General features: G+C 37.4%; 8 protein-coding genes and 2 long non-coding RNA genes across 19 annotated transcripts in view; 6 read left to right on the forward strand and 4 right to left on the reverse strand.

Annotated features, from left to right (window-relative positions):
• LOC128887025 (prohormone-2-like) overlaps nucleotides 1-14,739 on the forward strand; it is a 15,111-nt gene extending 372 nt beyond the window's left edge. The window contains exons 1-9 of the mRNA XM_054142448.1: nucleotides 1-348; nucleotides 4,565-4,682; nucleotides 5,054-5,149; nucleotides 5,820-5,952; nucleotides 6,035-6,244; nucleotides 11,137-11,238; nucleotides 11,563-11,645; nucleotides 12,443-12,690; nucleotides 13,026-14,739. The exon at nucleotides 1-348 is cut by the window's left edge and continues 372 nt beyond it. Of these exons, the coding sequence (XP_053998423.1) occupies nucleotides 4,565-4,682; nucleotides 5,054-5,149; nucleotides 5,820-5,952; nucleotides 6,035-6,244; nucleotides 11,137-11,238; nucleotides 11,563-11,645; nucleotides 12,443-12,690; nucleotides 13,026-13,112 (1,077 nt within the window). The 5' untranslated portion in view covers nucleotides 1-348 and the 3' untranslated portion in view covers nucleotides 13,113-14,739. The remainder of the gene's footprint in view (nucleotides 349-4,564; nucleotides 4,683-5,053; nucleotides 5,150-5,819; nucleotides 5,953-6,034; nucleotides 6,245-11,136; nucleotides 11,239-11,562; nucleotides 11,646-12,442; nucleotides 12,691-13,025) is intronic.
• A 3,633-nt stretch (nucleotides 14,740-18,372) lies between these two features.
• On the reverse strand, nucleotides 18,373-20,858 carry LOC128887040 (uncharacterized). Its single transcript, XR_008459956.1, has 2 exons — nucleotides 18,723-20,858; nucleotides 18,373-18,635 (listed from the first exon to the last, which is right to left on the reverse strand). It is a non-coding gene; the product is annotated as an uncharacterized LOC128887040 (long non-coding RNA).
• A 1-nt stretch (nucleotide 20,859) lies between these two features.
• Nucleotides 20,860-24,024, forward strand: LOC128887032 (mediator of RNA polymerase II transcription subunit 19). 4 transcript variants are annotated; one of them, XM_054142459.1, is made up of 5 exons: nucleotides 20,860-20,877; nucleotides 21,764-21,994; nucleotides 22,063-22,219; nucleotides 22,290-22,389; nucleotides 22,476-24,024. In XM_054142459.1, the coding sequence occupies exons 2-5, from the start codon at nucleotides 21,808-21,810 to the stop codon at nucleotides 22,758-22,760; spliced, it is 729 nt and encodes a 242-aa protein (XP_053998434.1). In that variant the 5' UTR covers nucleotides 20,860-20,877; nucleotides 21,764-21,807; the 3' UTR covers nucleotides 22,761-24,024. The 4 variants fall into 4 exon arrangements, with proteins under 4 accessions (XP_053998434.1, XP_053998433.1, XP_053998432.1 ...); XM_054142458.1 differs by lacking the exon at nucleotides 20,860-20,877 and adding an exon at nucleotides 20,893-21,146; XM_054142457.1 differs by lacking the exon at nucleotides 20,860-20,877 and adding an exon at nucleotides 20,894-21,256.
• A 768-nt stretch (nucleotides 24,025-24,792) lies between these two features.
• Nucleotides 24,793-30,566, forward strand: LOC128887086 (RNA-binding protein cabeza). Of its 4 annotated transcripts, XM_054142562.1 has the most exons (9): nucleotides 24,795-24,936; nucleotides 25,641-25,665; nucleotides 25,816-26,003; nucleotides 26,305-26,377; nucleotides 27,523-27,554; nucleotides 29,035-29,168; nucleotides 29,337-29,692; nucleotides 29,856-30,128; nucleotides 30,260-30,566. In XM_054142562.1, exons 1-9 carry the CDS (start codon nucleotides 24,924-24,926, stop codon nucleotides 30,297-30,299), a joined length of 1,134 nt encoding a protein of 377 aa, XP_053998537.1. In that variant the 5' UTR covers nucleotides 24,795-24,923; the 3' UTR covers nucleotides 30,300-30,566. The 4 variants fall into 4 exon arrangements, with proteins under 4 accessions (XP_053998535.1, XP_053998536.1, XP_053998537.1 ...); XM_054142560.1 differs by having other exon boundaries at nucleotides 24,793-24,936; nucleotides 25,641-26,003; XM_054142561.1 differs by having other exon boundaries at nucleotides 24,793-24,936; nucleotides 25,641-26,003; nucleotides 27,526-27,554.
• A 59-nt stretch (nucleotides 30,567-30,625) lies between these two features.
• On the reverse strand, nucleotides 30,626-33,851 carry LOC128887087 (probable Bax inhibitor 1). Its single transcript, XM_054142564.1, has 4 exons — nucleotides 33,664-33,851; nucleotides 31,574-31,875; nucleotides 31,079-31,404; nucleotides 30,626-31,000 (listed from the first exon to the last, which is right to left on the reverse strand). Exons 1-4 carry the CDS (start codon nucleotides 33,708-33,710, stop codon nucleotides 30,959-30,961), a joined length of 717 nt encoding a protein of 238 aa, XP_053998539.1. The 5' UTR covers nucleotides 33,711-33,851; the 3' UTR covers nucleotides 30,626-30,958.
• A 936-nt stretch (nucleotides 33,852-34,787) lies between these two features.
• Nucleotides 34,788-36,803, forward strand: LOC128887089 (uncharacterized). Its single transcript, XR_008459966.1, has 2 exons — nucleotides 34,788-34,833; nucleotides 34,920-36,803. It is a non-coding gene; the product is annotated as an uncharacterized LOC128887089 (long non-coding RNA).
• A 946-nt stretch (nucleotides 36,804-37,749) lies between these two features.
• Nucleotides 37,750-46,615, reverse strand: LOC128887085 (palmitoyltransferase ZDHHC8). 2 transcript variants are annotated; one of them, XM_054142558.1, is made up of 9 exons: nucleotides 46,165-46,615; nucleotides 45,906-46,027; nucleotides 45,374-45,531; nucleotides 45,136-45,308; nucleotides 44,853-45,047; nucleotides 44,628-44,772; nucleotides 43,439-43,653; nucleotides 43,181-43,375; nucleotides 37,750-40,557 (listed from the first exon to the last, which is right to left on the reverse strand). In XM_054142558.1, exons 1-9 carry the CDS (start codon nucleotides 46,254-46,256, stop codon nucleotides 39,867-39,869), a joined length of 1,986 nt encoding a protein of 661 aa, XP_053998533.1. In that variant the 5' UTR covers nucleotides 46,257-46,615; the 3' UTR covers nucleotides 37,750-39,866. The 2 variants fall into 2 exon arrangements, with proteins under 2 accessions (XP_053998533.1, XP_053998534.1); XM_054142559.1 differs by having other exon boundaries at nucleotides 43,181-43,354; nucleotides 46,165-46,614.
• A 4,699-nt stretch (nucleotides 46,616-51,314) lies between these two features.
• Nucleotides 51,315-53,575, forward strand: LOC128887088 (troponin C). Its single transcript, XM_054142566.1, has 3 exons — nucleotides 51,315-51,368; nucleotides 52,576-52,996; nucleotides 53,433-53,575. Exons 1-3 carry the CDS (start codon nucleotides 51,366-51,368, stop codon nucleotides 53,459-53,461), a joined length of 453 nt encoding a protein of 150 aa, XP_053998541.1. The 5' UTR covers nucleotides 51,315-51,365; the 3' UTR covers nucleotides 53,462-53,575.
• A 390-nt stretch (nucleotides 53,576-53,965) lies between these two features.
• On the reverse strand, nucleotides 53,966-58,640 carry LOC128887090 (hexamerin-like). The gene is made up of 8 exons (XM_054142567.1): nucleotides 58,433-58,640; nucleotides 57,736-58,076; nucleotides 57,107-57,388; nucleotides 56,536-57,020; nucleotides 55,911-56,455; nucleotides 55,697-55,833; nucleotides 55,331-55,625; nucleotides 53,966-55,255 (listed from the first exon to the last, which is right to left on the reverse strand). Exons 1-8 carry the CDS (start codon nucleotides 58,506-58,508, stop codon nucleotides 54,243-54,245), a joined length of 3,174 nt encoding a protein of 1,057 aa, XP_053998542.1. The 5' UTR covers nucleotides 58,509-58,640; the 3' UTR covers nucleotides 53,966-54,242.
• Nucleotides 58,641-64,031: 5,391 nt separating this feature from the next.
• LOC128886911 (mitochondrial Rho GTPase) overlaps nucleotides 64,032-69,509 on the forward strand; it is a 6,161-nt gene continuing 683 nt past the window's right edge. The window contains exons 1-14 of one of the 3 annotated variants that reach the window (XM_054142174.1): nucleotides 64,032-64,566; nucleotides 64,986-65,191; nucleotides 65,273-65,323; nucleotides 65,400-65,501; nucleotides 65,574-65,615; nucleotides 65,693-65,858; nucleotides 65,922-66,042; nucleotides 66,118-66,310; nucleotides 66,384-66,650; nucleotides 67,047-67,259; nucleotides 67,366-67,562; nucleotides 67,845-67,883; nucleotides 68,101-68,172; nucleotides 68,554-69,509. The exon at nucleotides 68,554-69,509 is cut by the window's right edge and continues 683 nt beyond it. In XM_054142174.1, coding sequence (XP_053998149.1) covers nucleotides 64,368-64,566; nucleotides 64,986-65,191; nucleotides 65,273-65,323; nucleotides 65,400-65,501; nucleotides 65,574-65,615; nucleotides 65,693-65,858; nucleotides 65,922-66,042; nucleotides 66,118-66,310; nucleotides 66,384-66,650; nucleotides 67,047-67,259; nucleotides 67,366-67,562; nucleotides 67,845-67,883; nucleotides 68,101-68,172; nucleotides 68,554-68,680 — 1,995 coding nt within the window. In that variant the 5' untranslated portion in view covers nucleotides 64,032-64,367 and the 3' untranslated portion in view covers nucleotides 68,681-69,509. The remainder of the gene's footprint in view (nucleotides 64,567-64,985; nucleotides 65,192-65,272; nucleotides 65,324-65,399; nucleotides 65,502-65,573; nucleotides 65,616-65,692; nucleotides 65,859-65,921; nucleotides 66,043-66,117; nucleotides 66,311-66,383; nucleotides 66,651-67,046; nucleotides 67,260-67,365; nucleotides 67,563-67,844; nucleotides 67,884-68,100; nucleotides 68,173-68,553) is intronic. The other 2 variants (XM_054142175.1, XM_054142176.1) reach the window with 2 other exon arrangements.

Consider the following 69,509-nt stretch of genomic DNA (forward strand, 5'->3'; position numbering starts at 1 on the left):
CACCCTCTTCACGCGTCCCACGCCGCTCGTGTGTGTGTGTTGGTTGCGTGTGCGCGCGTTATGTATCCCCTCTCTCCGCGTCACCGCGTTCGGTTGAGGTGGGGAGCGCGGCAAGGCGGCGTGTCAGAAGGGGTGAGGGTTGGCCGCACGTCGCGGGTGGTGGGGATGGTTGATCGACCGTACCCTCAGCCGGTTTTCTAGTCGCCCTGCCGAGCCCCGACGTTCATTCTACCTCGATCAGCCGAGCGAGCAACATCTCTGCAATCCCCACGGAGAAGGACACGGCGAAGAGCTCGAAGGACGTCTGGGGAACTAGAACAAAGTCGAGACAGCGCGAGATCGAGAAAGGTGAAATTTCCCTTTTACAGCTATGTATATCCTCTCTTTTTCTAACGATATAAGCCAATTATTCTCTTTTTCTCGCCGATTTATTTTCGCCGGAATTCGAATCGCGAATGTTAGGGAATGGGGTGGGGAAGGAGGAGAGCGAGGAGCGATCCTTCGATCGATTTAATTGCCCAACTTTCCGCGAGATAAAGGACGGCTAAAATTGTACGGTTATTAATAGAAAACCAGGAATAGGAACTCGAGTTGATTTTGTTTCGCGATTAGAACTCTTTATCGCCGCGGAAGCACGAAACTTTCGAGGACTACTCTTTCTAGCTGGGGCACCGTTTCCATGAATCTTCTTTTCGTCGCGAAATTATTTTCGTCTCGCGGTATATTTGCGGGACGCTCGAATTCCTTTGGTTTTCCAGATCGAGGATACGTCGTTGTTGCTCGGGAACGAAAGATGAAATCGCATTAATTTGTACAGTTTCATACGTTGTTACTATTTTTATGCATGGTATTACAATTTTATTATACGCGTTGATGGACAAAGACACTTGATATTTAATATTTAATTTAATTTGATTATTCGCTATCAGTACGTGGTATTATTTTCATAACCAAACAAAAATTATATTAGAAATTATAGTAATTCTAATGTATTTATTTTATGAAATACATCAACAGGATTAGGAAAAAAGAAACCTCATGCGCGTTCAGAGCAAAATAGGCAACTTCCGCGATTAACTTTGAATAATTTAATTAATTTAACTCTGAAAATGAAATGAAAAATTTTGTTGATAGAAAGGACAATATATTATTCTTATATATATATACATATATTACTACTCTCGACTAATATAAATATGAATTCTTGAGATGACTGTAAATGAAATTAATCATTTTTGCAATAATAAAAATACAGATTCTCAAGATAACTGAAAATAAAATTAATAGCTCATTTGTGCTAACAAGAATCTCATATTTATATTAGTACTCCGTAATAAAAGTATGATTTATTCTCACTACTAAAAAAAAAAAAAATATTTTTATAGGAAATTATATTATTAGGTGTAGAAATTAATTCTGCGCCTTTTTATATCGAATCATTTATAACTTCAGTTTAAGTAGAAATATTCAAGCGTCATTTTCTAGTTATATGTTAAATTTCCAATCTATACATATATTACATAACCCAAGTATTATATAATCAAAATTTTATGGTTACCAAATTACATACAGAAGTATTGCAATGGCCATCAGGTTGAGACTCAGGTCTGTATCAAACCATATACCGTAACAGAGACCAGTTTAATTATTCACAAGGTTCGTACTTTACTTACTTTAATTACGTTACCTTATCTTTGAATATAGAGGCACAGAATTAATTTCTACACCTAACAGAGATACATTTAATTTACAAATTTTACAAATCGTTACATCGTTTCTATCGTGTAAAGACACGGGAAGCGTGCACGAGTTTAAAGTTGCTCTGTAAGACTGTCTATAGATCGTGTAGGTCCGGAGCAGGTTGTTCGCAGTTGTAAGTTTTTCCTTTCTTCTCTCTCTTTCCTTTTTCTTTTGTAAATTTAACATCGCATCGACAGCTTTAATACGCTTATTACCGACGACTGTTAGGACCGGGGGAGTGCGAAGTGGTTGAATCTTATTACGAATCGTTGACTATTTAACAAACGAGAGGACTTGAGTTATTCGTTTAGTATCGTTGAAATTTTCGCATAAAGTAGCTTTAATTTGAACTTTGATACGGAATTCCGAGTGATAGTGTAAGATTTGTTGTTCTCGTTCTTAAGAACAAAGAAATTCTGTCGTCTTACGACGCGGTCGGATTTGTCAATGGAAAGTACGGTGAATGAAATGCATCTTTAATTGCGGGTCGCATAGATGCATATACAAACGCGATAAATGGCTATAGTGTTCCTAGACGCAACAAGTGTGCGATTTCTGGGTCTACTATATCCGGTTTGGTTTTATTCGCAGGACGGGTTTAATTGGCCCGCGTTATCTATCGAACGTTTAATCGTGCTTTCGCGGGAATTACTTGCTCGTGAATCGACCAGGTGTCGTACACTTATCATGAATATTCTGATTGACCCATTAACCATCGGTGTTCTATTTATTTATATATTTTTCTTTTTTTAAATCTCTTATCGTTTCATTTTTGAACTTCGTTTAGAACAAAAGCATACAAGTCGAAATGATGTATAGTATCGTAATAATGACGGAGAGCCTGGTTTACCTAATAAATATCAATGTTTAATTCAGTCATAGTAAAAAATATTACTCATAATATAATTCAAATATAATTCGGTCTCGTATTTATTACTATGTTGTTCATGTTTGTTTAAGTATATAAAAATATATATGAATTCAAGTAAATGTTACTTTTTATATTATCGTTAAAGTCCGGCATATTTTTTACTATATAATTTGAGTTTATCTATTTATAAAAGTATATATATATTTGTTTTAACGTCTGTTGAACGTTTGTTGAAACGACTGTAAATATGTTTATACAAATCTCGTCAACGTAATGGTTCGTTTCTTTTTAAATGGTTTAAATAGCAATTTACGGTAATCAAATTTCGCACGAGCGGAGTCGCTTCGAACCCTGACATTTCGACGGAAGACTCATTAGGCGCCGACGATTATGAGATCTAAACCCGCTACTCGAATTTAGTTAATTGAACGGTGATTAGCGACAACGCGAGCCGACGTAAACTAATTGCGCGTATGTTGCGGCGTGTTTGCAATTCAATTATCAGCGCCACTTGTTGGGCCTGGAGAGACACCAGCGTCTCGTGTATCTATGAAAGCGGACACAAACTGCAGCGAATTCGAAACTGCGCCAGTAATTCGATCCAATAATAATTAGTGTACCACCGAGCAGTCGTGGGAAAATTTTAATTGAAACGAAAATAAGTAATACCTGTTCGAGATGATTTATTTCGAATCATTATTTCCGATACAATTTGCATTTGAAAATGAAAATAATAACAATTCATACGAAGTAATCGATATTAGAAATAACGAATTATTTGGCCATTTTTTTTTATTTCGAATTTACCGAACGAAGTAATCTTCAAAATGATACGAAACAAAAGGGGTTTATTGTAAGAAATTCGCGAATGGATAAAAATCCACAGTCTAGTAATAAAAAAATGGCATCTTCAATTTTACTTGTATTTTCAACTCCCTTGTTTGTTAATCTTGAAAACAAGTGATAACGTACGAATCGATAATAATTCGATCACTCGCCATATACGTTTCGACTACTTCTACTCGCCAAGAAAGAACGTTCCCGTTGAATTTTCACGGGATCGTACGAAAACACTCGCGATCTCTTATAGTATGTACTTCCTACATAGTATGGCCGTTAATTTTTCACATGCAGTGGAAATAGATTCCTGACATTTCGCATTATGTGACATTTAAGCTTCTTTCGTAGTGACCTGCTATCTTCATTTGCTCGAGCACTTCGACCCGCGCACGGACGGGAACACTCTACACTAACGACCGCTCTTAATCCATTCATCTTTGACCCGTTTCAACCGTTGAAAAGATGCGACAACGTCCTGAATCCCTCTGATCCTTTCGCAACGATTCGATTCGCCGGTTATCTTCGAAAATTTATCGAGGATACATCGAATAAAATACCTGGTACCTCGACACGCTTCCAAGTACGGCCTCTTTCAAACAGAAATCTCCAAGACAGATTATGTCACGATTGATGTTCACTTTGGCAAGTGAATTTTAACTTAATTAAAAAAATAACGCTGGCTCCATGAAATATCAGGTTGATCAAAAAGTTCGTTCAGCTTACTAACTCCAGTTCGATTGTTTAGTATTCAAAGTCACTCGACAGTGAACGCTTAGCCTTGTTTATCGACTGCGGATTTTTAAGTCTGATTTTTTTCCAATTTTCATTTTTTGTTCGCTTTTTACCTAATAAATATCAATATCAACATTTGCAAACTGAAAAGAACTTGAAAAGGAGCGGTTAAACATTTAGAAGAATTATTTACGTCGGTAAATGAGAAGTCCTACAGAATAGTTGAATATTTCACGAGGGGTTGAAGTAATAAAAGAAATATTTATACAAAAGTGATTCGGTTCGGTGCTCGATTTACGTAGAGTTCTTGGAGAATCCACGTGTCAGGGTTTACCACATGGGTTCAAAGACCATCGTGAATGTAAATATTCATGCTTACAGATGACGCGCGAGTGGGTGTGGTTATTAACTCTGTGCTCCATCGTCGCGATATGCGAATCGTTGCCCACGAACCTGTCGGAGAACGCGAAAAAGACTGACCAAGCCATGAGACCAAAACGTAAGTCGTGATTCGATTTTACAGGAAAACGTACAGTTTACTTATCTTACCAGCGTGCTACGTCGACCTGCGTGCACTTGCATATACACTTCTTTCGAATAAAAGAATAATTACGTATAGTTGGAGGCAACCGTACGTGAAACTTTTCTAGAATAGCTAATAATTATATACATTTAGTTTGATTAAGTATATTCGTTGAATCGTAACGTTGTTCGACATTCTTGCTCGCGTTAGGGTACGTGAACGTTGAGAATAAGTAGAAAGAACGTGTAATGTGGTCAGACATGTTCAGTATATCACACGATTCTAAAATATTTGCCAATAATTTTCTTTTTATTCGATCGCTTATCGGGAATGCGTATTGTTCTCAGCTAAACGGGCACAGGAAATGTTGATGTTTGGCAATCAACAAAATCGTCAGGCGGACGGCAACGCGGGAGCATCTTACACGTCCAACGCGGAGAAGAGTAAGAAATAACGTGCACGTTATTGCAGGGAGAAAAAAAAAGATCAATCGTGGAAGCGATAGCCCTCTACTTAACGCGTGCTTTTCAGTTAATTGAACAAATTAATTCCGAAAGTTAAGTGTCTAAGAAAATGAATTCGAGATACTTAAATACTGAAATATTTAAATTTCGACGAAGTTACAGAAACGAGTAACATAATAAACGTTCGGTTACATAGTTTCTAATAGTCTTTAAACAAAATTTAATCGCAGTAGAAATTTTCGAGAGTACTAGTCTGGCAGTCGACGTGTTAAACCGCGACTGATCTTTCTTTGTCTCTGCAATAGAATATCTGTTAGATATTATTAGATAGAATATCTAATATCTAGATTATTATTAACGCAAAATAATGTTTTCTTTATATTCTTACTATATCTTTATGAAGCTATTACCAACGGATCGACGAGGCTTTCCCGTTGAAAATGAATGCAAATACAATCTTCCTTCGGATTATTTGCAATTATAAGCTATTCGCATAATTATTGAATCGTTCGAATTACGTATAATTAAAACTCGCCCAAATATGGTCGAGTTCGTACTCGTTTTCATCTGGAGAATCCCGTCAACGCTGTCCTGACATCGTCGAAGGGATACAGTTTCCTTGTTCTGATTGTTCTCTCCCTCGTTCCAGGAACTGCTTCCGCGTCAGGATTGGGTGGACTGAAGGTAGCCCTAGCCGAAGAAGAGAAGACCTCTCGCTCGAAGGAGCTGGGCAACGGTCTCTACGATCGGGATTCCTTTTCCCCTTACGACAAAAATTACGAGTGAGTGTTTCCAGAAAACTACGAACGCGATTTATCGCGGAATATCGACTCCCGAGCCCGGGACGCTCGTTTATCGTTACAGCTACGGTAAGGTCCTGATGAACGAGCTGGGCGACGAACTGCCCCAGGTCTGGGACGTTGCTCCGTATTCCCGTTACTACTTGAACGAGGAGCGTCGAAAGAGATCCGACAAGTCCGTTCTGGTTGGAACGACCACCATCAAACCGTCGACCACTTCGTTCCAGTCACCAACAGCCACGCAGCAGACTGTACAGGCGCAGATGAAGAGGAGGTAAGTCAACCATTTTCTTATTCTGCAGGACTACTTTGCGGTTAACGATCATTTGAACTTGTAATAGCAGGCGTAGAAATTATTTTATTATTTCAAGTAGAGGAAATAGCTTCGGATTTGTTACCGAGCTCATATATAAAGAGATAATTCAGATAAAAATTTGACATTCTTAATTTAATCAATTTCTACTGGAGTGATCTCTACTGGATATCTGGATTTCTACCGGTGGTTCGGGAGGTGATTTGAAACAACATTTTCGTTAAGGAAAAAAGTTGTTTCAAATCACCTCCCGAACCACCCCTTTCAAGGTGTTACAACATCTTTCGGACACCCTGTATTTGTTAGCCGGCCCTAACCCAATCATGAAAAATCGAGGCGGACGTCCTGGGACTTACACTTAGTCTAGGACAGCCTGTATGAATGAAACGCAGAGTGTCCCACGCAGAAAAAAAAAACCTTTTAAAGATACCACTCCGACCGAACCTCTTTTATTATCCTGGCGACCACTGAACCCCAGCGAAACTTCATCCATAGAGAATGAAAAACACCTCGTGCGACATAAACGAGGGGAAAAATAGAGGAAAAATAGAGGGGAACAAGCTGCCCCTGTGATCGAACGTTACCCCTCGAAGCGGGAAACCGCGTTATTCCAGCGGAAACAAACTCCGCTGATGATCAGCCACGATAACGACAGCCTCTCCAAGTCGTATCGAACGACTTGGTCGTCAAGTCGACCGCCGTTCCTGGCGGGGGCAACGCCCTCGCCAGCCCTCTCATCCCCATTCAAAAGAAACGTCGAAGAAAAAGAGGGATATCCCGAGCCAGAGGGCGGGAACGGGTGAGCTTCCGCAGGGGTGGGAATCGCGGACGGCTTGCACGAAGCCGATTCACCCTGCTCGCGGACTACCTGTTCCACAGGTGAATTCGCTCCGGCGCACCCTGACTGGGGTCGCGTGGAACGCAATTGGCGTCGGTGAGGACACCGGGGACGTTTATAAATTGCGCGAGGACACCTCTCCTCCTTACGTAAGATTTTACCTGGAGTTTTCTTAAAAAGCGTTGAACACACCACTCTGTACCAAAACTAATCGGAATGGGTATAGTTTAATAAATTTAGTGGCTGTGGCGGACAGTGGAGCAGTGAGTAGCGTAAGCGACTATCGCGCTGAGAACCTTGATTTTCGAATCGCGGCCGGTTCGCCGCGATTTTTCATGGTAAGATTACGACCGGCTAACAAATATAAACATTGAAAAGCCTACGTGGCATAGGATAAGCAATGGAAAAAATTAAAGACATTAAAAGAAAAAGAGAAATTGGGAATAGCAAACGCATAGTGGTGAAATTACGAGACTACAGTTCCCATTCACCTTAACCCTTTGCACTTCGAGAAGTGACTCCCAGTCACCGTTAGATTTCACGCAGCAAATCTACAATACCTAATGTTTCTAAACATATATATATATATATATATGATATATATATTAATAAATGAATTGACTATATTTAATATATATATATACATATATATGTATATAAGTATAGGTGACATGGCAGTCGACGCGATAAAAGTATAGAAGTAAATCCGTACGTGTACAACGAAACATAGTTAACGAGAGCTCCGTTTTTCTTTTTCTTTTTAACTGGGAAATATTTACTCCGAAAGCAATAGCAATCATCGGCGAACCTAAACGGACGGTGAAATTGGAGAGTTCGTTCGATAAATGGCGACGAATGGCTCGCGTCGTCAATTTAAATCGCAAGTCGATACTTTTGCTGGTCGAAGGTTGTCGATGGTATTTGCAGCGGCGACGCGTGACGTAAAATTGCTTTCATTAATTAAGTCTACGTCGTCGGTGACGTTCCCCGCGGTACGTCATAGCGTGATCAATTATTTTCAAGTCAGCCGATAGAGCTCTTTACGTCAAACTTTTATTTTTACGCGCAAACCTAGACACGAGTGTGCATTTCCTGACCTGTAAATGAATGTCACAGGTCACCAGCTGCGCGCATACTAATTTCCCATATCTAGAGAAACGGAGTCTCGTCGAAACTTGCGGAGAAACTAGAGGCAAACAACGGGGAGGAAATACTTTCGACAAAGCATCACGAAACTGTCAAGTCCGTGACGCGGGTGTTTCGATTCAATTTCTTTCCACTGATCAATTCACCGCGCGCGCTTATGTCAATTCATATTTTTACGTACATACACAGTAAATGAGTCGAAACTTGAACGATGGTACGTGTTATCTTCTAAACGGTATAATATGTACGGTCTGACTATGTCTATCGAAGACACATGTCTAAATCAAATTATACGTTTGATGTTTCCAAATAAATTTTCCATTATACATAACATGTACACGGATAAACTTTACGCATGTATTCAAAATGATTCATTCGATATTTCTTGGATGAATATTTTGTCGACATATGCACGTTTTAAAAAATTTCTCACATCATCATTCGCCAATGCTCTTATTAACAATCTGAAAAGATCAAGGATAACAATAAATAAATATCTTTCGCGTTTTCATTCCTTACAACATGGATATTTAATGACAAAATTTGAAAGAATTCCGTAATTATGGCTATTTGCGCAATCACTTAAGAAACTAGAACCAGCTAAAATTGCTTTTATTAAAAGCTCATCTAAAGCTCGCCGATGGCAGCGTTTCGTTTAAATCCCAGTTAGTTCTAAATTGATTCGCAAACGCTGAGAAAACGCAAAGTACATCGCTAACGAACTTCTCCGTATACTAATTACGAACGTAACTTCGTCAGAGCAAACTTAAATTAACGAAAGTCGTTGGAAAACGGTCGTTACAGATGCCACCGTGCACGCGGCACAGACCTCTCGCTGTCAACCTTAAATAAAAAAACAACAGCACATTCAACTTCACCGAAGAAAATATTTTATAAATAATACATAGATAGAATAAAATATAATAATTTATTTCTTATCGTAAATTTCAATCGAACGCAACGAATAATATATTTGCGATTTCTTTTTTTTTTTTTTGTTTAAATCGACACGTTTTACTTCGCTCCATAAAGTACGCAAGACGGTCGGGAAATCGCTGGGAGTACAGCGGCGTAAGAGGCGCGTGGGCGGTCAGGGTGTCGGTGCGTGGGTGTGTTTGTGCGCACAGAGACGATCGTACGGGGTACACGCGCACAGTTTGGTGCAGTCATCGAGACTCGTTCGATACCCGTGACGCAATAGAGGTAGACTTTCCAAGGGGTGGGTCCACGAAAAGCTGAATGGGAGCCGGGCAGCGAAATGTAGGTCAACCTCGACTATTGCTCGACGTATCGCCAGCCAATCAGCTGACGAGAATAGACGCCTAGTTACTGTCCTAGCTTTCCGCGAGATGCATGATAATTCACGGAGCCACGGCTGAATTCGGTGCCGGGAACGTCGTCGTCGACGGAAACTTGGAAAACGATGCATCGTACGTGCGAATCACGAACCTCGAAACTCGACCAGAGATTGCTTACATTTTATTCCGATAATTGACGACGAATGAAGTATACGTACCGAACGTATTAGCAATTCGTAACTTTTATTTAAGAGAACAGTTAACGCTTGATTTTATGGAGCGTATATTCATTTTGACTCGTTCTAAATTTCGCAATGTTTCGCAGAAATATTTTTATATCTTTCCCCTGCCACTTATAACGACGTTTATCGATTTAGGGAAAAGCGTATATTTAAATTGATCTTTGTCCGAGGCTTTTAATTTGTTCTAGTAAACTGACTTCATTTATTGAAATATTGTTTCAGGAGCGTGCAACTGCCAAAAAGAAATACTTTTCGTATGTGTAACAGCGTGTATTATTCTAAATAATGATAATAACAGTAGCGTGCATCGTTTAAAAAAAGTAACAGTCCGTTTCGAACATTTTTCTCTTCGACCATACGTCGCTTGGTGAGAAACTGTTCGACTGATTCCGCGTGTAAGGTGTATGTATCGCATTTGACACGGAGCGAATAGATATCGTGGATCATATCGTACACGAATGTACTCTAGCGAAACAAGTCGGAAAGCTGAATGAAACCACCTGACGAGTCGGAACGTTTTGGCATATATCCAGCCAATCAGCTGACTGTATTAGTCGGCGGCGTTATATCGATCATCCGCAACGGAGCATGCACTAGGCATGCTCCACGGACCTGACCTAGGACAATATCCTGCCAACGGCTGGCGCAAACGCGTACGATCCACTCTCGTTGTATCGACGCTTTAGGATTCGCGTTCTTTTATTCGATGCGCTTTTCATTCAGGATACTTTTCCTCTTCAACAGTCACGGACAAAAAGATAGAACGTCCTACTAGTTTTGGCATTTTTTTTATGTCGTTGATAACATAAACGAAAGTCGTTGCATTCGCAACAATTTGTACTGTTTTCGTTCGTGGGTTCCAGTTGTTTAAACTAAAATATCGATGTCTGAAATGATTGACTTTAGGATTTATTCATTTCTATATTTGTAATATTCGTTCTTTAACCCATTGCACTTGGATGTCCTCTATGAAAGGAGAATCGTAATCTAATCGCGAGAATTTATAATCAAGTCTAAAATATTACTAAAAAAAGACACGTTTCCAAAGTTACTTTATGTAATGGGATTCCTGTTCGCAAATTTAGCAACGAGACGAGACGAAGTGCAAAGGGTTAATTCAACATTCGAATTCATCCAAATTCATCCGAATTCGTTCGAATTGTACAGCCCAGGGACGATAATATAGAACACCCTATTCATTTTTACATTTCGATTAAATAGGTAACGTAAACGCTTGTTTCAGAAGAGTTCAATTAAACGAGTCTTTTGGTCTGCAAAATAAATTGCGAACGTTTGAATTAAAGGTGGAAATTGCTCGATTGTTTTCAGCGTTCCGATTTACCAAGAGCCACGATTCAAGAGGGAATTAGACATCGATCCAGAGGATGTGTTGACCCTGCTCTCCCTCTGGGAAAACGAGCGTCGTAATCGGTGAGGATTATATTCGATTAATGTTAATTACGAACTATGTAAATTTTCGAGACGGTAGTATTGCTGTTTCGAGTAAGCTGTTATTTATTTATGAGTTCGACACCTTGTTTCGGAATCTTTGCCAGAAAAGTAGGGAAAAGTAGTAGCTTCCGAGGGGAAATATTTCGATCGATACTTTTATATACTTTACTGTTACTATTTACTTTGAAATAAATGCTCGAAACAGACGAAAGGAGGACAGCGGCTTGCGATGCAACCTCCTAATATACATATAAAAACAAATCACTGAATTCTGTTGTTGAAAAGTCATCAATTTTTGTACAGAAACTGGCACAAATACGTGAACGACGAGTACGAGAACGTGGACGACGACGGCAACATCCTCGAAGAGGAGGCCCCTCGAAACAGTAAGTCGAAGAGAATAGATCAAATCTGAGCGCTATGCGATCGTTCAGCGCACGGTGACACCCAGTTCTAATATAGATCGAATTAATTAAATATAAAAAGAAATGTTCGTTTCGTCTATCTATTAGGTATAGAAATCTTCTTTTCGGTTTTTAGAATTGCTAAGCTAAAAATAATGTATATACCTTTACATTTTGTATCAAGCAACAAAAGCAAAAAAGAGGTTTAGGCATACGTAACGGGACAGTTGCGACGGCTGCCCTTCACAAAGTTCATTTATATTTAGGTCTACATTTTTTATTGGGTTCGATCGAATGTCTGACGTTACATCCAGCCCGACTCCTATATTTAGTTTCCGTTGGTATTAAAGGCAAAGTTCGGTTTCGCGCAGAGAAACATTAATCCAAACATGGCTCCGATCGGACTATTTTTGATTACACATCGTTCGAATCATTTTTTAGTCATTAAAACTGCGTCTAATTAAAATGATTTCGAGTATAGTCGTGTTTGGACTTGTTTTTATCGCGAAAATCTGACGAACTCGTTGCTAATACGCTCGCGAATACGATAGTGATTCAATAATAGAATAATAATTCAATAATAATATTAATAATATTTATAATAATATTCGTTGTCTTATAAACTGCTATTACATGTTTGAGTTTTTCTTTTAACGGAATATTTGGGTGTTTCTATCTAAATTAAACGCTCCACCCTGAATAATCACTTAAAAGCGACAACTGTGATACTTTTATCGTCCAAGAAAACGTGATTGATTTCATTAATCATCCTCTCGCAGTCATTCCATGGGTGGAATCCCCGTTGTATCCTCATCGTCGATACAGCGTCGATTCCCTGTCTTCGTCCGATATCGGAATTGTACGTACCCATCCGCCGAGCTATTACGAACAATACGGCAACCAGTACGCTCAACAATACGAGGGCGGTTCTCAATACGGCAGCCCTCAATACGGTCTTGTTTATCCTAAACAAACGTACTACAACGCGCCAGAGAAGAGGTTCATGGTCACCAGGAAACGCTCGCAGGTAACGCGCTACTACTGATTCTTGGTACGCTTGTAATCCGTTAGAAGGAAAATAATAAGCGAAATTGTACGGCTAAGCTGTATAAAATTTATATCGTATATCTAGATAAATTATAATACATTGATAAATTCATTTAGATACATCAGCTTGAGAACTTAGAAAAACTAACACTTTAACGTAACAACGCGACAAATAAATATTTCTACTCCAACTAAGAAACAAACAAAATAAGTTACAAAGAAAAATAAGTGAATCGAATACAGAGGCATAGAATTAATGTCAACGCCTATTAATAGTCATCTATTAATACTGATCAGTTTACTCTTTTGTTGCAGGCGTACGACCCCTACTCCGGCGCTGCTCAGTTCCAAATCAGCTCTCAATCGCGAGGATATCCCTACCCACATCGCCTAGTCTATTAAGCCATCCGATTCTGCTCGGCAAACTAAAGTAACGAAAAGAAACAGAAAAAGAGATCGAGAAATAAATTATCGAGAACGTATTCGGGGTAAACAGCGAGAGGTATCCAACAGCGACGGGAGAAAGAAGGGTAACGGAATTTACGTTTTCGGACTCTCGTACAACACAAAACACGATTTCGCGGTCTTTTCGGCGAGGTTCCTCTCTGACGTCTCCCCCCATCCCCCCCCCCACACCTCCACCCCCACCCCCACCCCACAATCATATTTTTAGTCGTTCTGTCTTTGTTGCGAACACAGCGATACGTGCTCGAGTAGCGAAACAAGAAAAGACTACTTCTTACTTTAAGAAACACGGTGCTCAGAAAGACTTTTCACTAGCTACAAGAGTCTGCTGAAGAGATAACAGATCACTCGCGTCTTAATCGTTTAGCGGCGCCGCATTGATTCACTTCCGTTAAAATCACTCCGAATGATTTCCGTTGTAACGTAAATTTTCGTTTGGATACGTGTACCGCAGAAATGTCGAGATTCTTATACGATCAAGGGAACGTCGTCGCTCCGAAAATATCGAACGTTTCGATGTCCATTTTCTATGGAGAGAATATTAACGTCGATCGCGCGATAATGATTAAGGTACCACGTGAAAGGATAACTCGGGCGCTTTCACTTGGGTACTTCAGCGTGCTCTTGTACCTTTTCGCTTGAAACGGTGAAGTTACAGTATTTAAGCACCTCGCGCGTGCAACGCCCGGGGCGCAATTGAGAAACCCCCGGCGATCACGCCACGACTGAAATCGTTAAACAATCGTAGTACTCGAATCAAACTACCCTCAGGCTTGGTTTACGATTTTTCTGACTGATATAAAAGACGAAGATTAACTATTTTCCATGGGGCTAGCTCGAACGGCGTAGACGTAGCATTCCATCCGATAGATAACCGTAGAACTTGAAACGAGAGACGGATTATTGGCGTTGTTGATCGTATTCGAACGTTCGATAAATATTTCTGAAATTTCTGGTTGACGCCAGAGAGAGATTATACGGATGAAGCGGAGGAGCCTATAGGGGCCTCTGTAAGCGAAGATTGCTGACGCGACGAAAGAGAGATTTCAGAAATATTTAAGGAAAGAAGATGTCCAACGAGGAGAACAAGGACGGGACTTTCGATCCGTGGATCGTAAAGAACGACAAGTGATTTTAGGATACGCGAATTCAGAACGAAAGACAAGGAGGGAAGATACGTAGTTTCTTAAGCTATCGTTCGTTTCGCGCCAATGGACATTGTTATATGCATATTGTCCCTAGGGATGTTCGAGTCTAACACGATTTTCTAGAAAATCAGACTTTTTTTTTTTTTTTTTTTTTTTTTGAAGTAACAACCGATTTTTGTACCTCGATCTCTCGTGAAATATGAACACGGTTTTCGATCGTTATTTCAATCGGATTACATCGTTTAATGCGCGATTACTTAACAGTAATTGATTTATCATTTAATTTTTAGCTCATTTTTGTCGTGTATAATATCTGAAATACAAATACTTTTGAAGTTGAGACTTTAAAAATATGTAATACGATTAGTAAGCAGAGAAACAATTTTTCGAATTGATCTTTAAGATGTCGTTTCTTTTAGCAAATTTATGCCAGTCGATTCGGTTGAAAATCGATTTTTGAATCGAACATTCCTAATAGTCTCTAATATATCTGGCGTCAAGAAGCAAGCAGCGCGATCGAAGTTCGATTGAGGCTTGTTCATACGATTCATGTTTGTACCTCGTCAGTTTAATTTACTTTGCAAACACAGATATACTGGCTGTCCCGAAAATGTTGTAACACATTGAAAGGGGTGGTTCGGGAGATGATTTGAAACACCTTTTTCCCTAGCGAAAATGTTGTTTCAAATCACACCCCGAACCACTCCTTTCACGGACCTCCAACATTGTTTAGACACCCCGTATGTATATATCGAGGATAGCAAACGAACAGTGTTATCGAGTACTGAAAATATCAGTTTGAATCCAAAGGTACCTTCGGTGTTAAACGCTACAACATATCTTCTATTGGATTCACACTTTATATTCGACGTGTAACAATATTCTCCTAAACCTCTACCATTATGTTAGGCGTAGAAATTAATTCTGTGCCTCTATATCCAATCATTCGTGACTTCAATTTAAGGAGAAATATTCAATCGTCATTTTGTTATCATTAAACTGCGAATTTTATGCATCTACGATATAAACTAATATAATCAGCACGTACTAAACGTAACCAAAAGTTATGAGCACTTATGCAAAATGAAACAACAATATTATTGTAATAATTGTAGAGTATATCCAACATACATTATGTATAATTTATGTATGTTCTCTATATTATTTTATTCATTAAATGCACATCATCCGCAGTTTGATTATTATATGTTAAATTACATATCATTACAGTCTCCATTACAATGAATTTATATTGTATAATCAAAGTCCTAACCTAATGACAATTACAACTGTACGCATATGTATGTACGAAGATTGGTAGCCATACATCTTTACTTATTATTATTATTATTATTATTATTATTATTATTATTATTATTATTATTCTAACAGATAGTACACTTGATAATTACAGTAATTGTAGTAGAGTAACAATAACAAAACATTTGATGGCCACTACAGTTCGTATAGATACATTGCAACGACCATCAGGTTGAGACTTGTATAGATATTTAGTACAAAGCAGGCTCATACTTTAACATGCCATTACGCCGATTTGATATGTCTATTTAAACTAGAGTTGTGAACAATTGAATACAAAGGCACAGAATTAATTTCTACGCCTAACACTTTAAATATAATCGTCAATTAATTTTCTAATCGTGAACGACACTAATACACGTATGCCTGCGCTAGTAAGTGGCAAGAATTAATTCGACGAGCGTTTAATGCATATCTCGATAATGTTCACTTTCGAGCTCGAAGTTCAAGTTTTTTGCACCTTGATCTGAAATCGAGATTCCTACCACTTTGTGCTACAGGTTATATCTATCGAATTGCAACCAACGCTTTGTAATTTTTTATATAAAAGCGAACGTACACAATTGCGTGAACATCCCTCGAGAGGTTAATTTTCAAACGTAACGATATAATTTTACTCTCGGCACGAGACGTGCGCAAGTTCTGTTTTAGTGTAATATTTTAATTCTACAAGGTATTGTGATCGCAATTAACGGTAATTTCGACACTAAAGTAAATGTACACGTACGTGTCAGTATCCCTCGCGAAGTTAACCGAAACACGACGATGCAGTTTTACTAACGGTACGAAATATGCGTACGTTTTCTTTTAGCTGGAATCAACGAAGGCGTCTCGAGAACCTAAATCTCCGATGAATTTTCGATTCCTCGCGTCGAAAGCAGCGCGTTGGCAACTTTTTTCAAAGCACAAAGCCAACGTGACTCGATGATAAGAGGGTTGTACGGCAAACGATCAAAATCAATTGAAATTTTCACCCGACTTGCGAGTGTAAAGTGTGAAATACCTTTTTAACGATAATCCATCGTCTTACCAATGCCACTGAGAAATATTATGCAAGGGAGAAACTAATGGGGAAGTACGGGAACGTACTTGCGAACGATAGCGAGTTAAATCTGACGATTCTTTTCCGATTGAAACCAAACACGGCCTTCCATTGCAGCAAACGTTCCGAGGAGACTGAATAATTCTTTTCGCTTCTTTTAGTATTTCTTTCTTCTTTTTTTCTGCTATTGTTTCTCGTCGTCTGATCGATACGCTCGAAACGTCGCGTGTGATTTTGCGACGGCTGACGAAATTAGATAACGAAAGGATAATTAAAAAAAAAAAAAAAAGAAAAAAAAAATGGACAAATCAAGACAAGTAACGAGCGGACGACTGACCGATCGGCACAGAACGATCGGCGTGGAAAGAAAACCTTTTGTGACTTAATGCTATATATTTTTGACGATCGTTTAGCGTGTAATTAGATTTACTTCTAGACTAAGTATTATCGAAACGATGAAAATAAATTCAGTATTTATCGTATATGTAATTAATGTTACTATAGATGACGAGAAATGTCGATTAATTATCGTGCAATTGAAGGGATAACCAATCAATCGGGATTTGCGTTTCATTGGTAAAGATTTTGAGCTGGAAAACGCGGCTAATTTCGATGAAAATTTTCTCCGTTTAGAGCTTTTCTCGTTCGATCGATGCTCAGTTGAACTGTAAAACGTTTCGATCGCAAAATCTTTCACAATAAATAAAAAGAAAAGGTTAAAAAAGAGAGAGAAACTATCCGAACGAGTTAGTTTTCGACGTGACTGTCACGTCTTTTTTCGAAAATCTATAGAGAGACATTGTATTTTTACTGTAAAATTAATCCTCGGACAGCGTATATTTTTTTAGCAAAGAAAATCACGATCGTTGCTTCTCGAAGACTAAGAAACAAAACAAAAAAAAAAAAAAAAGGAAACACGTCCTCGAAGAAGCGTTTCGTCGTTGAAATTTTTAATGCTGGATACAGAACCATGGTGAAAGCTGAAAACAACTTTTCGATCGAAAATCCTAGCGTTGATGCGCGTCACCGTGACGATAGTCGTTATTAAAGTTCTCCTCGTACGATTTAAGGATCCACTTTCGTCTCGACGTGCGCGCACACGAAAGCGAGAAATACCTCCTCTAAACTATTTTAACGCATGCTCGATCCTAAACGTGAAAAATAAAATCCTGTTTCGATACGACGTTTAAAACTTCGAATGAAAACAATTACGTTACTAACGGTTAGTAACATTTTTTAAACGAGGTAGACGGACGATTTTCCAGATTTGCTAAAAAAAACTTCTTGTTATCGATTTTACGGAACTATATTGTATTCCAACATCTTTGACGATGTAGCGTTAAGGGGAAACTTCCGTCTAGAGACGTGATTTTTAGGTAATTTTTCGGATTGAACGGAGAGGAGGAGGAGGATATCGCAAGATCCTTTCGTAATGCGGTTTTCTTTTCTACGTATTGGGTGCTTTCCAATTACTTGAGGAACACCACTGCGAAGAGTTGAAAAATTGGTAATTTTTGTAATTCATTTCTTTGAATTAACATCAATTAGACGTTCTTAAATATTCTAGTTGCCTGGGGCTGTAACTTTATTACTTCAACGAATTTAAAGAAATTCTGTTACTCGGTTATTCTCCGTGTCATATACTTTCGAAACGTCTAAAAATGAATTGATCTCTTCAACCCTCTAGATGAAAATTTCCCCTTAAACGTGCAAAGAAAGACCTAAAAATATTTTTGCTCTAGGAAGATTTATCGAAAAATAGCGGACGAATAATAGCCAGCGAAATTGGTAGTAACACGTATACGGTCAGACCCCATATAACACAGTTGAAACCGATACAAACCTGAAGAATTTACTTCGAGCATTCGCATCGGTTTTTAGAATTCGCGGATAGACACGTTGGTAGCCACGTCGCCCAGAAATGGGCGAGAGGCCTTTTCAATTGAGGAACTAAAGGAATTAACTGCGTAGGCGAGTTCTGAAAATAAATCAGGATAGGATCCGTGAAATTGGCGAGGTTAAGAAATCAAATACTACGACAAATGATAAATTACCTAATCTTCGATATTCTCGAGACGTAATTTAAACTTCGTGGAAATTTTCACGAGCTTCGATTTAGCAGCCAACGTGTTGAACTAAAAATAAGACGAACATTTATTCAGAATTTCTGTAAATCTAATCCAAGTTACGACAACAATACGCATTCATTAGAAAGTTTACGCGACCGTGTTATATGGAAACCTTTATCGTGTTCTAGGATTGTCGCAATTTTGCGTCATGTTCTAAGAGGATGGACTGTACGAATAAATGTCGTTACTTGTACCGACGATGAACAATCGGTCGCCAATTACTACACGACTGCGTGTACTATTAAGAACACGTTTAAGAAAAAAAAAAATGACAAAATAAAAAGGACAAAAAAAAACAATGAAACTCTATGTCGACTATCTTACTTTAAAAATGGATATACGACTTATGTGTGCATATTATTACATAATGTAAACGTTCGATTCTATATGCGTGTGCATTTCAAATCAAAAGAAGTTGTGTGTCACTCGGCGCCGTAAATATTTTTCAAACCAATGGTGCTTTCGATCGAACGATATATAAAATATTGTAACGAAATAAACAAATAATAAAAATAAATATCTATATTCTATCCAGACGTATACCTTCCCATAATAACGATTTGCTAGGATTAACACTTTGAAATCGAAGTATTTGAATCGAAACAATTACAGTTGTGATTATTATTAAAGTCGAGTGTTACTTTATCCAACGTAGTAGTTGTGAAATCGAACACGCGACAATTTCGAAATGACAATCAAGACAATAGGGTTGCCGCATAACAGGGACACCACCGCGCCTACGAGACGGCAACCGAACCGACAAATCTGTTAGCACAGGTTGACGCATGTTAGGGGCCTCCTACGCCTGCGAGACGACAACCGAACCGACAACCTGGCAAGCATGGGTTGTCGCACACTGGGGCCTCCCTGCGCCTGCGAGATGGCAACCGAAACGACAAACCGGCTAGTGCGGGTTGCCGCATGAAAGGGGTATTTGCTTTAACGGTCCGAAGTCCTTATAAAAAAAATCAATTGACTACTTCCTGAGAACCGTAGCAAGTTCTTTGTCTTGAATTATTGTGACGACTGATGTAGAAAAAATGTTGATCGCTACGGATTCGAATTTCTTTACTTTGAAGATCTTTAGAAGGAACGTCCGTTGCCGTTTCTTCTTTTCGCAAGAAGGTTCGAGGACTTCGCAGACAGGACATTCAACCGGAACTACCCTGATCGGTCTCTATCCTGCCTTCCTCGAACGATACAAGATCGGCCGTGGTATATGCGGCGAATCAGCTGATCCAGAAATCGAAATATTGATACAGTAAATGCATATTACGTTTTTATAACACTCCATGCTTTTCAATTTGAATTTTACTGATTGCGAATTAGCTGAAAAATGGCGGAACCGGAACTAACCTTGAAGTTATTTCGTAACTCATATGGCGGTGGCATTCTAGATGCATCCAGTATATGTATTTTTAGGTCCATGGTTTGAATTACCGCATCGTAAAGTGGGAATTACTTTGGCACCTTATGGAGTATCCTTGCACCAATAAATTAATTATCATAATGAAAAATTTATGTTGATCTTTTCGGGATTCGATGCAAAGATACTCCATAAAGTGAAAAATAACTACATTTTTCGTAGTCCAATATGTCCATAATTTTGATTTCATAGAGTAACGATATTGTCCGCGCCTCACAAACATTCGCTGGGATTGCTTCTCGAAATTGTTTTATCTACGCAAATACCATATTGGATATATTATACGTATTCAACTAATATTCCTTGGTGACGAATAATGAAACATAACCTCTTCGAGTTCTATTAACTATTTATGTACACATTCGATACTTGAAATAAATGTATATAATTATAAAATGATTTCCTTCGTTAGACTTTTTCTCTTTATTAAACATAATCAATCCAATTTACAGATGAAATATATCTTTAATAAATGGGCGCATTGAAAACGCACCTAGAACGTACGTTTCACATGTATGCACGCTCTGAATTACTCTGAACGTGCAATTACGAAACAAATATGAAATAATCCACCGATAAGAATAAAAAATATTTCGCTTTGTTACACATAAAATTAAACAAGGAAATTAGTAGCACTGTAAAAAAAAAAAAACGCTTTGAATTTTATCGTCCATTTCATCGAGCCGTTATTACATTAAAACTGAACATCGTCTAACTTTCCAAGCATGACATTTGGGATGCATCTAACTCGCTTATGGTTGCTTATCTATATACCTGGCTCCGTACATGTCTCGATCCAGAAGTGATGTCTACTTTTCAAAGTGCGAGATTTTGATGTGCATTGTGTTACGTGCAGAACGGGGTGTAAAAGGGGACATGAAAAATGTTTAATTAAGTGGTGCTTCGGTAAGACATGAAAACAAGAGGGAGGGTTTGTTGGTTAGTGGGGATACCCGAAGAAATAATGGATTTAGATGAATTGATATACACGGATTCGTCTAGATATACTTGCATCAGTATGTACTCAACTAAGTACCGTAACAGCGTAAAATTTTGATTGATTTTTAGTTTAGAAGCAGAACTCTGCTCGTGATGTCTCGCTAGCGACAACAAAACAGTTTCTGTTTGTACGAACTGTAACCTAAGAACGAAACCGAATGACTGATACGATCAAGATGTTTACGAAACGATCAATCGGTATCTCAATTAATTTGTGGACGAGTAGATTGTGGTGATGATCGTTGTGCAACCCTAGTATTTATATTCCATGAAATTGAATTAAAAAAAAAAAAAATATTCTTCAGACGTTTCTTACATATTGTACACTGATTGTATAACTTATCAAATTATGTATCCCCATTGTCACTCTGTTGCATGGTGCCTGTTCATGGTAATATGAAAATTATGTGTTCGTTGCGCATTGTTGTAGCAGCACCAAGTTGTTCTTGGGTGCTTTAGTAAAGCGTAAACGTACACTGGCTCACGGAAAGAAACTTTAAACGATTATTTGTGCTCTACGCTAGAGCTCATTAATTGTAGTGAAGGTGCCATGAAGTAAAATCAAAGGATGATGATGGGCGATCAGTTTCGTAGCAAAGTGGAGCAATACTCACCAAAGTCATCACCCAGGGGCGCACGTTCCCCTGTTGTTTCACGTCAGGATTCGACAGGGACTTTGAAAACGACCATTTCCCTGGGAAAGAATCCATCTATTGTCCATAGTGGGCCTTTTTACTTGATGAAGGAACCCCCTGGTACAGTTTTATCATTATGTTATCGATTATTATAGCAAATTTCTGTTACATTTCATTGAATCTTTCAGGAGAAAGTGAACTCACAGGGGCGACAAATTTAATGGCCTATTATGGCCTAGAACATTCTTATAGCAAATTTAGTGGAAAGAAACTCAAAGAACAACTTTCTTCGTTCTTACCTAATTTACCTGGAATCATAGACAGACCAGGTCATCTAGATAATAGGTGTGTTGACATAATTTTAAATTACATTGATTATTGCATTGAACATTATTATCATTCTTTTGTATTTTAGTTCATTGAGATCCGTCATTGAAAAACCTCCTATAGGTGGGAAAGAATTACTACCATTAACCAGCGTTCAGTTAGCTGGTTTTCGCTTGCATCCTGGACCTGTAAGTATATTTCCTTGCATCATGGGAGACAATTTGTCAAATAAAATATTTGCATAAAATTAAGAAATTATTTTATGATTGTATAGCTACCAGAGCAGTATCGCTATGTCAATCAAGCCCCACAAAGAAAGCATAAGAACAAACATAAAAAGCATAAACACAAGCCGGGCGAGGTACCTAGTGGACAAGAAGCGGCAACAACAGATATCGGTGGTCCGGATACTCACGAGAAGAAGCATAAAAAGCAGAAAAGACACGACGAAGAAAAAGAAGCTAGAAAGAAACGTAAAAAAGAGAAGAAGCGTAAAAAACAGAAACATAGTCCTGAACACACTGGGGGATTAACACCATCTCAGCATTCCAATTCGTGATCTTTAATCTTACCTTTTCTGTTTGTATCTCACTTTTGACCTGACATTACGATTTTCATAGACGCAATTAAGTTCTTCCGTTTTCATTAAGGATAAACACATGTACAGACAATTACTAGATTTAAATATCTTCTACGTAAATTATATTGAAACGTTCGAGTTATGTAATTAGTGATGGGCGCGCGAATCAGTGTTTTATAAGAGATTATAAAAACATTCAAGACTGTGAACATTCGAATCGTTTTAAACATTATTCGGTACCAACAGATTTTTAAAATCTTAATAGATTTTGAAACGTAACGAATCTTAAACATTTTGCATAAATAAATACATTTATTAATTCATAAATCTTTTCATTAATATTGTTTATCAAACACGAGCAAATTATGCGTTACTCATAGATCTGTCAATTACTTATAAATTTTTGTTAAATTAATAAAGCGATTTACTTGTAGAAATTTTATAAATTTAACAATTTGTTAAACTTTAAATAGCTAAGTGTTAAATGTACCTTTGAAAACAGCAATTAATGAAAAACTTTGTTAATCTATAAATGCATTTATTTATTTATGCAAGAAGAAGAAATCCATTAATATCTGATATCGAATAAAGTTCGATGCAGTTCGTTTTTGATATTACAGATAATCATCGTATGCAAGTCTTGTTCTTTTTTTATTTTTTGAACTTGATTATTTGTGTCCTTCATTCGTGTCATTCTAAATAGTATATTTTCAATCGATACCTGATCTTTGATAGTAGCAGAGTGTTCATTTTTATTTTCATTATATTGGAAGATGTAAAATTCGGTCCTACAAAAAGTGTACACTACGAGTATGTAATATAGAATCGACTGTGTAAAATGAATTTGTGTTTTATGTGTATAAGTACGTACACAATTTACGTGCACTGCAATATACTGTTTAGCCCATCAAGACGATTCCACGATTTCTGATTTTGTACTGATATTTCTAAAAATTATGAACGAATCGTGAAGAAATTAAACATCTTGATGAGTTAATAGGATACAGGTTTGAATCATTAGTGCAAACAAGGAGTACTACTGTTGATGTAAATATTATGTATTGAAAAGACAGTAACAGAAAGCAAATGTCACTGCATTAGAAGTAATGTTTTTAATCTTGACCATCAGTATGCAGTGAATTTTGCTAATAAACAAAAAACCAAAATCTTGCATTGCACTGAACAAATTTAAATTAAGCGTAGTATTATGATACAATGAATAATAAAAACAAATTAAGTTCAAGAGTGATTATGATCTCCCACGCTTTTTCTTCTAGGTTACGTCTCGTTTCTTTAAAGATGATAATAATAACGAAACACTGCTGTTATTTAAATAGCATTTCGGTTATATTTATTTCCAATATTGAATATTAAGGTATGACAATTTTAAATAGAATAATTCTATTACTCACATTTTCGAATACTATTCAAAAATTTATAATCTGAAATTTATTTATTATTCCCCTCCCCTTTCATATGCGTTTGTCAATCTTTTTGATCCTCTACTTGAGACACAATTATCAGTAATTTTCATATCGTTCTGTTATATTTATTAAATTCTAATATTTAAATTCATTAATTTTCAAGTTAGGATTTACACTTTAATGTTTCATTATAATAAATAAATACAGAAGAATGTCGTCCACAGCAACCATAACTGTTAGACGCGCGGCGTCCATATGGATTACTTTGACCACAAGTATTTAGAGTTAATTCTTCGCACTACTGTAATCTCTGTTCCCTAATTGTAAATTGAAAAGGCAAGTACAAAATTTTACTAAAATATGTCTAACCAAGTTATGGGGGAACAAACATTTAGACAGACAAACAAAAATATTAAAAATAATCTTGCAAATTTATTCACTCGTTGCAAATCAGCTTTAACTATAAAAAGATGAAATTGGGGGTTTTTGAATTTCAATTTCCAGATAATACTGCAGTCAACCGAGGTGATAATTGCAGTAGTCGAAGCGCCATCTAGGAAAGAAGACTTCCGTTCTCGGCGATCGACATCCGGCAGTAAAACGCCAAGTTTGACCATTGAGCTCAGCTCGTTCAGAATCGTGGTTGGAAAGTCGCTCGGTTCCCGCCATTACGTGCTTTTTCTACCGTGTAGCGATTTGATTACCGGAGGAAGGCACGATGACGGACACCCGTAAGTAAATCAATATTGTACCATTTTTACACTGAAAGACGCTATGAATCTATCCTAATAATGTAATATCTCTTTTTATCGAATCGTGTATTTCATTGAAGACTTTACGCGTAGTATATATTTTGCCTAGCTTCTACAATTGCCACGTTCGACGTTTTAACTTCGTAATTAATCGATGTTCTACATTATTTTAGTAAAAACTAGAGAGTAGAACATTGATTAAATCGCTGTGAAACTGTAAATGAAAACCTAAATAAACTTCTGAAGCGTCGCGTCCCTCTGTGCTTCTATACGAGAGCTTTATTGATCGGCATTTCAAGCGTCTCATCCCACTATTCTACTCCATTTTGTTATTCGATTTTGGCATATTTTTCATTTTCGCCTTTAATTTACCGCATAATTTATTCTCTCTTCCAAATTTAACGTGTATTCGTATTTTTATATCCGGAATGACAAGGAGAGTCGATTTGTGTGATAAACATTGCATAGTTTCATTGATGAAAATATTACATTTGCAATATGCGTATAGAATTTTTTTTGTTTATGATAAAATTATAATTGTCAAAAACTAACTCCAAAACGCATTTTCTATAGCTTTAATGAGAGCTATGCTATGTTTTTAATCTTAGAATCCCTATATATATATATATATATGTAGTGCTCTTTTACAGTATTCAACCATGTTTGTTTACCATTTATTTCAGAGTATTCAAATTACCAGCAACAGGGGTACAATCAGTACAGCCAGCCACCACCTACTGGTGGTCAGGATACATCGTATCCACCACCATCTAGTGGTGGTGGCAGCTATAATCAGTATAGCCAACCACCACCAAATACTGGAAGCAACTATGGCGGTTACAACAGTTACAATTCCAGCGGTGGCCAAGACTACAATCAGCCGCAGAACCAGAACAGTTACAACCAAAACAGTTATGGGAGTGGAGGAGGTGGTTCTGGAAGTAACAGCGGCGGGGGCAGCAGTTATGGTGGAAATTATGGACATGGGGGTGGAGGTAGCGGAGGTGGTTATAATCGCAACAATTCTAGTGGAGGCTATGGTGGAGGTATACTTGCACTTATATACTTCAAAACGTAATCTTGAAATTATGTATGATTAAAAAGTATAAATAGAGGTCGATTCGTGCTTATGTTTAAATATCACTTTTTTTTTTTTTTACCGAGTCATTTCAAGCATTTTATCGTAATTTAAAAATGTTTTTGATTCTTTCTTAGATGTTTAGTATAAAACTCGTATATCGAGGATAAGTGGAAAGCAAAAGTTGAAAATATTTTGTAATTACTATAAAATGCTTGAAGCAACTTGATGGACAAATAATAAATATAAATTTATTATCTGTATACCAGGCCAAGGAGGAGGTGGTGGCAGTAGATATGGCGATCGTGGGGGATACAATGACCGCTCTGGCGGTGGCTACAAGTAAGTTCATTTCTTACATTTTCTATGTATACATATGTGACGAAGTGGAGAAAGTTTATAAGGCCGATAAAAGAGTTCAGTTATAAGTCCATAATAATTTTGCGAGTGGAAAGGTAATACATTCATTGAATTAATCAAGGTATGAAATGAAGTTCCTTATGACAGTAATGAAAACTTGTTGTCTCTTTGCAAATGGTTTTATGCCCTTTGGGCGTTAATATGTTTGAAGTGTGCCTACAGGTTTAACACACAGGTATAACTGGTAAAGGTAAAAACAGGTTGTATATGACAAATGACGTAAAAATGGTTATAATGTGTGGTATGTTCTGATTCTGCATTACTGCCAATAACTAAAGAAAAAAACGCACGATGGCGCATATAATAAAGGTTTTCGCATCGATCATACCTGTATAAGCAGTTAATACTGCCACTGGGGCCACTGTTATTCAAGTATTACTACTTAGGGTTATTGAAATCGACTAGACAATCGAAAGACGTTCAAAGTTTTTGTAAGAGATTGCAATTACTTACGTGATCAAGAAATAGCATTTCTGAGTAGAAATTTCAATGAATGGCATTTGACATTCGTTCTGTATGTTTTGACTGTTCTCTAACGTCACGTTTATCTTCCCGATACAATTGTTTTTTATTCTGAAAAATACCCAGATAAATTATCTTTTTTTTTTCTCTTTCTCTTTTATTTCAAAGTCAAATTATATGCTTTCGTAGATCAATCAGTAGTAATCTCTTACCATTAAAACTTTTAAGTACAATGTTTGTATATACATACGTATATCTATCTGGTGAATAGGATAATCTTTTACAGAGAATTGTCTTGACCAATTTTATCTCGGGCAAAGCCGTTAATAATACCTGTGCGGAAAGCACTGCTTTGTTCTCGTTCTTTTCTCAGTACCGTTACCACGATATGTAGGTAATTTTTCTTGCATGCTGGACAACGACCGACTGACACGACGATAGACGCGACTTTGTCTAGTATTAAGTAATTATGGTGACTACAGACATTTAGACAGTAGGTACATCAAGAAGAGAGGTGGCGAGCAGCATTTGATTCGCCATGCATCGATCGATCGATCAGTCTGTCCATGAGTCAACTCATTGGTATATCTGCTTCTGTGTTTTAGCAGTGGCGGTGGCCGTGGTGGTTATAACAAAGGTAAATGCACCAGATTGTCTGTACAAGTCTGGTGCTATTCAAGCTTTCACTCTAATATTTACGATCTAAATACTCGGTTACTTGTATTATATGAAAGGGCTGCTATGCAACATTGTTAGGGGTGTATTTTTCTCTACCAACTAACGTTTGCTCGGAATTCTTTAATATTGATGTCAAACAAAAAGAAAGAAAAATAGGGTACTTACTATGATGTTATTGCAGCATTATATAAGAGCTGCTTTGATCACCAATTGCTTTTTCCAATCAATAACGAAAGTTTGTCTCAGCGTGTTACAAAATTCCTATTGGAAACAGGTGACATCACACTTCAAGTTAAAAAAAATAGTATAACAAATTATAATGTTGAGCAAGTAATCATCCATCCGAAATACTAATGCGCACTGCGCTTGTAATGTTATATCTTACTTTCCTGAGCATCATCTAAACATGAAACAGGGAGTTTCGTATGAACGAACATCGTAAAATTGATCAAAAAAGCGAGTACTTGGATGAAACATTTATTCGCAGCTTAAATCAGCACATTTTTAAACATACGTCAGGATATCGTTAAACATAAAAGGCAGCTGGTGAATTAAATATTATCCCTGATCAATCGAGGCTTCCCCAAAAATATTATATAGGGAAATGGTAAGGGTAAAAATAATGTTGCAGCCCTTTTGTATGTTAAGCTGCAACCTTGTGTTCTCTACGTATTGTTATATGCTACTAAGAATGATAGGGCAATGAATACTAATACTTTTGTTAATGCACGGGTCAAAAAGAAAGAAATATATATGTATACATATATATATATACTAAAGTCGGTAATTTTATACAATAATGGTGCTATAAGTATTGTATGAGTGTAATCACTGAAGTACTATAAGTCGACAAAGTAACAGACCTCGAATATCGTTAAGAAGGATGTATTACGTATGATTAGGCTAAACAAAATTTACGTCTTCGTGGGGTAAAACTAATGTCAATCGATAGTTGTATGTTTCTAAGCATACACGAAGTTAAATAATTCGTAATGTATATCGCAAGAGGAGTTCTTTTTGCTTGGAAAAAGATATCATTCAAAAAGAACGTAAACGATTTATATTTTTATTGTTAAAGCGGATAATAACATTTAAACATATTTGGTAATTCTTCGAGGAGTAAAGAGGAGCGAAGTATTTAAAACATTTAAAATAGCGTAATGTTCAAAAGTATACTAGTGTTCAGGTGTAGTTATATAACTTGTATGAAAATCATTCTGAAACGCGAAATGGGTGCGAAAGTTCAAATGGCTTGCAATATTTAATTGTTCCTCCAAGGTGTACTGCTTCTGTTAGCTGTTTTCAACCCGATATAAAAAAGAGTTTTCCACTTGTTAGCTTAGATTTGAGTAGGTTTAGGGACAAGTAGATTTGCAAGTATTATTCCTACTTCGAGGACCGCGGTACCAGAACAATTGTTAACTCTTATTAAATTACAGGGGGCTACGGTGACCGCGGTGGTGGCAACGATGGAATGGTTACCCAAGAGGATACTATTTTTGTATCTGGAATGGATCCTTCTATCTCAGAGGAAGAAATTTGCGAACACTTTGGAGCCATTGGTTTAATCAAAGTACGTTGATTTACAGGGCAGTAACTATTCATTTGCCTCAAGAAATATTGCACATTTGAATTCCAATGCTTCCTAGTATACTAATTACAAATTTTTTAGTGCGCAATATTTTCTGAGACACGTTCGATAAAAAGAGAAAGAATAACACGAATATTAATCATTTTCTAGCATGACAAGCGGACTGGCAAACCCAAAGTGTGGATGTACAAAGACAAGAATACAGGTAAATCAAAAGGTGAAGCCACTGTGACCTATGATGACCAAGACGCTGCACGTTCTGCGATAAACTGGTTCGACGGGAAAGATTTCAAGGGACGTACTATTAAAGTACAAATTGCTCAACATAAAAGTAATTGGCAAGGAAACCGCATTGGCGGAAGTCGAGGAGGTGGTGGCGGTAGTCGAGGCCGCGGCGGCGGTGGCTTTGGAGGCCGTGGTGGTGGCGGCGACAGAGACGATCATCATCGCGGTGGTGGCGGTGGAGATGATCGACGCGATGGAGCTGGGCGTGGTGGAGATTGGAGGTATATTTTGCTTTACCCTTTTCTATTTTCCATGAGCTATTTTTAAGTCAATTATTGCATGTAAAATATTATAAAAAAACAACAATAGTATCAGAGTGATTCATATCTTCATGAATCGTTTTTTCACTACCATTTAAAAATGATGTTTGCTATATTCGTGTAGGTGTCCTAATCCCGAATGTGGTAACACGAACTTCGCCTGGAGAGATCAATGCAATCTCTGTAAAAGTCTGAAACCAGATGGTGCTGGTGGCGGTGGTGGTGGAGGCGGCGGCGGTGGTGGACGAGGCAACCGCGGTGGTGATCGAGGTGGGCGAGGAGGCTTCAGGAGTGACAGAGGTGGTCGCGGAGGCGACAGGGGTGGCAGAGGCGGATTCCGTGGCGGAGACAGGGGTGGACGAGGAGGTCGAGGCGGGCCCATGAGAGGAGGCGGCGGGTTAGTTGCTATAATTAATTTTCAACCTTAGATCAAAACGATCGAACTTTCATTCGTATAATAGTTTCCTGTTCCCACGTTCATAGAAAAGGAGGGGGCGAATGATTTATTTCGTATGTTGTTCATTTCAGCCGAGGAGACAGAGACAGGGATCGCCAACGTCCGTATTAAACACATTCAAACAGTGATTGGTAAAAATCACTCATTGACTGTACACATTTTGTACACAGTTTCGATGTATGTACATTATTCGTAACACAGAGGTCCGTCTGTTACGAACTCCATTGTCATCGATTTGTTTCTCACGTACATTTTTTATATTCATGAAGATCGATGCGTGAACGCGTAACTTTTTGTGTTTTCTATACACATGTAAATGATGATAATCATATGTGTAAAGTTACATTTTAATAAATAAGACTTTAGCCCTGTATAAAATATAGCCTTAGTAACCTCACCTTTGAAATTATTTTTGCTCGATTAAGAATACCCAGGGACGCTGGGAAATTTTGTTTATTGAAAGATAAAAATATAGTACAATAAATTTATGTCTATGTATGTATACATGTATATAAATCTAGTAGGTAAATAGATAATTGAAAGAAGAAAAAAAAATAACGAACTAAGTAATCCAAAATAAATACATTGCGTCTTTAGGGCCAACGCGTGCCTAAAATTCCCTCGAGATGATCGTTAAGCTGTAATTATTTTAATTCATTTATACCGTAGTAAATATATATGCCTTACATATGGATAGATTAAATGAAGACCTCTAGTTCATGGATTTACTTGAATGGTATGATATTTTACATCTTCTCTTCGCTCCCATTTTACTCTTTGCGTTTATTACGTTGATTATCTGTTGATAACTCCTATAAAAAAACAAGATACAAATCATAAAGTCAATCAATCTAAGATAATGTACCATACGTTCGTTAAATTATTCTTACCTTCTGCGTAAGGATGATGAGAAGATGACGGAAAATACCGATGAAGTCGATGAAGAGATCTAGAGAGTGCAAAATGAAATCTTTGCTACCTGCGTGGAATTTTTCGACGATCAACTGAGTATCGTAAATCACGAAACCACACATCAAGAATAGTCCACCGTATAAATGGGTTTGATGGAACAAAGACCAACGTAGGAAGAGGTTGAGGAATGAGAACAGAACCATAATATTTAGCAAGCTAATCAAGATACCGCCGAGGTACAACCAACGACCTCGTTCAGCCAGAAGCGACGAGATACTGAATGATACAAATACGACAGTCGTTCCTGAAAATTGATAACATTGCGTTACATAAAACGATAATAAAAAAAAATATCCTCAAATGGACGAACAATCGATGATCATTTACACGTTTCAAAAATAAGTAAAGCTAAATTATCGTAAATAAATAATAGATGGTAAACATTTTAAGCGTTAAACTGTGCCGTGTCTTACCCATTAATGCGGTTACTATGATGCTAGGATTGATGGCGATGATCATTTGAAACAATGGACCTAATCCAAGTCCAGACAAGAATGCAAATCCCAACAGGTAGCCAAGTCGTAATTTTTGATTCTTTCCGTTGTCTGGTGTGCTGATTAAACCGAGAAGTAAACCAAATGTGCCGAGAGTCGTCAATAAATTGGCCTGCAGGAGCTCTGTGTACAGGTGGACATAAGCTCCTGCTGCAGCCGATATTGTTGACATAGACAAGCAGGCATACACATTTTTAAGATGCTGCCTGACCGGTAATTCACTGAAATCAGGGAAACCAATTGTTATCTACTGTGCAAACGAACTGCTATCGTAACTGAGTGAAAATTTATCGTCCGTTGTTGCGAAGGAAAACAACATAAATCACATTCTAAAAAAGTTTATGTATCAACTTCTTCAGGGACACTGGCACATATCTGTACATTTATCAAAATATTGGAAGCAAAAAAGAATGTTAAATCTATTGAAAAAAATATATAATCTATTAATATATATCATATATATCTAGAAAATCTCTCAACAATAAAAAGAATTCGACGTACGATAGCGCTGATAGCGTTTTATTCTACTTGATTATCACTGCTTGAAACCATTGTGATACTGCCTCTAGCGTGTAAAGTTTTTGCAATTATTTGCACTACAGCGTTAATACTTGATGAATTGAAGATGCTGTAAATTATTAATTTTTTGTTCGATTTTTTAATTATTCTTTACTTTGATTGTACCAATATAAAATATGCAAAACCAAGGAAAACATATATCTATACCATGCTAAAAGGATTGATGTATTTAAACCTTTTTAATACATTTGCTGCTACTGACGCACACACATTGTGTTTAAGCAATTGTGTCCATAATGCAGCTGAAGCAATTGTTGTATTTCAGTGGAAGTGTGTTAAACAATAATATCTTGTAAACGAAAACACCTGACCTATGTCATTTTATTATACAAGTACAGAAATATCTTACAAAACCAACTAAATCAGCATAAAAGCAAAGTTTAACAATTGAAAATGAAACAAGAAGAAGGAGGCATGGAAACAGTGGTGTAGCATAGTTTTTTGGTCCCTTAGTCAAATCATTTTATATCCCTCAATTTTATTATCTGAATTTCAATTTGAATGAAATAAATATGTACTTAAGATTTATTTATAATTTGACCAACATAAAATTAATATTACAATATTATACCAATTAAATCAAATTCAGAAGCAAAGAACTATACTAGAATTCTTGAATTTATTAATTACTATTAAATTTATTGTAGCAGAGATGGACATAAATTTTGTTGATAATGTTTGTTCCAATTAGATAGCGTCTGTTCGTTCAAGTAGTGACATAATAGAGAGTTGCTTTTCTTTTATTTATTATTTGAAATGTTTACATAAAGAACTATTTTGCCCACCTCTGGTCTATAGTAGACCCTAGCATAGCAGAGGTCTATTATAGCCCCTAATTGCACTAATTTACGGGCCCTAGCGAAATTGAGCTTCTAATAATTCACCGAGAGCCCCCAGTCTCTGCCTTACTTTTGTTATAGGGTGGCTACGTTCCTGCATAGATGGTCGAAAAATAATTTGGGAAATTGTTAGGTCACCGTTTACGCGAGTATCAAAACCGTGGATCACGTTCAATGGATACGTGACCCACGTCATAGCGACTATGTTCGTACGCAAAAGAAAAGTTTCCTACATCAAATATTCAGTTTCATAAAGTTGTGAAAGTTCTGGAGTCTACATAGACGACTGAAGGTCATGCACGATACCAACAACGTAGATAAGGAAAGATGCATATCACGATAATTAATATTATTCAAAACGGCACCGTGCACGAAAAATTTAACCATTTTACGAAAGGAAACGTTACTATAACGCTACACGAGTTACATCACCGCGATCATTAACATTTTGAAAAACAGAGTGAAGATAAAGATTAAAACTACCGATAGTTATATTTGCAACGAAAGTAAAACGTATCAACGTAACCGTTATGTATAATTGTTTAAACGAGAATTTCCAATAAAATCGTTCCAATGACGGCAAATACTCACAGTCTGTTGGTGAAAGAATTCACGAAGGTATTAAACATCGTCGCCATGATTTCGTTGCTTTTTCTTGCAATTCGCGTTTCAATTAACACCACGATCCGTCGAACACTATTGTTTTCCTCTTGTGTAAAATGAGAATAATCATGAACTCTCGAAGTAGTCTTCTTTTCGTGGACACGTCAGTAATATTTCTGTGCGTAAATTTCGTCGTCGGCACTCGCGATTGGTCGACGTGCTCCTTGAAATTTCACGGAACGTCAGCTTTCACGCGACGAGGACAGCAAATCGAGTCATCCATACGTTAAACAGAGACAAAGAAGAATCGTGCGCGATGAGTTCCAACGATCCTTTCCTCTAATGCCACTAGGGGGCTACGAGACCCAGTCGATTCTCGGTACTTTTATTTATTTAAAAAACTAGCCATTAGACAATTATTTGTGTACTATTCGACGCTTATTAGTTGAACTATGATAATTAGAATGTAAAATTACATTTATATGCAAAGAAAAGTAGAGAATTTATGTTTTGAATAATTTCATATCGGTGGCGACATCTAACAGCCTGAGATGGAAACTGTTTCACGACAAACTTGGGCGATTCACTGAGAGATGGCGCCACAATAATTTCAGTAACGACATCTAGCAGCTTAAGATGGAAACTCTTTCACGACAAACTTGGACGGTTCACCGAGAGATGTCGCCACATTTTTCGGTATTTCTATATTTTTTTTAAGCCTAATATCGTCAATTATTAGTGTATAAATCAACAATTAATAGTTATATAAATATACAGAAAAGAATAAAAAATGTGAATATATGTGAAAAATTAGTTCGGTCGTCGTCGCTAGACGCCTATACCGGGAAAAGATTCTCTCATGTGACGTCACAAGATAATATTTCTAGATTATTCAAAACTATTTTATTTTGTAACCAATAATTATAAATAAATAACTATTCTAAAATTACAATTTTCAAAATACGTTATGATAAGCATTATTTAAAATTATAAGAATTAAAATTAACAATTAATAAAGCAAAATATATACACTTCACTTTACTACAAACTCAACGATAAAGTTCCATCGTTACTTTGCCTTCATGTGACGTCACATAGATGATTTTATCTTTGCTTCAAAGCATTTATCTGAAGCCGTGTCTATAAGCATATATGGTCGTAGGTATCTATATAGTCAAAGGAAAGCACCCAATAATTTTTCGTAACACTGTGGAACTGGTAAGGCTGGTTTTGATTTGTTTTAGGAACGCTCCAAAGTGCCGCGCTTTTTGAAACATTGCCAACGAATAAGATTTACCAACGTTAATTTAAAAGTTCTTCAACGTGAAACTGTTTCTAATAGATTCGAATAAGTAGAACGGTGCAATTAGAATACAATCGACTTGTATTTAATGAGTTTTATTTCTGTAGATTGCTGCAGCGATACTTAAGTACCGAAATGTATATGTATGTACATTTAAGTAATAATAACGAGCAATATTTATGTACAAGTACACCGAATTATAAACACTAAACATTCGTCACACCTTACGCATAATTCATCTAAACCAATTCATTTGAATGTTGTACCAGTCCTTTGTTTCATTTTGTCCAAGTACTCTGTTTTTATGTAAAACTACAAGATCGGAGTGGAATATGGAAAATTGTATGTTTCCCTGTTTTGGCACAGCTCGTTACAAAAAGAAGAAAACGAATACGTGTAACCGAACAAAATATAGGATAAAAAGACAGCGTTTGGAAGAAATATTTCTAACGGTTAGCAACGACGTGTCGCTTTTTTGTTTACGAAATATCTGTTGAAAAAAATGCTTCCTTCTTTTTTTTTTTTGCTTGGGAAATATTCGATGTTCGATAAAGCCCTTCTCTAGCTGAACGATATGTGTGCTATTTAACAATAATAATTCGATTATCGATTCGTCGCAAGGTAAAATGGGCACGCAATTATTTTACGATTACCTTACGCAATTATTCATTAAGCCTGCATAAATTGGTAATATTGGTCTCGCATACAAATACATAATACAGAAACCGACATGCAATTCTTTTTTAAAAGCGGGGTATATTACAAACTTAACAGTAGCGGTAGATATACCAATAATTTTATGCAATGTATATGTTACAAAATTGTATTCCCCCATTTTCTTTAATTATTGGTTTTTTTAAACAAAGTCCATTGTTCTCGTATATGTTTTTTTTTCATTTTATTTCTCTTCTATTACGGAGTGAGTCATTCGTCACTGTAAACATTTGAAACACTGGTCTGTTTTTTTTTGTCACTTCGTCTAATACTCTAAGAATTCTCATGGTATACATCCATCGCATTCACTCGCTTCTTCCTTTTCACAGTCGCATACATACACTCATATTTCTCTTTCTCTCTCTGTCTCTTTCACTCACGTGTATTCCTCATAACTATACGTTTCTTGTTTTACTTGTATAAATCAATCGATCATTATTAGTGGTCACATCGATAAAATCATCATTCATAACAAACAAATGAAATCATTGTAAAGTCTTATATTTATTATTTATGTATAAATATTGTTAAATATATATGTATATTAAAAATTTGCTACACATTTCACGATTATTTTACACAGAATTCGTTATTCTATCCTGATAATGACTTAAATCGATTAAGTAACTTCTTTTTTTTTTGTTGTGGTTTGTTAACTGGACACGAACTCTTCTCGCATCAACGAAGATAGGAGACTATGTATACCCAATGGCGAGACTCGATTTTGATCCTGTCGGTTCGCTCCTTTCCTTCTACAAAAAAAAAAAAGATATAAAAAAAGAATCGAAAGAAGACGGAACCGCCGTTGCGATCAGAATCGAGTCGCGAAATTCACGCAAGAATAATCGCTATGTACTTTGTTACACGTCAAATAATGCGTTTTTATAAAGAGCGAAAGAAAAGAGAAAAAAGAACGAAAGGAAACGGTACAATGAACCGATATGCTGCGCTTCTAGAAATTGAGTCACGACGTCACGGTATAAAAATCTAAACTGACCTTACTGTGTACTAAAAAATATAATTGTTTTACCGCCAAGCGAGACAAGCTCGATTCTTTATAATCATCGGCAGCAAGAGTGCTGCTCAGCGATTGTACCTCTACGCGTTCGGTTTTACTTTCGTTGACGATTTCGTGACTCGATTACTTCGGTCGTCAATCGGTCCGAACGTCTCTATTACCCCTCGCCACCCCCCTCAGAGATACAGAAAGCCTGTTCTACATGTAGCATGTTTTCAAGCAGGATTCCACGCAGGTCCATGCAATACTTCCGTGCATGATTTTCATGGTATTATTCCCATGCAATATGTTTTAGATATCTCCAATGTCCCATGTGATTTATAACAGTTTTGTTCAGTAAAAACCATGCCTGAGAGTACACAACCTGGTTTGCAAGGAATTATACAGGGAAACATGCTTCGTTTGAATTGAGCTAACGGAAATGGGCAAAATTCCTTACTTACATAAAAATCCCGAATAATGAATAAAAGATTAAGAACTTTATTCGTTGCTGAATAGAATTATGTATATCGTGTCGAACGAAGAAAAATTTGTTACAGTAACTGCTCAATCACTATACATTGTTTCAATTGGTCAACTATTATCCGAATAAAACTTTGCCCATCTCTGATACGTGGACACGTTTTATCTCGTGTGCATCAGGAAACGAAACAGTTGTGATGTCACAGGAGTAACACCATAGTAAGGGATTCTCAGAGTAAATGCGCAGAAGACACTATTCTCGTTGATAGCGGCATTAGACGTGATTTGATCAAAGTAAGGATTGAATAATATTTAGAATAACATCATTATAAAATATAATTATAATAAGTAACAATTAATAACAAATAATAATATTATTCTAAATAATAATCCTCGCACTGACTACCTGTGTACTAATTTTAATTTTGTTACGTTTAAGTTGGAATGGAATTCAAATTAACAAAGTATTCATCATTTGTAGACTGTTCAAATAATTTGATCACATTCAATTTCATAGCAGTCGACGGCGAATACTCTCCTGCGCATCCATTTTACGTACGCGCGACGTATGATATTAGCACCAGCGGTTGGTCATTTCTCCGCTGGTGAAAGCTGTCGTAACGCGAATATGGCATCACAACTTTTCTGAGCCAGATGCACACCGAATCGAACGTTTCTCTTTTTAAATACCGTCTAAACGAAATAATATTCCTAATAACATGACACGACAGTCTTGCGCCGACGACAGACTCGGCGTTGAACTGAAAACTACACGTTCCCGTTTTCCACTCGTTCAACGCGAATCAAGACCTAAATATATTTTCCGTGTCAGCGACTCGCTATGGAAAATAATTGGACACTGATATCCCGGTTTGCCCGCGGACGATCACCTATCGTTTACAATTCCACATTGGATACATTCGAACATATCATTGTCTATAACGAGGACAAACAACTTTTACACGTCGATGTCCTCCCCTTCGGGGAAACGTCAGCATCGTTTAACGTGATCTTTACAGAGTACAGGGTGTTTCAAAACTAGTGGAGCAAGTTTTGGATACATATAGTACTCATGGAAATAAGAAAAATAAGCGTTAGTAAACGTGAGTCTGGGAATCAACAATTTATGAGTTAGAACAGATTGTATTTCGTATCGGTAGATCTTCCAAGTGTCTTTGCTTTGCAACTCGTATAGCACTCATAAAACTAATAAAAAATAAGTTATCTATTTTCCTTTATGTTCATTCATCTCTGGAAGAGACGAATCGAAGGAACCAACTGACATGGAGGGACTGAGCGACCAAGTAACTCATATAAGAAGCTTCTTATGGTCTTGATTGTGAAGGTGAACGATGTTTTAGGGTGACTAACGTTAGACGAAATTGAATTCTTCTTCTTAACTTGAAGATTGTTGACTTCTAGACCTATATTCACTAATACTTCTTTGTTTCCTTGTATGAATACTATATGTACACTTTGATAAACCATCAGTATTAGCACACCCTGGATATATATGTATAACGTGGATCAGCATTTGGACCGGAAGAACTCGACGATACCACAGCCGGATTAGTATCGTTTCGACGTGGAACGTCTAGCTGCATCGGAACGCTCAGGTTTGAAGCGTCGTATAGTCGACGGTACAAATATGATGATCTTATTCGCTCAGTTTCAAGAGGGTTGACCTCATAGGTTTTTCTCAGCGGAGTGGCACTCTATTCGCTACAGGACCGTACGTATTGGATCTAGGTTAGGTTCATTTCTGTTTTTCTGTCACGGAACTCTGTTCTGTTTAAGGATAAATGTTTTTCTTAAAAAATGATTCTGTAGAGTGTGCAGTAGTATGTCTTTCTGTTTTTAACACTCGCATGACCATTCCACCGTGAGGTGGCCAGGTCTTTACAGTTCCAGCACTCAAAAGAAAACCCCCCAAAATCGGTCCTGAATTGCTGACACTCTGCAGTCGAGGGCGCTATTATCTCAACACCCCGCAGTTTCTCCGAAGTCACTGTACAGAGTATCCTATTTCAATCGTTCCCCATGAATGTCTCCAAAACTGTTGACAACACTGGCAAATGTTTTAAACGAAAGTCAAATGATTTTGAAGGGAGATACAATTTGATGCGAGTAGCTTTTCCTAGGTGGACATGTAAAGGAGATACAAATACACTATTACTTTTATTCCTAGAATTCATTATTATATCGAATTCCACCCAAAAATACTAGTAATTCTATTCATAAAAAAAAGAAGTTGATCTTTGCATTTTCTGTACGTCTTCACCTAAGAAAGAACACGCATCGAAGTACGTTCCCTTTCAAAACCATTTAATTCTTGTTTGAAAAGAAACTTAGCACGTGAAAATGAGATAGATACATGAGAAGAAACTTAGCAAATGAAAATGAGACGGATACATGAGAAAACTTTCGAACCCTTTACACTAAACATATTTGCAGAAGATAGAGGAAGAGTTTACTTTCCCGTTCGCATAACATTTAGTTCTAAGAGACGTTCGAGAGGAACGATTTAAATGCGACACCCCTTGTTTGTACCGTCGATCGTACACGAATTCAGACGGATATCTCGTAAGCGGCGTACGCTGTTCTTTCCTCGTTGGAGCGGGAGATGCGTAGTGTCGGCATTTCTTGTACAATCTCCGTCCAGCCGCAGGATGGCGCGGAGACCGTAAAGCTGGGCTATACGGATATCTCATAGTTCATGTCGTAGACACTGGTCCGATCCGGCGTGGGTGTGGTGGGCCGCTGCAATCTATTGTCGTTTGGCGCAGACACCATCTCCATGGAGTCTGTCATCTCGAGTGCTCTGACAAAGGACATGGGTCTGCGTCGAGCGTCGCCCGACGTAGGCGTGGTAGGCGTCACCATTGCGGCTTTTCGTTTCACTTGGGGCGACTGATGAGGTGGGAAGACCGCTACGCCGCCTCTCATGGCCGGATGATACGCTGGCCTAGGCGAATTCGCGTACAACTGTTGCGTAGGACTAGTGGGATTGGAACGGTAGTAGTCGTACGGCGGTGGTCTCTGCGAAGGCGACTGGTGCGTCGTGGCGTTAGTCTGCCCTGGGGGGACGGGGTAGCTGCCTGGCGAGTTGTCCTTCCACATGTAGACGCCACGCTGCGGCGAGCCGGCCAGCTCGCGAATGTTGTCAACAGTGTTGTTCGTTCTCGAATACGACTGGTCGACACCCTGTCGTATCAGCTCGCTTTCCGACAGGAAACGCCGCTGAGGGCTGTAACCGGTGATTACGGCGCCGCTAGCAGCGCCGACACCGTGGTTATTTCCCTGCTGTACATCGTAGTAAGTCGGCGCGTCGTTCACTCCTATAAAATCGGGCCGACGGACCTGCGTCGGCGTACCTGGATTCGATCTGCAACAAGAGACAGGTCGTTAGTAGTAATCGAGCTTTCACACGATCCCAGCTTTGAAATTTTTCAATAACTGACATAATGCATGGTACAGTGAACCAAGATGAATATACAGGCTACGATAAATGTTTGGAAGGTTCTCGAAAGAGGATTTTGTATCCAAGTTCGTAAACGCAACAATAAAGATGATAACGTTAGAGAAAGCTAGCAACATTGTTGCATAACTTTTCTGGTAACGCCGCCTATCGATGTAACTTTATGTTACAAAACTAAATATGACACCTTCGGTATTTCTAGATTCATGTTTTTCCAAAAATTTAATGACATTGGTGCTTCATGTATACAATATATCAAACCAACTTTCATGATTTTTGGAAAAACCAGAGGTACAAAGCAAAATAAGGTCAACATACGCACATACGTGTATTCGCACAAACATACACATCCATATATACAGAATGTTGTCAAAAATTTAATGGCATCAAAGCCTGGACATATAGAACTCACCACACCAAATTTCATGATTTTCTAATAAATCATATCTGAGATGTAAAGCAAACTAGAGATCAACATACATTCGTACGTACATACATGCCACCGATACTTCAGATATGGAGTAGGGGATTATCTCTAAAAAAACTGTTTAAAGCGCAGTAAACTATTCACAAAGACAAACATAGTAATAAAAAAGAAATTTCTCTGATTGTCATATTTAAAATGGAATCCTATATCGTTTATCTACGATCTTCTAGAGAATAAAAATATAAACGTATTAATTTTAGTAACGTTATTAAGAAACCAACTAAGAATATTTTAATATGAAGACAATTACTATTTCTGAAATGGGAAACGAGTAATATTTCTCTGGATGTGCTGAATATCGAAAAATTTTTCATAAGAAAATTGGATTCATATGTGGAATTGAGCACCACGCTCATGCAATAACATTTGATGTCAATTGCGTAAATGTAAGAAAATAACAAAGATATAAACTTCTTTGCGACTAGCTGACATTTAAAAATAAAACAAAATTGCATACACTGCATATACCATCAGACGGATAATTATCCAACAAATCAAAAGCATAACAAATCCAACAACTAATAAACATATATACAAAAGAAAGTTTATTTGGAAGATATTCAACATAAAAAAACATTCCAAACTTTTCTCGCATCCTGTATATACGTATATATATGCAAGTGCTTGAGCATAGTAGCCATACAAATACGGCTTTGGCGAGACATACAGGAGAGAGAGAGAACAGCGCATCATTCCTATTATAAAATTAGCATCTATCCAAGAAAACGTAAAAAGGTATAGCGAAACCTAGGAAATACATATGTGGACGTTTATACTTGCGTGTTGGACGACTGATACATGTGTCAATATATGTATATATGTGTATATAAATATACATATATATACATATAAATATATATAGATTTGAGTATGTATGCTTCTCCTTTATATATATATATATATATATTATAGACATATATATATATATACACATGTATTTATGTAATGTATGCAAGAAAGCGTAACTTTAAACTACGATATGTCCTCGTAGGATGAAGTTCGTGTTTACCTGCAGTAGGTTGCAACATGATGGTAGAAAGCAGCTCCTTGCAGTTACCACCCCCTGCAGTGGGACACAAACTTATCTATATACCACATATCTCGTAATATATACATGCAGAGAAACTAATTCTCTACGATATTAATAGTGATCTACGTCGCGCAACGGTTTCTTTCTCATTTTTTTTACATTTTCTGTCATATGTTCCTTCGTCATTCGGAAGGTGAGATAGATATATAGTGGTGAGAGTAACAGGAAGAAAAGAATAAGAGCAAGAGTGACGTGTTCGTAGTGAGGGATACAGGGAGTCCGAAGTAAACAGGCTTCACATCATATCGAGAGGTAGCAAACAGGAATATTGAATAAAGGAGATTGACAAGTTCACTTCGTATTGGCAGCGTGCTCGATAAATGCAATGTAACTAGTTACTAGTGTGGCGCTTCCCTCTTGCTCTCTACGTCGAAACAAATATTTTGTGCATCATAAAAAAAATGCCGCGGGATACAATTACAAAAAGAAAAATAAAGGAAGTAGTACATCTAAGAAATTCAATACTCCGAAAAGGTGTTTCAAGTGTTCACGGAATATCTCGTTAACTTTTTTCTTATCACGTAAGAATTGTACAATTTTACTATACTTGCAAACCTTTTCTCGAGATATAGTGTCGAACATAAGTATTGACACAGTACTCTAAATAAAACCAGTTGTAGACGTAAAAGGACCATTGCATGTTTATCCTTTTCAGTACTAACGCCAAATATAGTCGGCATTCACGTGACGAGCTGTGGATTCTAGCGCCGACTATACTCGGTATTGTCAGCGCTTATTTTATCGTCATACAGCCTATTGTAATTATTTTATAGCGCCTGCCAATAATTACTTTAACATAAAAAAAGTTTTCAATTATTTCTATCACATCTACGACTAGCTTTATTCCAAAAATCGCTCTGCACCGATATTTATGTTGAACACTGTACGTTACGTTCATCATATTCGTTACAATTTGTTTAAATACTTTTGTTAAAATGAAGAGCATAGTGTACCTGCGCATAGGACTGGAAATGGCAAGTGGAGTCGGTACCCCAATAGCTTTAATCCGTTGTGTTGTTGGACTAGCACCCCCTTGACCTTGACCTCTTTGGGAAGCTGTGACGGCCGAGTTGCTCACTTCCGGTGATAAAGGGTCGGGCGTGTGGCTTCGTGAGTCGTTCATACCCCTATAGGTAGTGACAACGTACCTTACGTGTATTAGAAAAGACATTAGCAAACGTAACACCATTTGCTGTTGTTGTTTTTATTACCTTGGCCTTGGATGAGGGCTGCCTCTGGTGTATGGTATTGGATGGCGGTGTTGCGACGGTGGTGGGTGCCTGGGAGATTCACTGTTCTCCACAGGTGGCAGGAAGAAATTGCTTTTGGAACCATGTCTTTGTAGCGGAGGTGTGGGTTCGCAATCCGCGGACTGAGACGCGGTGGGTTCCATGTCTGTATCAGATCCATCTCGTCCAGGAGACAACTGAAAACAATAACGATACATGATATTATTTACGTTGTTACGATCCTTTAATATATGTTTGTTAATTGTTATAATTCTATTATGATATGTCAGCGTTTCACAAACTTCGTCTTGCAGACTCCTTAGTATACAATACGATACTTGGTAGCGTTTGAACTTGGACGGAGACACTACCGCGTCTCCTGATCAGATTATTATACAGGCAAGTCCGATTTTATCTGTAAAATTAATCAGGAAAACACATTACCGTTTTTTTTTAAATTTCTAATATCGAATAGTATTCGAAGCAATTCAACACTTCGCAATTTTGAAAGTTTTAAATATATTAATTGTGAGTTGGAAGGAGGACCTAAATGTGATGTTGTGCACACTGTAGTTTCCACCTTCTCTTTTGATGTTCTTATGTTGTTTCTGATGATAGAAACCTTCTTAACGGATGATTTTAATAAGAATAAAACGCACCCTCCTAGCATGTTTGCACATACCTAAGAGTCTGTGGATCATAGTTTAAAAAACACTGACATATATTACACATATTTCTTAGGGATACTGACGTTTAACCAGGATGAATAAGGGACAGGGAACTAAACAGGCGGTGACCGCATCTCTCCAGCATTCCGAATGGGGTATTACAGATAAGAGGAATCACTGCTTGATATTGTACTCTACATAAATAAACTTAAAATTAATAAATAGAGGCGTGAAGATAGTTAAACCGTGCAAGAAATGTCGTCTAAATACACTAGAATGCACTACAACTTGCAATTTATGATATATATAGATATTATAATAAAGCTTCTAGGCACAGGAAAGGAAGTTTGGAAGCCAAGTGAATTGCACCGCTACATACAGCTGGTAGATGAACATAGAAGAAGTATACAAATCCCATGCTAGAGAGGAAGTGCTATTTACAGTTGTAAAATCTTCTCATACGTAGTGTCAGAAGTATCAAGCAAAGTTGCACTAGCTCTTACCTTATTGTAAGCATTTGAACTGGCATTTCTAACACCATTGCTGCTATCCATGTAGGTTTTTACCTGGTTCTCACTGCCTATAGTCGATATCTCAGATGTACAAGCTCCGCGTCGTTTCCCTGAATACTTTTCAGGCTTAATAAAACTGAAACGGTAGAAATGTCTCGATTGTTTATTGACTCCATTTGACTTCCACTTACACATTACGATTAGTTGTCGTATTACCTGGGGTATTGTGGTCCAAATTGCGTATAACAGCAATTGTGAAAGCAACCACGGGAAAAAGGATTGTAGCCGCCGTTAAATTTACCCGTTACCTGTTCATTTGTTGTACGTCCTCTGCAAACAAGTATTGCGTGAAAGACGGTCAGTCCAAAAATTGGAATGAACAAGAGTATAACCACACCCATGAGTACGAGTCTATTTAAAAATTTAAGGATTATACAATGCAAATTGTAATGTATCAATATCAGAGTATTTGCACGATATGATTAATTTAGAAGGATACGCGACAATTGTGTCCACTTCACCCAGCCGTTGTTTGCGCTCCAATACAAAATACAGGCAAAGTCCGAATATACTGAGCATGTGGAAACTGAGTGACAAGAGAAAGAAAAAAAAGAATCTGTAGTTCCTCCTACCGATGCAGTTGTTCACCCAAGGGCAGTGATGATCGAAAGTCTGAAAATAATAAAGAACATTAAAATTTCTGACATCACAATATCAAAATTACATCAATTACAAACCTCAATGCATTGATTACAAACGCTGCAATGCGAACAACGAGGAGGTCTGTAGAACTTGCATGTAACGCACCATTTCATGCGAACCGTAATACCATTGATTTCTACGCTTTTATACAAGGGAGCACGAAAATCGTCGTCTCGATCTTCGTCGGAAGTCGCTTTAAAAGAAAATTTATCTCTTTCATAAATGAAATTTAAAACATCTCCTCAGGGACTGTAGCATGGGGGAGTGACTGCAGCTACAGTATGGATATAGCAAACCCGAGATGCCCCAGCTATAGGAGGGCATGCAGTCCCCGATAGATATATAGAAAAATGAAATGGAAGACATGTAAGGAAATGGAGCATGGGACATGTAGAGAAGTGGAATATAAGACGTGTAAAAAAATGGAATGTAAGAAACAATGTAAAGGCTAACTGATGTACAAGAAAGGTATAGATAGCCAAATCAGGCTATAATAAACAATTTGAATTTGAATTTGAAACTTAGCATACGTGTTGGACAATACAGTGGTTTTACATACTGACATACCTTTTGGTATGACGCCTGGATCCATGAAGGTTGCTAGCGTAAAGTTTGCCAATACGAAAAAGGTGATGACTCCTTGAAGCGCAGGTACCCACGTTCCCCATTGGAACACATAATACTGGCATCTAAAGGATAGAAAGCGAATTGACATGGTAAAACGCGTGGCGTGATTAAACTGGAGCAAAGTCTAGAGAATGAAAACAGGAGAGCAAACCGTTGCGGCCTCTCACGAGAGGTAGACAGACGTGCGTGAGGAACTTACGGAAAACAGAAGAACAGTGTCGTGGTGCTGAGTAAGACCGTCCAGGCGAACGTGGCTGGTAGATATCTCGCCCTCACATCGCATTTCGGCATTCTGCACGCTCCACTTCGTGGTCGACGATTAACGAATTATTAATGGGTAAGATTTCTGCTACCAGAAAACATGGCCGCGTCCATCGGTGCTGCTTATTTGCAAGTTGCGCGGTCCGTATTTAGCACGGACTTCCATTTTCGCTACGCTCATACATCCGTGGCATCTCGATAATCGGTCCCGTCTAGCAAGCGCGCGTCACTCGGTCAAAAACATTCGTAACGTGATTAATATTTAAGCGCTTCTGCACGCACGATCCGCGAGCACACTACCTTGCTGACATAAATATATATGTATACATAATCGTATAAATGTGGAGAGATATACATATGTATATATATCGTCCACGAGAGAGCCGTGCCCCCCTCTAGTTCGGGCGTTCCGCAATGCGATGCTACGAGACCCTGCGAGATCGGTTTTCACACTTTTCTAGCCACCTATTTAGAAACCTTTCGTCGGCTTAAAGTCGTTCCATGCAATATCTACCCGTAAACCTTCGTGTTTCCGAATTTCGCGAACGAGTTTATCGACTGAAACCATTCTAATTGTTTGCTGTTACCGACCATCGTTGAAAGCCATCACTGAAAAATTCGAATTTTTCGCGGTTGATTTTTTTGAATGCCACTCGTGAAAGCAAATAGAAAATAAACAGTTTTTGTAACGAATGAACCTTAAACATTAATATAATTATATTGCATTGTGTATTATTCAAAATGTATGAGATAATTTTAATATTTTATCTACATAAATTTAAATGATGTTAATTCATACTTCTTAGAAATAACCCATTCGATAGGTAGAATGTACTAGGTAGAATAGTATTAAATCTATATTTGTGCCATGGTTAATTTTTAACCGAACAAGTTCTTTCGAAAATTCCCTCCTTTATCTGTTCTTTGAATTTTTCATATGCAGCAACCCTGCATAGTGAAATCTGAACCGCTGATAATAATTATGCGTACTTCTGCATTTACCAACCGAGTCCACCATAATGCTTTTTAACAGGAAACTTCTTTGCCAACGATCGTAGAGAGACTTCGACAAGAACTTCAAATTTTCTAGAGTTGGTTTTTCAGATGCAGTTTGTAGAATCAAAGAGATATTAAATAGTTTCCTTTATATGGATAATTAGGCATTAAGGATTAATATTATTATAAAGAATGGATTAGACTACAGTCTTATATACGTAATATATAATTATCGTTTATTTTCTTACGTAAATTAAAAACAGTATCGAAGAACTGTGTCGTCCTTTTTTTATCTTTTCCTTTTTTAATTAAACAGTATATGACAATATGAACTGGATTTCATTTCATAATAATTAAAAAAGAAAGCATCATGGAAGAACGTCGCGCGCGCACTATATTAGGAAGTATGGCAGCAGGCCAATGAAGTGATGAACTACGAAACCAGAGGAAAGAATCCCATCGATACGTTGTCTTGGATCAACAAAACGTTTTTCGACAATTAATATTTGAACTAAATCGTGGTGTTCGTCTTAACAACGGTTGAGTGGAACGGTTCGAAGTGTCGCGTTCACGTTGGCTAAAGTCACGGCTAGTTTGATAGTTTTCAAATTAAAACGAGTTCTCTGCTGTTAACGATGCATTACCTCCCACGTTGACCGTTTGTAGATCACAGCAGAATCATGCCACATACCAGAGGTCTTTGTTATGTAAACCTTGCTATTACTCGGCATACAACGCAACGATGCTCACTTACACGAAATATTCGGAACTTATGGAGAGTGTACATATCAAACTAATAATCGTGAAGATTCCTACAAGACTAAAATTTTGTTTTAATACAATGAAAAATGATATAATCTAACATTTGTAGTAGAACTCATTTTCGCAACCTTTTCATCATTCATCAATACTATCGACATTTATTTTCGTTAACACCTCACCTTCAGGGTTAATGTATTTAATTCTTTAGTCAAAATTCTTGTCACCCACATATAGGAGACGTGACGATCCAGCGTTTCTCAAACTTTGCATGGACCTCGTAAAAATTAAACAGACGATTGACGGAAGCATTGATAAAAGAATGAATAGAAATAGAACGAAATCATATTTTCTAAGGCAAAAATTTCGAGGCTATTCGATGGGGGCGGTATCCGCATGCCTCTCTAACGAGTCGGCTTCCGACACGAACTCTTGCCAAGGGAGTGGTGATTTTCAGAACTTGGCACCAGGACGTAATTGCTTTTGCACGCCTGAAACGCCGTTGTCACTCTCGTCTGTGAGGATTGGCGTGAGGTGGAGGGCGCTTAGCGAACATAACCCTATGACAACGACAGCGACGATGACGATGATGAGCTGGCACCGAAAATATTTTTAACAAGACAAATTTACGTACAACGTATCCGTTGGCCAGTTATCACATGCGTCCCCGTCGTCTAGGAATAAAGATCGTCTGAATGAAAACGGGACAAATACAAACGCTTTCGCGATCTCTATGAAGCCAAAAACAAAAACCGTCGCGGATGATTGATCGTTCAACATTATTTATAGACACCGGTTATTCGAGGCTTGCCGGCTCATCCTTTGAGGTTAGGAACTTTACGAGCGCGATGTGTCTCTGCGCGAATATTTTCGCGCATACGGAACATATAACAAACAAACATCATCATCGAAAACATTTCTATCCCTCCCGACGGTGTAGCAAATTTTAGTTGAACACGTTACTCGTTACGATTGGCAGGTTATTTGTTTTAAGATCATATTCCTTTGAAAATTGTGTTTTTATAAAAACCCTTACTTCTTACCTCCTACCTTATTCCAGAAAATATTCGTCATTTCACTAATATTGTTTTTTTATTCCTCCCACGTTTATCTTTAAATCTGTCGAGATAAGATACATGTATTAATATTAATTTTAACAAATTTTCATTGTTAAGGTTATTACCCTAAAGTTAGATAGTAAATAACTATACATACATGACTATAGTTGAAACTACGTTGTTCCACGTATCGACTGATGATGTACGAACATTTCAAAATGAGCAATATTTTCCTGGGAACTCTAGTATAATAGAATGACTTTCAAATGATCTTGAGTGGAAGAATTCGTGTAGGGAGGTGTAACGTTCCGAATAAATGCTTCAGAAACTACTTGTATCTCGTCCATAACCTCAGGGGCTCGAACAGCACGACCTTGACAAGAATACCGATTATAATGTTTAACCTCTTTTGTCGAAACAATTTATTCCTTGGACAGTATACTGTATCACAGAGTCCAGAGTTAAGCAATACTCGAATCATAAATAAATTTCAAGAACAATTTCTTTCAGGCATACTCTGCAAGACAAAAGAATAATCAATGTGTAAGGACTCGAAAGAGAGGTTAAGACAAATAACACCTGTCCATCGGTCAGTCTCTCACTTATCGTCACATTGAAAATATGATTTACATGTACACGGCATTGCTACGGGCATTCTTTCATTGTTCATGATGTTAAACTATCACGTAATAAGTGATTGGCTTGTGTCGTTGATTGATCATGTCTGAACAGCTTGGTTGTAAAACTCAGTGTTGGAAAACGGCCTCCGACCTATTTTCTCCTGTCTGGAAAACGCGTGATTTGTTGATGAATCGTTCTCAAAGAGTCCGAGGACTCGTTATATTTTTACCGATCCCGCAAGCCAGGTAGAACGTGTTGTAATGGCTTGCAACGCGTGGGCGGATGATCTAAGAACGGCGATGTGTCCGAATATTGCGCGCAGATTCGCGTTGTTATCGTGCAACGGATTTATAACCATTTGCGCGAACGATGGATGGATTTATTATTATGGATGGATCGCGCGCGGCGTGGTACGAGCACAACGATTTTTATGGATCGCTGTTGCAGACGAAATATATTTATATTCATTACTATAATTGCACGGTGAACGATCGCTAAGCGTGATTAATTATTAATGAAACATCAGTTATCGCGATTATAGATTAATAATGATGCGATTAAAGATCTGTGATTCTCAATAATGTTTACTGTTAATGAGTGTATAATAAAATGCGGTTTATATGCACTTACGGTGCAAACTATTATACTATAAACTATTAATTAATATAATAATTTCATATATCGTTTTGCATAAATGCACATATCTTTTGGTTATGTTTAGCATGTATTTGTCACATCGGCTTATACCATAAGTGCATAAAATCCGTAGTACATTTGTAAAACATTAATAGTCACTGCGGATGTTTATGCAAATTATTATTTTTACCGATGCAGAAAGAAAAATTGAAATTGAAATTAAAAAGGTGTTTTATCTCCAAAACTGTATAATCTGTATATTATTGCTGATATTTTAAATATTTTTGCATTTATGCACATTCTCATTGATTTCCCCTATATTTTCATTTGCCATCAATAATAATCACGATCGATGATTCGTGATTAACGAATTATCGATAATACCGATTAATGAATAATTTGACACTGTCAGTCTTAAAGGATTACACATTATAATAATCCCTTGATATTACGACGAATTTTTCTTTGATAAAGCGTAATGAATCATCTCCACTTCTGTTTACCTTCAATTAACGCAAACGAACGAACTCGCTTCACCGACGACTTGGTAAACAAAAAAGTCCAACGAATTTACTTTCTAAATGTAACAAGCAATTTATGTTTAGCGTTTTCTTTCAGGCGTTCTATATAATAACACATTACTAATATACAATAAGTAAACTTAGGTTAGGTAATCTGATTTCTTTATTCTCTCATACCATGTTAAGTGGATTTATCTTCGACATGCGAAGAAAGTAAGGTTACGATCGATAACTTTACCAATAATTTGCAAAAGTAACCTCGTTTCACGGTGTCAAAAACATTCGATGACGCTATTGTACGTTAATCGAAATCAACGAGCGGTCATCAAAGAGTCTCGACGCGATTCTCGTATGATTTACCGACGGCCTTCCGACTTTACGGAGGGACCCACTTATAACATATTTCATTTTTCGTCTAACCGCTCTATTTTTGCGCCCACCGGTTTTCTAGCTGGTTTACCAGACGCGGAGGATGTCTTTATACCGCGACGGAAAAGCCGCGGCACTTCAGGTGTCTGTCGTCCGTCGTGAGAGAAAAAACCGTCGCCATGGTAAGAGTTGCGGAGACACTCGATACTAATCGATTCCCGATCTTAAGTTCGCGTTATCGGAGACACGATTCCATTTCGCGGGAAATTTTCGATATTCCACCCGTAGAAGTTAGTCGAGGTGATCCCAATCGACGCGACGATAGTGATCGATCGATGCGTCCAAGAACTATCCAAAGTGATATTGATCGATTGAAGTGATCGATTGACGGGTTCGCGAACAGGCCGCGCGGAAAGTCGTGATTAATATGCCGCGCGTTGTACGGTGTGAGTCATGCGAGTTGTTGCGAGTCAATGACTCGGTATAAGGGGTACCTTTGGAAATTTATTACAGAAGAACCGATCGATCGATTGTTTTCGTATTTGGTACACGGGTTCGTCGACTAACGACGAGCGTCGACAAATTTTTATGTATCGATGTAGTGCTGGTCAATCTATTCTGTCAGTAAGATATTTAAAGTGATATCAAATTTTTATTTTAATTTGTTCATTATTGATATTCGTACAAATTTATTTCATTTTACTTTGTTCTTTACTAATATTTATAACAAAAAGACTTCTTAACGTTCTTGGCTCTTATTGGCTTCTTGATGTTGAAAAAGTACACGAAGACTTACTTTGAATGTTAAATGCAAGAGAAAATGTTGCAAAATTAGTGAACAGTTGTCTGAGGAGTTTTGGTGCGCTTTGACGTCTCGAAATGAGAGATATTTTTAATTACATTTAATTATTATGTAATATTACCCGAGAATATCTTGTAAGCGTTCTACAAATTTTCTTCAAATTAGGAACAAGTATTTATTGATTATCAAGAACCATCTATAAATTTTTATACATCGACGCAATTGATAATAAATATTGATCGTACAATCAAAATAGCAGACCAAGCATTGTTTAAGTTAAATATATAGCGTATAAACGTTTATTTATTTATTTCTTAAGAATTTGATTTTGCCTACACGTCGAGGACTTATCCCAGCTCGATCATGTCTCTCCTATGTTAAGAGCTCGCAGCGTGGAATCTTTCCGAACTTTTAACGGTCAGATACTAATTCTAAATATCCTAGACAAATTGCTATTGGGACCCGATGAACATTAACCCTCGTTTGAACACAATGATATCTCTAGTGCTACTGTTAATTTTGTCAAGATTGAGAGACCTGGAGCACGTTATTCTGAGTGATACAGCTTTGAACTGGATGGTTCGCAGGAGGAAGACGAACAAAAGACGGCCGTGATGCGGAAAGCGTTTCAGATGTTCGACACGACGAAGAGCGGATTCATCGACACGTTGAAGATCTCGACGATATTGAACACGATGGGTCAGCTGTTCGATGACGCGGAATTGAACTCCATTATCGAGGAGAACGATCCCGAACGGACGGGCAAAGTGAACTTTGACGGGTTCTGCAGAATCGCTGGCCGATTCCTGGAAGAGGAGGACGCGGAAGCCATGCAAGAGGAGCTGAAGGAAGCCTTCCGCTTGTACGACCGCGAGGGAAACGGTTACATCACGACGGCCACCTTGAAGGAGATCCTCGCTGCTCTCGATGACAAATTGACCAGCGCGGATCTCGATGGTATAATAGCTGAAATCGATACCGATGGCTCGGGCACGGTCGACTTCGACGGTGCGTATCCTTCGCAATTTTATTTTCAGCTTATCGTGCTACGTTTTGAAAGTATTGGTCACATAAATAGTATTTATTTAATCAAATTCAAGTGTTTCTTGATTGCGTGTATGTGTTTTTTTTTTTTTTAATGAAGATGTTAAGGGGGTCTGCCCAGTCAGAAATTCTGAAATTTTCGATTTTTTTTTTTTATTTACGTTTTCTTAAGGCAGTTGTTTCGAGTCAGTTGTTTAAAATTTAAGTTGTAACGTAAGAGCCAATGACGATTCCACTTACGTCATTTTTAAACGAAAATAATCCCTTCTTTTATGAAAGTATAACAACCGATATAGCTCTCTATTGAGTTTTGAGATTTTTGCAAAGCTATACTTTGGAACGTTTCTCTGACACAGAAATGCACTGTTTTCTTGTACATTTCCTGTACTTTTCCTTTTAGAATTTATGGAGATGATGACTGGAGAGTGATGACGGGTTTGAGGCAACTGACAGAGGACTCGATCGTGAAACATTGTTTTAATATTCGAAGCAGCGTCGCCTGGTTCGAAATTTGTTTAATAAAATGATTGTTTAAACCTTCTACCTTTCGATCGTCCGATGATTCCTCCATTACTTGAGCACACGTTTAGGGAATATAAATCGTCAGCATTTGTTACACTATGATTTCTAAGCATATGTATACAAGGATGAAAAACATAGAAGAATGCACTCGTGTAAAGTAAAGTATTAGCGTTGCTAAAAATCAAACTTTTACTTTACTTCGTTCGCTATTAGTAACCGTAAAACTTTATTTTATGTAGCTTTGTCCACTGTTAATAATTCGTAAAAGTTTACTTTCGTTTACGTTGTTCGTTGTTACTATAGTAATGAATACATTCATAAAAGTTTATTTCGTTTCACTGTGTTCATTATCGATATTTGTAAAATTGTATTTCATTGTACTATTTATTGATATGAACTTATACTATATACTTAGATGTCAAGTATTAATTTTTAGAAAATTCCTAATATCAACAGCCCACCGTGTAATCCCCGAAACCCCGATACGAGGTAAAGAGACAGAAGAGACGGATCTTATAATAAACAGTTGCTCTTTAAAGCAATTTATTCATTATAAATGATACATTGATAAAATGTTTTTTGTTTTTCTGGGTGCATTAACTATACAACATTTTCTGCGCGCTAAGTCTGTTTTACGAGTATGGCGCGCGTCTACTGACAAATACGCGCGCCGACAACGTAGGGATGTTTACTGGGTGATGTCGTTGGTGGGTTGTCCCTCGTGGTAGATGAGTACATCCTTCACGTAGATGTTGGCAACGCCGAGGGCGCCAGGTGTCAGCGGTCTGTCGAGCGGGAATCCCAGAGGTTTGCCGTCGAGAGAGATGGCGCCACCGATGATCTCGCTGATGGGCTTGTTCTGGTAATAGTCGTTGACAGCCTGGTCCTGGACGGTCTGGGGTTGAGCGTAGATGCCCTGGAAGCCACCAGCGTGTTGTTGTCCGTCGGAGATCTGGCTCATCCGGTTCATCTGGTTCTGGATTTGGGAGCCTTGGATTCCTTGCCAAACGGAGTGGGCACCTTGCATGCCGTATGGGATTTCGACGTTCTGTTGGCCTTGGAGACCTCCCATGTTCTGTCCTACGCCCTGAGCACCGTAGATTCCTTGTACGCCGCTACCACTACCTTGAAGACCTTGTACGCCTTGTTGGCTGCCAGACAGTCCTTGTACTCCTTGCTGTACACCTTGGAGACCTTGTACTCCATGCTGTACACCTTGGACACCTTGGACGCCTTGTCCACCTTGTCCACCTTGTCCTCCCTGGATTCCTCCTAATACTCCTTGTTGCAATCCTTGGACTCCTTGAACGCCTTGTACTCCTTGGATACCTTGCAGACCTTGCACGCCCTGTTGGACGCCCTGAAGTCCTTGCAAGCCCTGGATGCCTTGTTGTCCTTGGGAGACTTGTTGTTGCCATTTCAGTGACTGCGCCGACGTCCATTTCTGTCCGTAGATCTGTTGGAGTGGGCTACCGGCTTGTCCTCCCTGTTGTCCGCCAACGGTTTGGATCCTTGGGATCTGGCCCTGTTGCATCTGTGCCTGGATCTGTGCCTGCAAGTTCAGTTGCTGCTGGAGCTGAGAGCCGATTCCCTGGATGGTGTAAGTCATGTCTTGTCCTTGACCGACTGGGTTCTGGATCTGCGTGTGCGGGTATTGTCCGTGGTATTTGGTGTAAACGTTGGCATAGTGGTTCCTCACGCCTGCGATAACGAAATTACGTTTATGCTCGGTGATTCTTAACGACGAACTTTTGCGTCGATCTTGGACACACGTACCTTCGATTTGCTGTTGAGACCATTCCCAGTTTTCAGGGAGAACCTCAACGTTTTGCTGGATGCCGGATAATTGGGCAAGTTGGTTCTGTTGTTGTTTCAGCTGTTCGTATTGTTCAGCGTTGACGATCTGGTATTGCTGTGGCTGGTAGGTCAGAGTCTCTTGTGGGATGACTGGTCCGTGGGGAACGTTGAGTTGGCCAGGTCCTGTGATCACGACGAGCAGCTGCAGAGGGAAACCTTGCGGCTGACCTTTGGGAAGGGCCAATCTAGCGGGCAAGCTGAAGATTTGGTGTGGCTGCAAATAAATAACTTAGTTACATGACTGATCTCGTCTCTAGGGAAACTCGAACCAGGATATGCATTCACCTCGGTGATGTAGAACGGTTCCTGGGAGCTGATGGCGCTGTTGACACCTTGTTGGATGGTTTGAACGGATGGCCAGTCGAAGCTTTGACCTGGGGCCTGTTGGGAGTTCCTGTTGATGAGATTCTGGCCCTGTTGGACTGTGAACAGAGGAAACAGGACGTTTTAGGCAAATTGTTCGAATATAGACGATTGGAAGGCGAGTCGCGATGCTCACGGTTGTGGATGAATTGGTCGAGTTGGACGAAGAGGTGCCTGTTCTGGGAGATGCTGATGGGTTTGCCCTGGTAATCGTGTTTAGGTCCAAGGAAGACACGGACGACTGCGTTGGGAACGCTCTGTTCGCTCTGAACGGTGATCTGGTAGGTGTACGGTTTGTGGTCCAATCTCTTCAGATGAGCGTGTACTTGTTGTTGAAGTTGCTGTTGTTGCTGCTGTTGTTGTTGCTGGGATTGGCTTGGCTGGGCGGTGACGGCGTCGAGGTCGATAACGAAGTCGGTGAAGAGTGTGACGAGCTGGCTGATCTCAACGTTCTGGATGGTAACACCGGGAAGGATGAGGTCGTTGACTTGGTAGGCTGGCAGGGATTTCTGGTATTTGCGCCACAAGTTGACGATTTTCTGGGCGAGTTGGTAGAAAGCAGGATCGTGGACGGCGGTCTGGCCGAGTTCGAGGACCGATGGAGTGTAGTCCCAGATGTTTTGTGCGTCGGGGGCATTGCCGAGGAGTTTGCGAGCCACTGCTTGGAGGCTTCCGTAATACCTGTATTCAGACAAAAAAATAAATCTTGTTAGTCTCGATCGACAGGTTGGCGAATTGGATTTCTTTAACCGAAAGCTGACCTGGGGTTGACGCTCTTGCCGCTTCCTTCGATCAGGTCACCGAGAATGTTGACACCTTGTGGTTGGTAGAGGGACAGGAAAACGCCTTGAGGTGTGATGACATGGCCGGAGTCGATGGCTTCCTTCAGTCTTTGTTCCAGGGTCTGGACGACCTCGACGAGTTCCTCATCCTCTTCATCGAGCTGAAGGTTCTCTGGGCGGCCTGGGAATTCGAGACCGTTCAGGTTACGAAGGTGTGGTTGGTAGGGAGTCTGCACGTTGGTGAAGTCGATCTCATCGATGGGACTGAGTCCGTTGGAGAGACGGTTGAGTTCGTAGAGAGCCAAGAGTTGTTGGTGGAGGTGCAAGTATTGGCCTCCGTGACCGATGCTGCCTTGCTGGTTCTGTCCGGCTTGGTTCAGGTATTTGCCGACGATCTGTTGTTGATATTGTTGCGATGTCAGGGGCTGCTGCTGCTGTTGATGCTGCTGAGATCCTTGTTGATCCTGCTTCGAAAGGAGTATTAATTACATCGCGAAAATCCGGAGTATCACAGACGAGAAGATGTTTAATTGTTTGTGGAGTTGCTTACTTCTTCAGAGATGTATCCAGCGAGGTTAAGATAACCGTACCAGGAAGCGAGGCCTACGTCTTGGGTGAAGTAAGAAAGCTGTTGTTCTTCGGGAGACATCAGTGCAGAGTAGTTGACGGGGATCACGATGTTCTGGATGCCTCTCTGGATTCCTTGGGCGCTAGCGACCTGGGCTTCCTGGATGATTCTGGCGTCCAGGTGAAGCTGAGGCCAGATCTCGTAGGATGGTGGAAGAATAATACCTTGGGTGTCGTCGCGCATCAGGACTGCGGCGATGAAGGCCTGTAAATCGAGTAAAAAGAAGAATTTTATAGAGGACGATTCTGACGATTCTTAACAAGTTGTACGACTACAGGTTTATATAAGAAACGTGGTATGCGGTAGTATGCAGTTTGAAATCTCTAGGTCGATTCCTCGAAACAGTAAGAATTGAAAAGTCCTTTTCCGTTTTCCAAACCGAGGCATTGTTCTTGAGATACTAGCAGTTGAAATTTCTAGTAGCACCAGGAAACTTCAACTGCGTATATCTTGGTAACCAGACTTCCAATCCAATAAAGGACTTTTTGGTTCCTTTTGACGGAAGGAATCGATCCCGTGCGATTACGATGTACAAAGTTCTGCTGTCATACCTTCACGAATTGTGCCTCGTTGACATGAACGCGAGCCCATGCAGCTGTCTTCAGGAAGGTCGGGTAATCCTTGGCTCCAGTCAGGATTCTGTTAAGAAGAGCGACTTCTTTGCGCAGCTGACTGTTGGAGTTGCTGAACGCTGTGCCCTGAGGCTGAACCAAGCCAGCCTTCACGGCACCAGCGTAGTACTTAACAACCATCGGGTTGTCGTACTGCTGGGCGTTGCTTTCGATGTCATAGTTCTCGCCGAGGGCCTGGAGTTGCGGATTCGGGATGTCCTGTGTGATCTTCTGCAGAAGCTGGATGACTTCTTGTTGTTTCACCAAGAGATTTTGGTCAGCTGAAGCGAACGAAAGATCGTCTTTGAACACCTAAACTGTGGAGTTTTAAGCTCGTTGGACCGTGAATGGAGCAGTTTCACAATCGAGAGTTTGTTCGTATGTGACGTTCCTTTTTCGTTTATGTAGCACAGTTATTCCTTGGATTCCGAGGGCAAACAGAGGCAATTTGTGACCTCGTGCGTATCGAATGGCGATTGCTTCGAAAGTATTATTTGCAAATGTTGAGAAAATTCCAAATGAAAGTTGGAATACCAGGCTTGTTAGCGTACGAGAAACGAGAAATGGCAATCGGTTCCGTGGTATTATTTCGAGACGTTCGGAAGTTCCAGAATAGAAGTTAGAAAAATGGACTTACCAGCGTGTCTGTTGCTGTTTACGCTGCTGGAGGCCGCGAAGGCCGCGAGGGACAACAGGACAACTAGGAACCTCATTGTGATCGAATGATACAATGTGATGCTTACTGTCTGTTCGTCCAGGCTTTTATACCCGAATCCTATCGAGGCAGGCAGTTATCGGCGACCTGTCGACCTACCTCCCTCAAGATTTCGCAGTCTAACCGCGATATCCCTTGCTGTTTCAAATGTGTTCGACGATCGAAGGTTAACCAATTATACGTATCATCGGGGAATAGATCAGGCATCGTGATGGCTGCACGTAAGGCTTCGTTTAATTTTTTACGATGAAAATATAAATTTGCTGGTTTCCCCTAAAATTATCGCGGAAAATCAATGTTTTTGCTCGTATGTTCTAATTTTTTTACGACGATCATTGCCCAAAATTGAAAATGTTCGTTGAAATAACGATTTCCGTTACGGATTAATTGTACCGTTGTTTAGAAAGTATAGAAAGAAAATCAGGTTGCAGGGAGTGCGTTCGGGTCGACAATTTCAGCATTAATTTTATTCGAATTTATATATGTATGCATGACATGCATGTTCGCAATCGAACCTTTCTTCGATTTTTAAGCAAGACTGTCGCCAAGAGCGAACGATTTGCATGTATAAATTACTGGTATATTTGGCAAAACTCGGCCAATTTATTTTAATGAATTTTGCAATAAAAAATCTACTTAAACAGATTAAAATAATTTTGATATTACTGCATTCTAATATAGATCGTTAGGGAACACATCGTCACGGCACATATGTAATATTCTAACTATGTACATACACAAGTATGTAATATTTATTCAATTGGTCTTTTTAATATATTTAATATATAATATATATAATTCATAATATTTGAATGTATGATATCCTAACTATGGATATACGTACATATAAGTATGCGGTATTTATTTAACCAGAAAACAATTTGCAATACTAAATATCAAATATTCATAATATCGTAATACGTCATACTTTGAAAAACAATTATTAATACAGCAACATTCTAATACAGAATATTTTATTTAACCTTCTCCGTATTAATTGTTTCATAGTATCCCATGGGATGTCCCATTCGAATTCTATGTATTGGTTTTTTTCTATATCAAAAAAAAGTTCAATATAGAAATACTGCTAAGCGATGATAACTACCTTAAAACTTTAATACAGACGCAAGACGTTTCCCGGTTAATCTTTGGAAGTCGTCAAAATAATTTTGTGATAAGCGGTTCCGATTTCAATAATGTATGTAAATTACATTTTATGAGGGTCGCAATTACTTATCTACATATTTAAGAGAATAAAGAATATATTTCGTGACAGTTGAGAGTCGCTCTAAAGTTGATAATTTGGGTACACCATTCGAATGGTGTTCGTGACGAGGTTGTTCCTTCTTCGAGAATCGATTAATAACACTATTTCGTTGTAAATGTATGCACCGATATAAAAAAGAATTAACTATGAAAAAAAAGTTCGAATGATGTTTAAAGTAAATTAGAGAAGGATTAAAAACGAAGTTTAAATAAAATGGTTTTTTTTTTTTTTTTTTAATGCGTCGAAGAATGATTAATTAAAGCTCAAGAATGTTTAAAGAAACATTTCAAACAGTTTCGAGTAATGATACAAGTGGAATTACAAGTGCTATGCAATAATCCTTCAAAAAAAAAAAAAAAAAAAAAAAACTGAAACAAAGTTTTCCGAAAAACTTAAAAAGAAGTTGTTTGAAAATTCGCGAAAGAATCACGGAGAAAGTTTAGAAAGAATACAACAGGAAATTTTGAGCTGGTTGCACATGAAAGTTGACCTTACAGTTCGAAAAAATAAGATAAATAAATTTAAAGTCGATATCGATGAATTTCAGTAGGTCATTGTACCGTTGCGCGATGAAAATTCTCGAGAAACGAACATGATATTGGAAATACGTAGAAAAATTGTATACGGGCGATTAAAGAAATTTTATTCACTGTTGCATAGGATAGATAAGGTACTTGGGGTTACGCAAATAATAGAGGAAAATCGTTTAGCGTATCGTTACTAGTAAAAATCGGTGGTTTTGTTATTGAATATTATTTCTCAATTAAGTTGGGTCGTTATTACATTTTTATGTGAAAACAAAATGCCGAGGGTCATGAATATCTTCGCGCGCCGAAAGATACAGCAACGATAATAGGTCTTGAACTTTCAGGTGGCTGCATATATGCGCAAAGGTTATCATTTTGTTTATCTCTTAACTGGCCTGACTGTATTTTTATATTCCTGGGGGGTACAAAGAAAGTACCAGGAGGAATTATATCAACGTGCAATTTTTCAAATGTAACAAACAAGCCAGAAGATAGCGAACGAATAGCTCATCTTTGTAACAAACAATTCCTCGCGTCGCATACAAAAATTTCTTTCGTTTCGATCATTAGCAAAAATAACGTAACGCGCGCTCGTCTTTGAAAAATTTCGCTCGAGAATGTCAGTCAATTTTGTACTCGTGCAGGTATACATTTTCATTCTCTTCTATTTTTTTTTTTCTAAATTTCAAACTCCTTATTTTTAATGAATTTTGAATAGTATAAAATAAATAAAAAAAAATTTGAATTTGGCTAATGGATGATAAGTAATAGTTACATCTTATACCTTTTGTTATTTGCTAAATTTATTTCACATAATTTAAATAACTTTCGAAGGACACTTCTGTTTGCACACAAAAAATTAAGTAAACCCTTACGTATTTGATGTAGAAATTAATTCTGTGCTTTTCCAAACTTACTGTTTATTTAAATAGAAAAAAGATACAATTTTTAATTTTTCCTCAATTCCATATTTTAAAAGAGCATATATTAATACCAAATGTCAAAGCAATCTGGGTGATTCGTTCCTACGAAGGTTGATACTTTAATGTAAAATATATGGTGGGCATATATTTCTGTTTAAACAAGAGTCATAAATAATAAAATGTGAACGCAGGGAATTAATTTCTACACCTAATAAATTAATAACAAATTTTAATAGATCTAAATAATAATTTAAAATAATAAAATTCTACCTTCTTTAATAATAAACGAAATTTAACGAAACCTAGGTTTATTTCATCTTTAGTTATTTTATCATCAAGTCTGTTTTTTATTTTAGTTTCGCTTTATTTTCATCAATGACAATTAATTTATATTAATTACTTCTTTTACTGTGTTCACTTTCACTTTGATAACTTTTCAGGTTTTCTTTTTTTAATTCTTTCAAGTGTGATAACGCTCTTCACATGATGTGTTAAAAATTATTGTGACGCAATCGTTTCTGGCAATTTCGTGTAATTTTGTTTCACTTTTCTTTTTCTTTTTAATTAATTTTAATTTATCAGCAAACTTGTTGCTACCGTGTCGTGGAATATTATGATGCAATCGTCTCTAATAATTTTGTATTACAATTTTGTGATTCTGATTTTCAATTAATTTCAATCATTTTATCATCAACAGTCTGATAGAAGTATTGCATTTTTCATTATTAATAAACTGTGTACTTTATATTGATGCTGATACCGATTTATTATTAAAAATAATATAAATCGAAACGTAGTTTTGTTGAGTTAATAAATATATTTGGATTGGTCTGAAAGCAAAATATTTATACATTTATCTCCCTATAAATAAATGTAAAAACAGCAGTGATTCGATTCTTCTTTATACGTTGACCAAGAAAGAATACAACACACATTACTTAAGTGTAAGTTTACATTTTTTTTTTTTTTTTTTTTTTTAAATTGGTTTCTTCCTATTTCTTTATCTTATTTTTCTTATTTTCTTATCGTTGATCTATTAATTTCTTTTAATTCTACATTATTTCATTTAATTTCGTATTCATTTCGTCATACTTTATTTTCTTTTGATTGCCGAGAAATAATTTCGAATAACGTACTTATAGTGTCCTAAAATTCTTGAGATAGTACGATAGTTAAGTAATCGATTTCAATGCAATTCTAAAATAGAAAATACATAAATAGTTTTTCTTATGTTATCGGTCGCGTGGTTACAAATTTTCTCGCACCACGAATAATTGCACATGTAAACGAGACAAACAAACCGCATGCAAACGCGATAAGGTATGAAAACGAGAATATTCTTTCGTTTCAGATAACGACGGTTCAATCAATCATAAATGTTGGTTTTTTTTTTTTATTTTTCGATTTTTGCTTCTTTCACCGTCTATCGCTGCTACATGTTATTTACTTTGTTGATGCAATAATTTGCTTCATTAGTTCGCAATATATCAGAATTTTGACGACCAAACTTATATATACATATATATACATATTCTTATATTTATCTTTTGGAAAAGTTTTATCGGTAAAATTTCTGATAATGTTGCGAACTAACGAAGCAATTATCTATTATATATTCAGGCTGTTACTAGCCAGCGTTATCTGGTATATAAATCTTTCGTATTTGTACTGTTTTCTGAGAAATGAAGGTGACCTTTAGTTTTTTAAATGAAATGGTATATATTTTGTTTATATCATGTATGACAGTGCGTGTCAAAACGAATACAACGTTGTGTTTCATTTAAGGTTATGACCTTGTGACCCATTCAAGGTCAAGAACATAAGATTACTATACCTGCTCGTCGTACTGTAGTTACCGGTATCATCGGTATGTCTACATGTCATGTTCAATGTGGCTACCATTCGCTAGGATACCTGAGTTCCCTTTAAAAAAATCGATATGTTTTTCAAATCTACCCTACTGCTTTACTCGTAACAAAATTATTTACGCCATATAATTTATCTATTTGATTCAACTAACCTTTGTAAAAACATTTTTTTGATAGCTTCATTCCCTCGTGAGATATTGAATCATCCCGCTTCAAATGAAACACCCTGTAGATAAAATCGCGCTACTTCGTCTGATTTTACCCCCTCCCCCTCCACCCTCCACCCTAACGTTTTTTTAACAATACAAAATAAATTAATTTTGGATATAATAAATTATGGATTTGGATTAAATAAATTTTGGACATTTGTACCCTACATCATTTTCGTATCGTTGTTACATTTAATATGAAAACTCGATAAATTGAAATAACGTTATAACTTATATTGTTATAACTTAAAATATGTAATAATGATTGTATAGAAATTACACACATAAAATCAACTCTCCTAACTTTCTTTACGACAAACTTCCAACAATGTTCAAAATATCTACATTGTTAGCAATTTTACATTATATACTAATTACACCTAAATTGAATAACCTCTACTACGTTATATGTGTTTTAAAAAAATTCTACGTCAACGTAAGTTTAGAAAACACGAGCTAAGCCCTTTCATTGGCGAGATTTAAGAAGTTATCAACTTCGTTGCACAACCAAATCATTTATATTCCACCTTTTCTGAATGCATTTTGATCATTTACTCTGTAAATATAAACTGTATTTGTCCTTTATCCTCTGATATCTTGCGTGTCGAATAAATCTATTTCGCTCCCATTTTGATGAAAAATTCGTCTGACAAGGGAAACATTATTTTCTCTCGTTTGGTCCTTTTAAGGTAAAAGGTTGCGCGCCACTGGTATACACTGTCATTTGGAGTACAGAACGTAACCTTGAAAAGCCCACCCTCGAAGCGCAAGATCAAACGCAGCGTGTGATTCAACGCTTTTATTCGGCGTACACGGATGAAAGTGTCATAGCTGCTACACCCGATCTAGCAGATCGTGATCATCGATAAGATGTCGACGTAAGAGATTGAAAAAAAGTCTGGAGAAGTGACGTACGAGTAGCCGATGTGGTGGTAAGGTGCGAGTTTATAGGTTAGGGGAGAACACGGAAGTTTTCGTCGAAAAGCACCACGAAGATGTCTTTAAAGAATTAGGCGGTTAACGCCGCTAATTACAACGCGATAAGTACTCCGTTTGAGTCAGCATGGTGCAACGTCCAGTCGCGCCTAGGCGCAGTGTCAGGATTTTGTTGATCGGTGATCGCGGAGTAGGCAAGACATCCTTAATTCTATCGTTGGTCAGCGAAGAATACGCAGAAGATGTGCCCTGCAAAGCCGAGGAAATCACTATACCGGCGGACGTTACCCCCGAGCAAGTGCCCACGCACATTGTTGATTACTCAGGTATGTAAGATTCATGTTTATGCACGAGGTGTGCCAAGAATTGCTTTACAACCAACATCTGTACATCCTACGACCAAAAATATGAAAACAAAGTTACATAAATGGATGCTTGAACGAATGCTTTGATAGAAAGTTGCACTAAAACTATAAAATGAATTTTTGCTTAGCACGTTACAGCATACGAATAAGTCATTCATGCGCAGTTATGATCGGCAAACTTGTTTCACTTTGTATGCCTGAACAATACACATTCTATGAAAGCAGACATGGTCAAAGTTTTATATTTATGTTACAATTGCAAAGTTTTCATATTTATGTTATAATTGTGTAATAAAGCATTTATTTATTTATTTTTACAAATTACAGTATACACTCTGTGTAACTTTTCATGGACATGACTTGCAATTTCTAATTTCCAGCTGCCGAACAAACTGAGGATCAACTGACTGATGAAATTCAAAAAGCACATGTAATTTGTGTTGTTTATTCTGTAGTTGATGAGGATACGTTAGACAGAGCAGCCACTTATTGGTTACCTCTGATCAGGCGTTGTTCTTCTAATAATCGTTGCCCAATTGTTCTCGTGGGAAACAAGATTGATCTTGTCGATTACTCTACTATTGAGGTATAATGAAAAAATAAAGTTCACAAATATTCTGTTAACTTTCATTACATAATAGATTCTAACTGTATTCTTTATTCTTAGGCTGTATATCCTATAATGAAAGAATTCACTGAAATTGAGAGTTGTATCGAGGTAAAGAGAGTTATGATTGTATACCAAACAGATTATCATTAAAGAAGGATTTTGACTAATACTACGTTCATTTTAGTGCTCTGCCAAAACATTACAAAATGTATCAGAAACATTTTATTATGCACAAAAAGCTGTTTTGCACCCTACTACGCCATTGTACAATTATGATATTCAAGAGGTAAACTTCATTGCAAAATACATGTCCTTGTTGAAATCTAAAAATTCTATATTAATGAAACGCAATGTTTAGCTTACAGATGAATGTAAAATTGCATTACAAAGAATTTTTAAGGTAAGTCCTTATGCTTAGAATTTGAATATTGTATATGTTGACCATGTATAACATAATTTCATTGTACATTGTTTTAGATATGTGACTTGGACAACGACGGTTTGCTAAATGACATGGAACTAAATGCATTTCAACAGTGGTGCTTTAACACTCCATTGCAGCCACAGGTTTTGGAGGATGTAAAAGCTGTTTTGTCAAAAAATATTCAAGACGGCGTTTGCAATGGATGTGTTACAATGAAAGGTATTTTACACCTTATAATTTATAAAAAAAATCAATATAAAAAGACACCTTTGTTATTTGTAGGTTTTATGTATCTCCAGTGTTTGTTCATACAACGAGGAAGGAATGAAACTACTTGGACTGTGTTGAGAAAATTTGGTTATGACAATGAATTACAAATGTCTAAGGAATATATAAATCCTCCGTTAGTATGAAATTACGGAAATATTTAACAGATTTACTCGAATTATATTACACTTATTTTCATTATGCTGGGTAGACTGAAGGTTCCTGCTGGCTGCTCGACTGAATTATCCCATAAGGGCCAAGAATTTTTAACACTGTTATTTATGCAACATGATCGTGATCGGGATGGTGCTCTTTCACCCCCAGAAATGGAATCGCTATTTTCACGGTGCTTGTCTCCACCTTGGAGCGATGAATATAAATATACTGTACCAACTAATGAAAAGGTACATCTTATTGCATTTATTAAATCATTTTTATATTGTTACGTCTATAATTCTAATATTACTGTCTCTGTAGGGGTGGATGACGTTTCAGGGTTACATGTGTCAATGGGCACTGTTAACTCTTACTAATGTACGCAAAGCATTAGAATATATGGCATATCTTGGTTACAACATGTATAATAATGAGTGTCAAACGAACGCAGTTCTGATTACTCGTGAAAAGAAATTGGACTTGGCGAAGAAGCAATCGAGCAGAAATGTTTATAGCTGTCATGTAATTGGTCCAAAATGTAGTGGGAAAACAACACTATGCAGGACGTTTATTGATCCCAAACTCGAGGTACACACGGCGAACATGTACACGCGTATATTATAATTAGAGCCTATCTTTTATGCGTATTAAAATACACTTGTCACGTGTATATGAAAGGCGGTTTTTTTTTTTTTTTTTTTTTTTGTGCGTCTTATTTCATTTGTATTTAAGAATTGATCTCATTTCAACACACACTGTTATTTTTTCCTGTGTTAAGAAATTGTTATTTGTCTGCCACCGTTATATTATAAAGAATTTAAGCCATTTGCATAATTTGAAAGTGTTACGACGCAAATCAAAGATGGGCAAAATTTTATTAATTTTACTCAGCAATGGTTAAAGAACGAGTACACATGAAATTGAGGGCTTTAATTATGATATATATATTGAATAATATTTAAATAACATTCAGTATGACCGTAGAAATTAACTGATGAAGTAGTCCCATCAAATTCACATGTAACTGTAAACACAGTGCATGTATATGGTCAAGAGAAGACAATAATTCTGCGGGACATAAATATACTTAATGTTCAAGATGCTTTAACTCCAGCACAAATTCAGTGTGACGCAGCAGCTCTCGTTTATGATGCTAGTAATCCTAAGTCATTTGAATATATTGCACGAATTTATATTGTAAGTAATTTTTGCATACTCTTCCATAAGTATAATGAGGCAAACTGTAATTAAGTAATCATATATCGAGTATTTGTTTCTACAACTGAATCGGCTCTTTTTTCAGAAATATTTTGCAGATAGTAAGATTCCGGTTCTCATAGTAGCGAATAAAAGCGATCTTTCTGAAGTGAAGCAAGATTACTTGCTACAACCAGCAAGTTTTTGCAATAAGTACAAACTGATGCCTCCGCAACCATACAGCATCTCCCGTACCGTAAGACGTGAAATCTTCGTTAAACTGGCAACAATGGCAGCCTTCCCGTAAGTTCGATTTCTTGAAACATTTATTATTAGTAGGTATAATTTGTAAAGGTATGAAAGTGCTCCAAAAATTGTCATGTCAAGAAACAGTCGTATCCACTTGGGATCGTTACAGACAAAAATATTCTAAATACTTTAATAGACATCGCCAGAGTTGCGTTGCACTTGTTTACTGCTATCAAACGTTTTTATTTGATACTCTTTGTAGTTTTTAAGTAAAATAGTATAATTTTTTCAAACTGGTATGACTACTAGACACTAACAAGAAGATTTCATGTTTAGCCGCTTTCAAGGAGCATGGGTATTATTTTACAGAGACAGGTTGGTCTGAATTTTTGCCACACCGTAAACATTGTAAGCTTGAGCAAATCGTGAATCACATTGGTTGTTGTTGTTTTCTTTTCTTTTTTTTTTATTCGTGCTGCATTGCACGTCTATGGAACGGAATATACATTCGTAAAATGTGTTAGGCGATTTGCTCAGATTAAGAGATGTCGCATGAATAAGACTATCGTAACAAAGTCTTGAATCTTTTCAGTCCTTTGAGGCGTATGGTCCACATGTTGCTTGTCAAACCCTCACCTACTCAATGGTGGAGTTCATTTACAAGGTTTTTGTTTGGATATTATAGATTTCTATTTATTTCACGGCGTGCTCACGACTTACAATATAAACTGATATCAATATTATTTTTTGCATGAGCATGAAATGGCGATGGATCCTTGGATTCTTGTTTTTTTTTTATATATATATATATATGTATATACTATACGTGTTTTGAAACTATATAAATTTTTTTCAATTCTGTGTGTATTCGAGTTTGATCAAATCCGAAGTTGTCTAATCTATAAATCCACGATCATAGAATAACATATGATACTATTATTTAATTAAAGTGTAAAAAAATATGCATATACGCACGGATTTTATCATACTAATAAGTCGATAGAATTTTTCCATTTGCTACGAACAATAATTATTGACATTACAGACATATAAATCAATTTGGACTGATGCAAGGAGATTCTATCGTTTGGTGGAAGGCTGGTCTTGGTATTGCAGTCGCTACTGTCGCAGGCTTCGTGGTGATGCGCGTTTTAAACACAGAAAAAAGATAGTCTACCATATTCCTTTTCTTGCACATTTAACTGCCTCGTTTGACCGAGTATAAAACCGTCTTTGAAAAACGCGTTAAGTTAATAAACTCTGTTCTTAAATCATTAATTTCTTGTGTCCTTGATCACTTCACAACAAGAGAAAAATTAATATACTTGTGTACCCTATACATATTTTAAAGTACTTATAAAATATTTTAAAGTATTGGCTAAATTTCACTTACGCGTATTTCAAAATTTTAGTCACTTGTAGAAGAAAGCTTTACAAATGTCCAAACCTTCATTTGTTGAGATATATTGGGTTATTAATGATAGGTTCAAGATTAGATCGAATTTCTTCTAACATTATTTGATATCAAAAGGTCATAGAATTTTTGATTGTTTTTAAATCATCTATAATTACAGATGAAATCGCAACAGCCATTGCAAAATGTAATTGTACCCGACTTTTTTTTAATATAATAAGTGTTTATGTTTATTAATTTGGATATTCTTATCGATATGTAGCAGTTTCCTATTTCAATTTAGAACTAATATCTGAAAGAATGTCGATATTAATAGAAGCTATTAGTCATTATATTATATTGGTCATATTATTGGTCATATGAACACGGTATACCTATATTTGCAGTTGTTTAGAATCTGCTTAAATCTTTCACAATTACGTATTTCAATTTGAGTGCAATGTGAAGTTGTTCTTGGTATGTACATACAAGGTCCATTATTAGAACCAACTCAGTGACATTCGGTGGAAATCAATGAATCATTAACAAGAGATCCACATGATATGTAGTCCACCAATGTCAATATAGCTTCTTAGATAGATACAGAA

This window comes from Hylaeus anthracinus, unplaced genomic scaffold (genome assembly GCF_026225885.1).
Source record: "Hylaeus anthracinus isolate JK02 unplaced genomic scaffold, UHH_iyHylAnth1.0_haploid 11985, whole genome shotgun sequence".
Classification (NCBI taxonomy): Eukaryota; Metazoa; Arthropoda; class Insecta; order Hymenoptera; family Colletidae; genus Hylaeus; species Hylaeus anthracinus.

Coding starts and splice junctions, on each gene's coding strand:
- LOC128887032 (XM_054142459.1), top strand. CDS start 21,808: ATGATGATGGGCGATCAGTTTCGTAGCAAAGTGGAGCAATACTCACCA. Junction 22,220..22,289: donor CCAGGTCATCTAGATAATAG/GTGTGTTGACAT, acceptor TTTGTATTTTAG/TTCATTGAGATCCGTCATTG. Junction 22,390..22,475: donor TTCGCTTGCATCCTGGACCT/GTAAGTATATTT, acceptor ATGATTGTATAG/CTACCAGAGCAGTATCGCTA.
- LOC128887086 (XM_054142560.1), top strand. Junction 29,693..29,855: donor GGGCGTGGTGGAGATTGGAG/GTATATTTTGCT, acceptor ATATTCGTGTAG/GTGTCCTAATCCCGAATGTG. Junction 30,129..30,259: donor CCCATGAGAGGAGGCGGCGG/GTTAGTTGCTAT, acceptor TGTTCATTTCAG/CCGAGGAGACAGAGACAGGG.
- LOC128887087 (XM_054142564.1), bottom strand. CDS start 33,710: ATGGCGACGATGTTTAATACCTTCGTGAATTCTTTCACCAACAGACT. Junction 31,876..33,663: donor AATTCTTTCACCAACAGACT/GTGAGTATTTGC, acceptor CCCTGATTTCAG/TGAATTACCGGTCAGGCAGC. Junction 31,405..31,573: donor CATAGTAACCGCATTAATGG/GTAAGACACGGC, acceptor ATCAATTTTCAG/GAACGACTGTCGTATTTGTA.
- LOC128887085 (XM_054142558.1), bottom strand. CDS start 46,256: ATGCCGAAATGCGATGTGAGGGCGAGATATCTACCAGCCACGTTCGCC. Junction 44,773..44,852: donor TTTGGACCACAATACCCCAG/GTAATACGACAA, acceptor CTACCGTTTCAG/TTTTATTAAGCCTGAAAAGT. Junction 40,558..43,180: donor ATTTCCAGTCCTATGCGCAG/GTACACTATGCT, acceptor CTCTTGTTGCAG/ATCGAATCCAGGTACGCCGA.
- LOC128887088 (XM_054142566.1), top strand. Junction 52,997..53,432: donor GGGCACGGTCGACTTCGACG/GTGCGTATCCTT, acceptor TTTTCCTTTTAG/AATTTATGGAGATGATGACT.
- LOC128887090 (XM_054142567.1), bottom strand. CDS start 58,508: ATGAGGTTCCTAGTTGTCCTGTTGTCCCTCGCGGCCTTCGCGGCCTCC. Junction 57,389..57,735: donor ACGAGGCACAATTCGTGAAG/GTATGACAGCAG, acceptor CTCGATTTACAG/GCCTTCATCGCCGCAGTCCT. Junction 55,834..55,910: donor CGACCAATTCATCCACAACC/GTGAGCATCGCG, acceptor CTCTGTTCACAG/TCCAACAGGGCCAGAATCTC.